Below are 71,155 nucleotides of genomic sequence, written 5' to 3'. Positions count from 1 at the left end.
CTAACCTCTCTTTCTTTCTCATTCACTCACACACATCAAATCCTATGCGTATGTCTCAGTGCTCAGTAGCTAGGTGATAATTCTCTGCTCCTGTTGTCTACCTCCTCCTACAGGGCATAGCCATAGTGTGCGGCTCCATAGAGGAGTGTTGGGACCACGACCCGGAGGCCAGGCTCACAGCCCAGTGCGTGGCCGAACGCTTCAGCGAGATAGAAGACGAGATGGAGAAACTGTCCAGCCGCAGCAGCTCCGACGAGAAGATACCAGCGGAGGAACAGAAGATACCGACAAGACCGGAAGAAGAACAACAGACGATAGCAGAGCAGATAGAAGAGGTGAAAGTAGCGGTGGAGAGCTCTGTGAGCGATGAGAAGTGAGGGAAGGGAGAGAGGACATGGAACCCAGGACTAGAATGTCAGTATGTCACAAACACACCACTCACGTTGTTATGGGAACTAAACAGCCACACCTGGAAGATAGCCAGGACAGTGAATGTACTGTATTACTGTACTGTACTGCTTATACTCTTCAGTATTGGATTACCAGAATGCATACAGTATTTATACTGTGTAAAATAAGTATGTACAGTTTACAGTATTTGGATGTACTGTACTGTATTATATTGGAGGTTTACCCACCGAAGAGGACAGGACATGACAATGGCAGAGATTATCACCAAAGACTGAGATTACAGGACATGACAATGGAAGAGTTTATAACCAAAGACTGAGATTACAGGACATGACAATGGAAGAGTTTATAACCAAAGACTGAGATTACAGGACATGACAATGGCAGAGATTATAACCAAAGACTGAGATTACAGGACATGACAATGGCAGAGTTTATAACCAAAGACTGAGATTACAGGACATGACAATGGCAGAGATTATAACCAAAGACTGAGATTACAGGACATGACAATGGCAGAGATTATAACCAAAGACTGAGATTACAGGACATGACAATGGCAGAGATTATAACCAAAGACTGAGATTACAGGACATGACAATGGCAGAGATTATAACCAAAGACTGAGATTACAGGACATGACAATGGCAGAGATTATCACCAAAGACTGAGATTACAGGACATGACAATGGCAGAGATTATAACCAAAGACTGAGATTACAGGACATGACAATGGCAGAGATTATAACCAAAGACTGAGATTACAGGACATGACAATGGAAGAGTTTATAACCAAAGACTGAGATTACAGGACATGACAATGGCAGAGATTATAACCAAAGACTGAGATTACAGGACATGACAATGGAAGAGATTATCACCAAAGACTGAGATTACAGGACATGACAATGGAAGAGATTATCACCAAAGACTGAGATTACAGGACATGACAATGGAAGAGATTATCACCAAAGACTGAGATTACAGGACATGACAATGGCAGAGATTATAACCAAAGACTGAGATTACAGGACATGACAATGGAAGAGATTATCACCAAAGACTGAGATTACAGGACATGACAATGGAAGAGATTATCACCAAAGACTGAGATTACAGGACATCACAATGGAAGAGTTTATAACCAAAGACTATTCTAACATGTTGGGGGAGTGGGGTAATGTATTCTAGAATGTTGGGGGAGTGGGGTAATGTATTCCAGAATGTTGGGGGAGTGGGTGGGGTAATGTATTCTAGAATGTTGGGGGAGTGGGGTAATGTATTCTAGAATGTTGGGGGAGTGGGGTAATGTATTCCAGAATGTTGGGGGAGTGGGTGGGGTAATGTATTCTAGAATGTTGGGGGAGTGGGGTAATGTATTCTAGAATGTTGGGGGAGTGGGGTAATGTATTCTAACATGTTGGGGGAGTGGGGTAATGTATTCTAGAATGTTGGGGGAGTGGGGTAATGTTCCTGTGTTCTAACATGTGGGGTAATGAATTGACAGGTCTGTGTTATAATGTAATAATGAGCCATATTGTAACAGAAATGATGATGACGTGGAGCTCTATTCACACAAGGATTGTATGTACAGTGTGTCTGTGCGTGTGTGCGTGTGTGTGTGTGTGTGCGTGTGTGTGTGTGTGTGTGCGCGCGTGTGTGTGGCGTGTGTGTGCGTGTGCGCGCGTGTGTGTGCGCGCGTGTGTGTGTGTGTGTGCGCGCGTGTGTGTGTTTTACATAGTAATAGTTTTTACTTGTTAGCCAAATAAACAAGCACATTGTAAATATATATGGAATGTAGCTGTACAGAAAATAATCTCTCCTCTAGATGTTGTTGTGGAAGCAGAGGAGCATTTTACACACTCTGTCTGAATAACACATTTAACAGGATCTAGACAAAGACCTTTTATCCTTTGTATTTGTAAGATATTGTAAATCTGTTTTATAAATAAAGTATTTCTGTATTTACTCATAAGAATTGTGAATGGCACATTTCAGTGGGGCATTGGTAGTTTAGACCAGTGTGGTCACCAACCTTTTCAAGGAGTCAAGATCACTTCCTGAGTCAAGATCAGTTTCTGAGTCAAGATCACTTCCTGAGTCAAGATCAGTTTCTGAGTCAAGATCACTTCCTGAGTCAAGATCACTTCCTGAGTTACGATCACTTCCTGAGTCAAGATCACTTCCTGAGTCAAGATCACTTCCTGAGTCAAGATCACTTCCTGAGTCAAGATCACTTCCTGAGTCAATATCACTTCCTGAGTCAAGATCACTTCCTGAGTCAAAATGCTGAGATCTACCGCTCTGATTTTTATTAACATGACTTGAAAAAGGTAAGGCTATGCAACATTAACCAATTATAAACAGTTATGTAGCTATGAGGGTTGTACAGTAGGGCCCAATACATTATCACCACATATTGGCTTTGCTTGAATTGACCTGCCAATGCGTTGTTGTTCGGGACATTTTTAAAATTATATTTCAAAATGTGAGGTAGGGCAGGCTATATCATCACACCGGTAATAGGTAATAGATCCATTGTTGCATTACTTGGCACAGCTGATTAAGCATACAGTTAAATACTTTGTTTTTTTATTTCACTGGGCTGATGGTGCCTGCATCGGAGAGCCCGTCTGTCAACATCCCTCGGCTCTCCCTTTCCTCCACTGACTGACCAAAAAGGGACACCGTCTTCCAGCTGATGACGAAACTCCCCAGTAGCACCGCATTATTTCTGCCTCGTGCACAAATTCATGTTGTTACTCCTACAAACAGAGAAAGTGAAATATTCCTTGATATTAAAAAAAGACCAAATCCGCTAATAACAACAACAAGGCCTATAGATCCACTTTCCTCCTCATTCATTACGGCTGCGCTGCTTATTGTAGCGCTGACTGGAAATAGGAACAACGCGCATTTTATGGGTTATAAAAGTGTTGAATACAGAGTGTTGACAGTGCTGAGTAAAAACTTAAACATGAAGTCACTCATAAAAACAACAGCTCTTTGCTGTATTCGTTGACAGTGTCTTTCTAGTCATGGTTTTAAAAAGTTTTGAAATCTCACAGTATCAATTTTGCCGTAGCTTTCTGTCACGCCTGCTACGTTACTGCAGATTCGGTGATCTGAGCAATCTGATTGGCCAACGGAAACATGGTGCACTTGATTTCCTCTCCGGGCCCACCGGGAAGGCAGAGATTGTACCTTCAGACACATGAAATGGCAACAGTTTGCCTACCCGGCGCGCAGGGCAGCTGAATTGGCTGCGTCTACCCTCAACAGCCCGAGACATCAACAAAAAATAGGAACACAACGCTTTATCATTGGGTTTTTTACAGAAATATTTGACGATCGAATAGAAATGCCTTGGACATTGACAAATCGATCGTGATCGACTGGTTGGTGACCACTGATTTAGACATTTCACCAAGATCACGTGGTGTTATCCGTTGGTGTTGTTATGTGTATATAATATAGTATACACGGTTAAAAGGACAGATGTATTTTTACAGTTGAACAGCTGATCATTCAGCAATGTGACGTGTTTCAGGTGTGTCTGGTCCTGTAGCACAATATATCTGGTCTGTATTAGGTCCTGTAGTACAATATATCTGGTCTGTATTAGGTCCTGTAGTACAATATATCTGGTCTGTATTAGGTCCTGTAGTACAATATATCTGGTCTGTATTAGGTCCTGTAGCACAATATATCTGGTCTGTATTAGGTCCTGTAGTACAATATGTCTAGTCTGGTCTGTATTAGGTCCTGCAGTACAATATGTCTAGTCTGGTCTGTATTAGGTCCTGTAGTACAATATGTCTAGTCTGGTCTGTATTAGGTCCTGTAGTACAATATATATGGTCTGGTCTGTATTAGGTCCTGTAGTACAATATGTCTGGTCTGTATTAGGTCCTGTAGTACAATATATCTGGTCTGTATTAGGTCCTGTAGCACAATATATCTGGTCTGTATTAGGTCCTGTAGTACAATATGTCTAGTCTGGTCTGTATTAGGTCCTGCAGTACAATATGTCTAGTCTGGTCTGTATTAGGTCCTGTAGTACAATATGTCTAGTCTGGTCTGTATTAGGTCCTGTAGTACAATATATCTGGTCTGGTCTGTATTAGGTCCTGCAGTACAATATATCTGGTCTGGTCTGTATTAGGTCCTGCAGTACAATATATCTGGTCTGGTCTGTATTAGGTCCTGCAGTACAATATGTCTAGTCTGGTCTGTATTAGGTCCTGTAGTACAATATGTCTGGTCTGTACTAGGTTCTGTAGTACAATATGTCTGGTCTGTATTAGGTCCTGTAGTACAATATGTCTGGTCTGTATTAGGTCCTGTAGTACAATATGTCTAGTCTGGTCTGTATTAGGTCCTGTAGTACAATATGTCTGGTCTGTATTAGGTCCTGTAGTACAATATGTCTGGTCTGTATTAGGTCCTGTAGTACAATATGTCTAGTCTGGTCTGTATTAGGTCCTGTAGTACAATATGTCTGGTCAGGTCTGTACTGGGCCCTGCAGTACATCTCACCTTCTAACAGCAACACGATGGGAATCAGAGACTGCTGCCAGAATCTGCTGCCAACCAACCAGGTACTGCTCTGACAACTGACATACACCTTCCCGTCTAGAGGTTGGAGAGCGAGAGAACAGAATTTGGGCCAAGAATCACACCTGGTTTATGTGACGTGTCACCGGTTAATTCTTTAATCAGACCGCTCATTACCGGGGGAATGTTGGAGATCCAACATGAACCCATTATCTATTAATTAGGGGTTAAGCTGAGGTTAAGTCCAGGCTTAGGTAGGTTGAGCAGAATAACAGATAACAATTTATATGTAACAATAGTTGATAAAGAGAGACAGACATACAGACAGACATGGAGAGAGGGAGACAGAGAGAGAGAGGCGGAGAGAGGGAGACAGACAGAGAGTGACAGACAGACAGACAGACAGACAGACAGACAGACAGACAGACAGACAGACAGACAGACAGACAGACAGACAGACAGACAGACAGACAGACAAGACAGAGAGAGAGAGATAGACAGAGGGGGGAGGGAGGGAGACAGACATGGAGAGAGGGAGACAGACAGACACACAGACAGAGAGAGAGAGAGACAGACAGAGGGAGACAAACAGACAGACAGACATGGAGAGAGGGAGACAGAGAGAGACAGACAGAAAGGCGGAAATAGACAGACAGACAGACAGACATGGAGAGAGGGAGACAGAAATAGACAGACAGAGAGGTGGAGACAGACAGACAGACAGACAGACAGACAGACAGACAGACAGACAGACAGACAGACAGACAGACAGACAGACAGACAGACAGACAGACAGACAGACAGACAGACAGACAGACAGACAGACAGACAGACAGACAGACAGACAGACAGACAGACAGACAGACAGACAGACAGACAGGGTTAGTTCTACTACATGGACAGTTAATTGAGCAGTATGATCGCTCCATTGAGCCTGTTGCGTGGGCCTGTTTATAGTGGAAAGTGCAGCGAACCTCAGCCCTGCCATGGGCTATATTGGGACTATGGGCATGTCTGAAACCACACCGTATTCCCTATGTAGTACACTACTATGGGCCCTGGTCAAAAGTAGTGAACTATATAGGGGACAGGGTGTCATTTTGGAATACATTCCATGTTGACACTACATTGACGTTATACTGGGATCCATTGGTTGAGGCCATGTTGAGGCTATGTTGAGGTTATATTGGGATCTGTTGGTTGAGGTTATATTGGGATCTGTTGGTTGAGGCCATGTTGAGGCCATGTTGAGGCCATGTTGAGGTTATATTGGGATCTGTTGGTAAATGAGAACAAGTTCTCATTTACAATTGCGACCTGGCCAAGATAAAGCAAAGCAGTTCGACAGATACAACGACACAGATTTACACATGGAGTAAAACAAACATACAGTCAATAATACAGTATAAACAATTTGTATATACAATGTGAGCAAATGAGGTGAGAAGGGAGGTAAAGGCAAAAAAAAGGCCATGGTGGCAGAGTAAATACAATATAGCAAGTAAAACACTGGAATGGTAGATTTGCAATGGAAGAATGTGCAAAGTAGAAATAAAAATAATGGGGTGCAAAGGAGCAAAATAAATTAATTAACATTTACATTTTACATACATTTAAGTCATTTAGCAGACGCTCTTATCCAGAGCGACTTACAATTGGTGCATTCACCTTATGACATCCAGTGGAACAGTCACTTTACAATAGTGCATCTAAATCTTAAAGGGGGGGGGGGGTGAGAAGGATTACTTATCCTATCCTAGGTATTCCTTAAACAGGTGGGGTTTCAGGTGTCTCCGGAAGGTGGTGATTGACTCCGCTGTCCTGGCGTCGTGAGGGAGTTTGTTCCACCATACAGTTGGGAAAGAGGTAGTTGTTTGGGCTAAATTATAGGTGGGCTATGTACAGGTGCAGTAATCTGTAAGATGCTCTGACAGTTGGTGCTTAAAGCTAGTGAGGGAGATAAGTGTTTCCAGTTTCAGAGATTTTTGTAGTTTGTTCCAGTCATTGGCAGCAGAGAACTGGAAGGAGAGGTGACCAAAGAACGAATTGGTTTTGGGGGTGACTAGAGAGATATACCTGCTGGAGCGTGTACTACAGGTGGGAGATGCTATGGTGACCAGCGAGCTGAGATAAGGGGGGACTTTACCTAGCAGGGTCTTGTAGATGACATGGAGCCAGTGGGTTTGGCGACGAGTATGAAGCGAGGGACAGCCAACGAGAGCGTACAGGTCGCAATGGTGGGTAGTATATGGGGCTTTGGTGACAAAACGGATTGCACTGTGATAGACTGCATCCAATTTGTTGAGTAGGGTATTGGAGGCTATTTTGTAAATGACATCGCCAAAGTCGAGGATTGGTAGGATGGTCAGTTTTACAAGGGTATGTTTGGCAGCATGAGTGAAGGATGCTTTGTTGCGAAATAGGAAGCCAATTCTAGATTTTTAACTTTGGATTGGAGATGTTTGATATGGGTCTGGAAGGAGAGTTTACAGTCTAACCAGACACCTAAGTATTTGTAGTTGTCCACGTATTCTAAGTCAGAGCCGTCCAGAGTAGTGATGTTGGACAGGCGGGTAGGTGCAGGTAGCGATCGGTTGAAGAGCATGCATTTAGTTTTACTTGTATTTAAGAGCAATTGGAGGCCACGGAAGGAGAGTTGTATGGCATTGAAGCTTGCCTGGAGGGTTGTTAACACAGTGTCCAAAGAAGGGCCGGAAGTATACAGAATGGTGTCGTCTGCGTAGAGGTGGATCAGGGACTCACCAGCAGCAAGAGCGACCTCATTGATGTATACAGAGAAGAGAGTCGGTCCAAGAATTGAACCCTGTGGCACCCCCATAGAGACTGCCAGAGGTCCGGACAGCAGACCCTCCGATTTGACACACTGAACTCTATCAGAGAAGTAGTTGGTGAACCAGGCGAGGCAATCATTTGAGAAACCAAGGCTGTCGAGTCTGCCGATGAGGATGTGGTGGTTGACAGAGTCGAAAGCCTTGGCCAGATCAATGAATACGGCTGCACAGCAATGTTTCTTATCGATGGCGGTTAAGATATCGTTTAGGACCTTGAGCGTGGCTGAGGTGCACCCATGACCAGCTCTGAAACCAGATTGCATAGCAGAGAAGGTATGGTGAGATTCGAAATGGTCGGTAATCTGTTTGTTGACTTGGCTTTCGAAGACCTTAGAAAGGCATGGTAGGATAGATATAGGTCTGTAGCAGTTTGGGTCAAGAGTGTCTCCCCTTTGAAGAGGGGATGACCGCAGCTGCTTTCCAATCTTTGGGAATCTCAGACGACACGAAAGAGAGGTTGGACAGGCTAGTAATAGGGGTGGCAACAATTTCGGCAGATAATTTTAGGAAGAAAGGGTCCAGATTGTCTAGCCCGGCTGATTTGTAGGGGTCCAGATTTTTCAGCTCTTTCAGAACATCAGCTGAATGGATTTGGGAGAAGGAGAAATGGGGAAGGTTTGGGCGAGTTGCTGTTGGGGGTGCAGTGCTGTTGACCGGGGTAGGAGTAGCCAGGTGGAAAGCATGGCCAGCTGTAGAAAAATGCTTATTGAAATGATCAATTATGGTGGATTTATCAGTGGTGACAGTGTTTCCTATCTTCAGTGCAGTGGGCAGCTGGGAGGAGGTGTTCTTATTCTCCATGGACTTTACAGTGTCCCAGAACTTTTTTGAGTTAGTGTTGCAGGAAGCAAATTTCTGTTTGAAAAAGCTAGCCTTGGCTTTTCTAACTGCCTGTGTATAACGGTTTCTAGCTTCCCTGAACAGCTGCATGTCACAGGGGCTGTTCGATGCTAATGCAGAACGCCATAGGATGTTTTTGTGTTGGTTAAGGGCAGTCAGGTCTGGGGAGAACCAAGGGCTATATCTGTTCCTGGTTCTAAATTTCTTGAATGGGGCATGTTTATTTAAGATGGTTAGGAAGGCATTTTTTTAAATATCCAGGCATCCTCTACTGACGGGATGAGATCAACATCCTTCCAGGATACCCGGCCAGGTCGATTAGAAAGGCCTGCTCGCTGAAGTGTTTCAGGGAGCGTTTTACAGTGATGAGTGGAGGTCGTTTGACCGCTGACCCATTACGGATGCAGGCAATGAGGCAGTGATCGCTGAGATCTTGGTTGAAGACAGCAGAGGTGTATTTAGAAGGGAAGTTGGTTAGGATGATATCTATGAGGGTGCCCGTTTTTAAGGCTTTGGGAGGGTACCTGGTAGGTTCATTGATACTTTGAGTGAGATTATGTTATGTTGAGACTACATTGGGGTTATATTGGGATCCATTGGTTGAGGCTATGTTGACATTATACTGGGATCTATTGGTTGAGGCTATGTTGAGACTACATGGAGGTTATATTGGGATCATTGGTTGAGGCTATGTTGAGACTACATTGAGGTTATATTGGGATCCATTGGTTGAGGCTATGTGCCATCCAGACAGTGGACAGTTTGGACCGTGACCTTTAACCACAGGACTACCATGACCACAGCCTGACTGTGTTTGTCTGAGATGGGCAGTGGGAACTGTGTGTGTGTGTGTGTGTGTGTGTGTGTGTGTGTGTGTGTGTGTGTGTGTGTGTGTGTGTGTGTGTGTGTGTGTGTGTGTGTGTGTGTGTGTGTGTGTGTGTGGCGTGTGTGTGTGTGGACACACACACACACACACACACACACACACACACACACACACACACACACACACACACACACACACACACACACACACACACACACACACACACACACACACACACACTTCTCTGGGCTATATGGGGACTATGGGCATGTCTCAAATCACACCGTATTCCCTATGTAGTCCACTACTATGGGCCCTGGTCAAAAGTAGTGAACTATATATAGGGGATAGGGTGCCATTTGGGAATACATTCTATAGTCCCTGTGCCCAAGGAAGCGAAGGTAACCTGCCTAAATGATTACCGCCCCGTGGCATCAGGTCTGAAGTGCTTTGAAAGGCTGGTCATGGCTCACATCAACAGCATCATCCCAGACACCCTAGACCCACTTCAATTCGCATACCGCCCCAACAGATCCACAGATGACGTTACCTCAATCTCACTCCACAGCGCCCTTTCCAACCTGGACAAAAGGAAGACCTATGTGGGAATGCTGTTCATTGACTACAACTCAGCATCCAACACCATAGTGCCCTCAAAGCTCATCAATAAGCTAAGGACCCTGGGACTAAACACCTCCCTCTGCAACTGGATCCTGGACTTCATGACGGGCCTCCCCCAGGTGGTAAGAGTAGGCAACAACACGTCTGCCACGCTGATTCTTAACACTGGGGCCCCTCAGGGGTGTGTTCTCCGTCCCCTCCTGTATTCCCTGTTCACCCACGACTGCGTGGCCAAACACAACTCCAACACCATCATTAAGTTTGCTGACGACACAACAGTGGTAGGCCTGATCACCGACAACGATGAGACGGCCTATAGGGAGGAGGTCAGAGAACTGTCAGTGTGGTGCCAGGACAACAACCTCTCCCTCAATGTGAACAAGACAAAGGAGCTGATTGTGGACTACAGGAAAAGGAGGGACAAACATTGACCCCATTAACATTGATGGGGCTGTAGTGGAGCGGGTCGAGAGTTTCAAGTTCCTTGGTGTCCACATCACCAACAAACTATCATGGTCCAAACACACCAAGATTGTGAAACAAATCAGAAATAAGACCAAAAAAAAAACAGAAAACTTGACCGTGCAGAACTATTCACCCCATCAAAGTCAATACAGCTGCAAGTATCTTGGAGTATGTCTCTATAAGATTGGCATATCTAGCCACTGGGGTTTTTGGCCATTCTTCAAGGCAAAACTGCTCCAGCTCCTTCAAGATGGATGGGTTCCGCTGGTGTACAGCAATCTTTAAGTCATACCACAGATTCTCAATTGGATTCAGGTCTGGGCTTTGACTAGGCCATTCCAAGACATTTAAATGCTTCCCCTTAAACCACTCGAGTGTTGCTTTAATAGTTTGCTTAGGGTCATTGTCCTGCTGGAAGGTGAACCTCCGTCTCAGTCTCAAATCTCTGGAAGACTGAAACGGGTTTCCCTCAAGAATTTCCCTGTATTTAGCGCCATCGTTCCCTCAAATCTGACCAGTTTATCAGACCCTGCTGATGATGGATGGTGTTCTCGAAGGTGTTGGGTTTGCGCCAGACATAGTGTTTTCCTTAATGGCCAAAAAGATGAATTTTAGTCTCATCTGACCAGAGTACCTTCTTCCATGTGTTTGGGGAGTCTTCCACATGCCTTTTGGCAAAAGCCAAACATGTTTGCTTTTTTTTTTTTCTTTAAGCAATGGCTTTTTTTCTGGCCACTCTTCCGTAAAGCCTCTGTGGAGTGTACGGCTTAAAGTGGTCCCATGGACAGGTACTACAATCTCCGCTGTGGAGCTTTGCAGCTCCATCAGGGTTATCTTTGGTCTCATTGTTGCCTCTCTGATTTAATACCCTCCTTGCCTGGTCCGTGAGTTTTGGTGGGCGACCCTCTCTTGACAGGTTTGTTGGGGTGTCATATTCTTTCCATTTTTATAATGGATTTAATGGTGCTCCATGGGATGTTCAAGGTTTCTGATATATGTTTTTATAACCCCACCCTGATCTGTACTTCTCCACATCTTTGTCCCTGACCTGTTTGGAGAGCAACTTGGTCTTCATGGTGCCACTTGCTTAGTGGTGTTACAGACTCTGGGGCATTTTAGAACAGGTCATGTGACAGATCATGTGACACTTAGATTGCACACAGGTGGACCTTATTAAACTAATGAAGTGACTTCTGAAGGTAATTGGTTGCACCAGATCGTATTTAAGGGCTTCATAGTAAAGGGGGTGAATACATACAGCACGCACACACCACTTTTCTGTTTATTATTTTATTTTAGGAAACTATTAAAAAAATGATTATTTCACTTCACCAATATGGACTATGTTGTGTCTGTCCATTACATGAAATCCAAATAAAAATCCATTTAAATTACAGGTTGTAATAAATTACAGATTGTAATGCAACAAATAGGAAAAAATAGGAAATAGGAAAAATAGGAAATAGGAAAAATAGGAAATAGGAAAAACGCCAAGAGGGATGAATACTTTTGCAAGGCACTGTACATGTACAAATGACCTCCACTAACCTGTACCCCCCCACACTGACTCTGTACCGGTGCCCCCTGTATATAGCCCCCACACTGACTCTGTACCGGTGCCCCCTGTATATAGCCCCCACACTGACTCTGTACCGGTGCCCCCTGTATATAGCCCCCACACTGACTCTGTACCGGTGCCCCCTGTATATAGCCCCCACACTGACTCTGTACCGGTGCCCCCTGTATATAGCCCCCACACTGACTCTGTACCGGTGCCCCTGTATATAGCCCCCACACTGACTCTGTACCGGTACCCCCTGTATATACCCACAAAATTGACTCTGTATCGGTACCCCCTGTTTATAGCCCCCACATTGACTCGGTACTGGTGCCCCCTGTATATAGCCTCCACACTGACTCGGTACCGGTGTCCCCTGTATATACCCCCCACACTGACTCTGTACCGGTGTCCCCTGTATATAGCCCCCACATTGACTCGGTACCGGTGCCCCCTGTATATAGCCTCCACACTGACTCGGTACCGGTGCCCCCTGTATATAGCCTCCACACTGACTCGGTACCGGTGCCCCCTGTATATAGCCTCCACACTGACTCGGTACCAGTGCCCCCTGTATATAGCCTCCACACTGACTCGGTACCGGTGCCCCCTGTATATACCCCCCACACTGACTCGGTACCGGTGCCCCCTGTATATACCCCCACACTGACTCGGTACCGGTGCCCCCTGTATATACCCCCCACACTGACTCGGTACCGGTGCCCCCTGTATATAGCCTCCACACTGACTCGGTACCGGTGCCCCCTGTATATACCCCCCACACTGACTCGGTACCGGTGCCCCCTGTATATACCCCCCACACTGACTCGGTACCGGTGCCCCCTGTATATACCCCCCACACTGACTCGGTACCGGTGCCCCCTGTATATACCCCCCACACTGACTCGGTACCGGTGCCCCCTGTATATACCCTCCACACTGACTCGGTACCGGTGCCCCCTGTATATACCCCCACACTGACTCGGTACCAGTGCCCCCTGTATATACCCCCCACACTGACTCGGTACCGGTGCCCCCTGTATATACCCCCCACACTGACTCGGTACCGGTGCCCCTGTATATACCCCCACACTGACTCGGTACCGGTGCCCCCTGTATATACCCCCCACACTGACTCGGTACCGGTGCCCCCTGTATATACCCCCCACACTGACTCGGTACCGGTGCCCCCTGTATATACCCCCACACTGACTCGGTACCGGTGCCCCTGTATATACCCCCCACACTGACTCGGTACCGGTGCCCCCTGTATATACCCCCCACACTGACTCGGTACCGGTGCCCCCTGTATATACCCCCCACACTGACTCGGTACCGGTGCCCCCTGTATATACCCCCCACACTGACTCGGTACCGGTGCCCCTGTATATACCCTCCACACTGACTCGGTACCGGTGCCCCTTGTATATACCCCCACACTGACTCGGTACCGGTGCCCCCTGTATATACCCCCACACTGACTCGGTACTGGCCTCACCTGTATATACCCCCCACACTGACTCGGTACCGGTGCCCCCTGTATATACCCCCCACACTGACTCGGTACCGGTGCCCCCTGTATATACCCCCCACACTGACTCGGTACCGGTGCCCCCTGTATATACCCCCCACACTGACTCGGTACTGGCCTCACCTGTACGGAGCCTCATTATTGTTTTTCTTATTGTGTTACTTTTTCTTATTGCTTTTTATTTTAGTCTACTTTAATATTTTCTTCTTCTTGAACTGCACTGTTGGTTTAAGGGCTTGTCAGTAAAGCATTTCACGATAAAGTGGTGGTCCTTCTGTAGCTCAGTTGGTAGAGCATGGCGCTTGTAACGCCAGGGTAGTGGGTTCGATTCCGGGACCACCCATACGTAGAATGTATGCACACATGACTGTAAGTCGCTTTGGATAAAAGCGTCTGCTAAATGGCATATAAATGGCATATATAAAGTCTACACTTGTTGTATTCGGCATTTCACGGTAAAGTCTACACTTGTTGTATTTGGCATTTCACGGTAAAGTCTACACTTGTTGTATTCGGCATTTCACGGTAAAGTCTACACTTGTTGTATTCGGCATTTCACGGTAAAGTCAACACTTGTTGTATTCGGCATTTCACGGTAAAGTCAACACTTGATGTATTCCGTGCACCTGGACCTGCTTCAGTTCAGACATCTTCTCTGACTAATGATTACCCTGGTCCATCTTCTCTGGCTAATGATTACCCTGGTCCATCTTCTCTGGCTAATGATTACCCTGGTCCATCTTCTCTGGCTAATGATTACCCTGGTCCATCTTCTCTGACTAATGATTACCCTGCTCCATCTTCTCTGACTAATGATTACCCTGGTCCATCTTCTCTGACTAACGATTACCCTGGTCCATCTTCTCTGACTAATGATTACCCTGCTCCATCTTCTCTGACTAATGATTACCCTGGTCCATCTTCTCTGACTAACGATTACCCTGGTCCATCTTCTCTGACTAACGATTACCCTGGTCCATCTTCTCTGACTAATGATTACCCTGGTCCATCTTCTCTGGCTAATGATTACCCTGGTCCATCTTCTCTGGCTAATGATTACCCTGGTCCATCTTCTCTGGCTAATGATTACCCTGGTCCATCTTCGCTGACTAATGATTACCCTGGTCCATCTTCTCTGGCTAATGATTACCCTGGTCCATCTTCTCTGACTAATGATTACCCTGCTCCATCTTCTCTGACTAATGATTACCCTGGTCCATCTTCTCTGGCTAATGATTACCCTGGTCCATCTTCTCTAATGATTACCCTGGTCCATCTTCTCTGGCTAATGATTACCCTGGTCCATCTTCTCTGGCTAATGATTACCCTGGTCCATCTTCTCTAATGATTACCCTGGTCCATCTTCTCTGGCTAATGATTACCCTGGTCCATCTTCTCTGACTAATGATTACCCTGGTCCATCTTCTCTAATGATTACCCTGGTCCATCTTCTCTGGCTAATGATTACCCTGGTCCATCTTCTCGGGCTAATGATTACCCTGGTCCATCTTCTCTGACTAACGATTACCCTGGTCCATCTTCTCTAATGATTACCCTGGTCCATCTTCTCTGGCTAATGATTACCCTGGTCCATCTTCTCTAATGATTACCCTGGTCCATCATCTCTGACTAATGATTACCCTGGTCCATCTTCTCTGGCTAATGATTACCCTGGTCCATCTTCTCTGGCTAATGATTACCCTGGTCCATCTTCTCTGACTAACGATTACCCTGGTCCATCTTCTCTGACTAATGATTACCCTGGTCCATCATCTCTGACTAATGATTACCCTGGTCCATCATCTCTGACTAATGATTACCCTGGTCCATCTTATCTGACTAATGATTACCCTGGTCCATCTTCTCTGACTAATGATTACCCTGGTCCATCTTCTCTGACTAATGATTACCCTGGACCATCTTCTCTGACTAATGATTACCCTGGTCCATCTTCTCTAACGATTACCCTGGTCCAGACCTGGACCTGCTTCAGAGAAGATGACTAAAGCAGAAAAATGTACTGTACTGTCTGACATGGTAATAATCAGAGGAGTGTGCTAAAACACACAGAGATCTATACCAGGCTATGAAGAAGAAGTCTGTAATCAGAGGAGTGGGCTAGAACACACAGAGATCTATACCAGGCTATGAAGAGGCAGTCTGTAATCAGAGGAGTGGCCTAAAACACACAGAGGTCTATACCAGGCTATGAAGAGGCAGTCTGTAATCAGAGGAGTGGCCTAAAACACACAGAGGTCTATACCAGGCTATGAAGAGGCAGTCTGTAATCAGAGGAGTGGGCTAAAACACACAGAGGTCTATACCAGGCTATGAACGGGAAGTCTGTAATCAGAGGAGAGGGCTAAAACACACAGAGGTCTATACCAGGCTATGAAGAGGCAGTCTGTAATCAGAGGAGAGGGCTAAAACACACAGAGGTCTATACCAGGCTATGAAGTCAAAAGATACTCAACAACAACCTGATTCAGTAAACAAATGGTTTTATTTTCACTGATAAAGAAAATAAATAATTCTCAGTGAAACCTCCATCTACAAAAAACAACAAACACATACAGGCTTTTTCCAGACAACATATCTGAACAAAACAACAACAACAAGAGAAAACAACAAGAGAAAACAGAATGTCTTGCCAGAATACGATATGAGGTATGCTACAGATACTACAATACGATATGAGGTATGCTACAGAATGCACGTATCCTAGTATTGTACACAGAACTTGGTACAAGTTTAAAGTAAACACCATTCTCTTTGAAGCTACAAAATAAAACACCTTCCTTTTAAAGCCAACTGGTATAATGTATTATAAAGCAGCTGTAATGCATTAAGGTTTGACCACTTATATCGTCTTATTATCGTCTCGTAGTAATGACTAAATAACAGGCATTTTGAGTCCGTTTTAAAACATAGAAAGAAAGCATTTCATCTGTTGGCTTTAAGTCAAGTGTTGCTAAAAACACCAACAACTGTTTATTAAACATAACAACGGTAGCCATTTTAAGATCTGATGTATGTAGGTGGACTCACAGTATTCAGGCACTAGGTGTGCTACGTTTTTAAAAACATTTTTTTAAATGATTTTAAAATTGTAAAAGTTAATTGCGTCTGGAAGAAAATGAATTCAAAAGAGAAAATCCTAAATGAAAAGAAAGAACTAAAATAGATTTAAAGCATCACATTACACATCATTATTCTCTAAAGATTTATATATTAATCTCATCAAGTAATAAACATATATTAATATTTATATAAATCTCTTACAATCAATCGGTATCGCTTAAAATCGTATCTCCTAAAATCTCTTCAAAACATTTCAGCTTTTACTAAAAGTTGCACGCCTCGCTTTCCAACAGCAGTTATATTAAAACAGTATTTATTATATTACTCAAAACCAAAATAAATCACATTGACATAAAGGATAATGACTTTTGAGTTTTTATTTATCTGAAATTGGTTCCTATGAAGAGGTTGAGCCCTGAAAACCGTCAACAAGCTACTGTGTCTACAGTCTCATGGACATGAACAAGCTACTGTGTCTACAGTCTCATGGACATGAACAAGCTACTGTGTCTACAGTCTCATGGACATGAACAAGCTACTGTGTCTACAGTCTCATGGACATGAACAAGCTACTGTGTCTACAGTCTCATGGACATGAACAAGCTACTGTGTCTACAGTCTCATGGACATGAACAAGCTACTGTGTCTACAGTCTCATGGACATCAACAAGCTACTGTGTCTACAGTCTCATGGACGTGAACAAGCTACTGTGTCTACTGTCTCATGGACGGACACAAGCTACTGTGTCTACAGTCTCATGGACATGAACAAGCTACTGTGTCTACTGTCTCATGGACGGACACAAGCGACTGTGTCTACAGTCTCATGGACATGAACAAGCTACTGTGTCTACAGTCTCATGGACGTGAACAAGCTACTGTGTCTACAGTCTCATGGACGTGAACAAGCTACTGTGTCTACAGTCTCATGGACATGAACAAGCTACTGTGTCTACAGTCTCATGGACGTGAACAAGCTACTGTGTCTACAGTCTCATGGACGTGAACAAGCTACTGTGTCTACAGTCTCATGGACGTGAACAAGCTACTGTGTCTACTGTCTCATGGACGGACACAAGCTACTGTGTCTACTGTCTCATGGACGGACACAAGCTACTGTGTCTACAGTCTCATGGACGGACACACTGCCTGTCCTCAGAATTACAAATGGAATCGATAGTGAATAGCAGAAACAGGTAATCGTTAGATCACTTTAAGGAGACGGGCAATGGAAGGATGACATGCTGAGGCTTCTGCACAGCCCTGGGGCACCAAATAAGAGAACAAGTTAACACACTTCTTATAGGACGTTTGGAAACTTCTTATAGGATGTTTGGAAACTTCTTATAGGATGTTTGGAAACTTCTTATAGGATGTTTGGAAACTTCTTATAGGATGTTTGGAAACTTCTTATAGGATGTTTGGAAACTTCTTATAGGATGTTTTGGAAACTTCTTATAGGATGTTTGGAAACTTCTTATAGGATGTTTTGGAAACTTCTTATAGGATGTTTGGAAACTTTTTATAGGATGTTTGGAAACTTCTTATAGGATGTTTGGAAACTTCTTATAGGATGTTTGGAAACTTCTTATAGGATGTTTGGGGTACCACTTCCTTTTCACTCAGTTTCAAAACAGGATCTCCTGTTTCGTGCCTACTGAACATGACCATTTGGGTTTTGTTCAAAATGGTACCCAAATTCCCTGTATATAGTGCACTACTTTTGCCCAGGGCTCATTGAGGGAACGGGGTGCCATTTTGTAGGTATTCCCCGTGGGATCATAAGTCCATCCCCAGGCTGTGTATTTGGTCCAGCAGAAAGTCCATGTCTTCTCTGCTGACCTGAGGGCTAATGATGATCTGTCTGAAGAAGTTAGCCTTGTCTCCATGGGGCTGGTAGCCTACCATCATAGAGCCCTTCTTCATCATGCGCTCCTTAACCACTGGCGCCACCTGGGGGTAGGGAGTAGTACATACACTTGTGAGATGGTGGAACTGGGAAGTTAAGGCGTCAGTATTTCCAATAATCTCTCCTTCCTTGTGAAGTAAACACTCATTCACGTGTCAGAACACTGAATTGGTGTTTCCATGTACCAGACATTACCTTTCAGAAAGGAGAGATTATTGGGACATAATAACCAAAGTCAAGTTGTATTTAGAGTCTCCACATACAGATCTAAGGTCCATTTCCGTATGGATTAGGATTGGAGGATTATGGTCCTGCTTGTGCCAGTGGTGGGATCTGAACCCACACCTCCCAAAAGAGACTGGAGCCTAAATCCTCACGGTTAGCTAACATTTGTCTCATTCATATCCTGTGAAATGAATGTTTTTTTTTGTTTTGTTTTTCAACATGAATTAATTCCTGAATTGATTTGTATTTTGTTGTTGTTGTGTTATTGATGACAGGGCTTCTGTTAATGTTGAAGAACACCACAGGAAAGGAGAGGATCGTGTTCTGTATAACGAGGGGGATGTCCTCCTCTGACTTACCGCATGGACATTTCTCCAGAACTCAGGTCCGTCAGCCATGTCCCTCAGACTAGGAGGAATGTACCAGAAACAGACGTTGGTGTACTCCGGCTCCATCACAAGACGGAATCCATCTCTCTTCTTGATCTCCTCTGCCAGATATCTACCAAAGAGAAGGAAGTCGAGAGTGTCACAAATAATTACATGACACAACCGTAGGAAACCCCTTTTTTTCAGGCTACAAGAGTTTTACCGAGCCTTTTTGAAGACACTGAAATGTGTCTTCTAGTCTGTCCAACACAGCAATCCTGCTCCAGTGGTCCTCCTGCTATCCTCTAGAGGGCCCTGTCCTCCAGCCAGACACTGAAATGTGTCTTCTAGTCTGTCCAACACAGCAATCCTGCTCCAGTGGTCCTCCTGCTATCCTCTAGACCACCACTAGAGGGCCCTGTCCTCCTGCTATCCTCTAGACCACCACTAGAGGGCCCTGTCCTCCTGCTATCCTCTATACCACCACTATAGGTCCCTGTCCTCCTGCTATCCTCTAGACCACCACTAGAGGGCCCTGTCCTCCTGCTATCCTCTATACCACCACTATAGGTCCCTGTCCTCCTGCTATCCTCTAGACCACCACTAGAAGGCCCTGTCCTCCAGCCAGACAGGCGTGTATTCATTCCGATTCTGTTGAAAAACGTTTTTTAAAATGGAATGAAACAGGGATAAACACACCTGAATGTGTCCAATAGAAACTCTCGTTTGCAACTGTTAAGACTAATGATTAAACCCTAGATCAGCTAGATGCAGGCAAGGAATGTGTCACTGTCACCTCGACTACTCGAATTGTTCTCTCGACCTGTGTCCACCTATGTTGTAAACTTTAATTCATAGGCTAGGCAACCTCATGATGGGTATAGGGGAACAATAGAGTATCATGTAGTAGCCTAAACCTATCACTGAACTGGGTGAATATGAATGACAGTAGCCTAAACCTATCACTGAACTGGGTGAATATGAATGACAGTAGCCTAAACCTATCACTGAACTGGGTGAATGTGAATGACAGTCATAAACCACTGAACTGGGTGAATGTGAATGACAGTCATCCAATAGGATGTATTAGAAATAAGGGCGTGTTCACGGGGAAATAAAAAGGACCGGTCCTCCCTCATGTTAAACGGCACCGACCGACCCACTGAATCCTATACAGCATTAGACACATGAATGGAGTGGAGTGAGCAGGGCTATCAGTAACAGTCTGAAAATAGCCTGGCCGTTGTCTGGCCTCGTGTCGTACGACCCCCTCCCCTATCTTGGTCCCACACACCCCCGCCAGTCAGTAGGTCCTGAACTGTAAAGGTGACCGCAGGTCATCTGGATCAGAATAGATGAGAGGACAACTAAATGCCACACAGAATAGTTAAGGAACCCTCTGACCCGACTGTAATTTTACTGCCAACGGCCCAGAAATAGAACCGGCTGACCTCCCAAATATACAGCTCCATTTTCTAGGACTGCTTGAATTACATGCAGTCTGCCAAGCCCATTCTGCCGATTCTACCGCCCATTCTACCGAGCCCATTCTACCGAGCCCATTCTGCCGATTCCCATTCTGCCGAGCCCATTCTGCCGAGCCCATTCTGCCGAGCCCATTCTGCCGAGCCCATTCTGCCGAGCCCAGTCTGCCGAGCCCAGTCTGCCGAGCCCAGTCTGCCGAGCCCAGTCTGCCAAGCCCAGAGCCCATTCTGCCAAGTCTGCCGAGCCCATTCTGCCAAGCCCAGTCTGCCGAGCCCATTCTGCCAAGCCCAGTTTGCCTCTGTATTCTCCACTGTACACCTTATTAGAAAGCTGTGGAGATGCTGTGGTTGCTCGTGTAGAAGATCTATCGTTCCTCAGCCTGGGTTATATCTATTAGAGAGGGGTATCTCAAGGTGTAGGGTTTTACTCCATAGTTAAACTGCTACTACTCTAAGTGTATGGAAAACATACTGTTTTGGATGAGCAATGTTACTGTGTCTAGACCAGAGGTGACCACAGTGTAGAGATGGCCTCCTGTCCTCCTGGAGACTTACCGGGTGACTGTGCAGGCTTTTGCTCAAGCCCTGCTCTAACAGATATGATGTAGATGATTCGGCAGAAGTCTGCATACCTTAGTAGGTCTTAGGTCTTCAGGGTCGGCCACCTTTTGCTAAACAGTCTATTTGTAGCTAGCTACTACTTTGGTATTTTGGGCAGAGACGCTGAGAGCAGGAAGCATTGGACAGATCCTAATTACATTCGATGCAGAGCCCTTCCCATCACTCGGTATTGTCGCCCCCCCCCACAAAAAAAAACATTTGATCAAGCAACTTAAATACACAATGAAACCATTTGAATCTAAACACATTCAAATATGATATTTGTCATCAATCCCTTTAATCCTTTTGCTATAACGTTAAAGTAGTCTAGCTTCTAGGTGTTAGCTGATGGACTGGGCTATTAGCTGAACAGACAGGACCAGACAGGACCAGACAGTCTGAGTCATGGATGGTGTAAGGTGATGGACTGGGCTATTAGCTGATCAGACAGGATCAGACAGTCTGAGGGGGTCAGTCATGGATGGTGTAAGGTGATGGACTGGGCTATTAGCTGATCAGACAGGATCAGACAGTCTGAATCATGGATGGTGTAAGCTGATGGACTGGGCTATTAGCTGATCAGACAGGATCAGACAGTCTGAATCATGGATGGTGTAAGCTGATGGACTGGGCTATTAGCTGATCAGACAGGATCAGACAGGACCAGACAGTCTGAGGGGGTCAGTCATGGATGGTGTAAGGTGATGGACTGGGCTATTAGCTGATCAGACAGGACCAGACAGTCTGAGTCATGGATGGTGTAAGGTGATGGACTGGGCTATTAGCTGATCAGACAGGACCAGACAGTCTGAGTCATGGATGCTCCAGGATGGACTGGGCTATGTTCAAGGGACCACAGGTAGCCTAGTGGTTGCTCCAGGATCATGTTCAAGGGACGACAGGTAGCCTAGTGGTTAGAGTGAAGGGACGGCAGGTAGCCTAGTGGTTAGAGTGGAGGGACGGCAGGTAGCCTAGTGGTTAGAGTGGAGGGACGGCAGGTAGCCTAGTGGTTAGAGTGGAGGGACGGCAGGTAGCCTAGTGGTTAGAGTGGAGGGACGGCAGGTAGCCTAGTGGTTAGAGTGAAGGGACGGCAGGTAGCCTAGTGGTTAGAGTGAAGGGACGGCAGGTAGCCTAGTGGTTAGAGTGGAGGGACGGCAGGTAGCCTAGTGGTTAGAGTGGAGGGACGACAGGTAGCCTAGTGGTCAAAGCGCTGGGCCAGTAACCGAAAGGTTGATAAATGGAATCCCCGAGCTGACAAGGTAAAAATATGTCGTTCTGCACCTGAACAAGGCAGTTAAACCCACTGTTCCCCGGTAGGCCGTCATTGTAAAAAATAATTTGATCTTAACTGACTTGCCAAGTTAAATAAAGTTGAAATAGATGTTAAAAGGGGGCCAGTAGAGGGCTGGGAGATTGACTGTTGCTACGGTGCAGACGGCCTGCCACTACAATGTACACTAAAGCTCATACATTAGACCAACACTGTAAGCATTTCACTGGACCAGAGCAAAAACAGATCTGGGACCAGGCTACATAGATGAGTCTGCTATCAAGTCTTTGGAGAAAAAACAAAAGAGAAATATATTTTTGTTTCAAACTGACCTGGCCATAGCGAGGGCTCTGTCCACTCTCTCTTCCAGACCCTTGGTGCCGATGGCTTTCCACATCAGCCAGAACTTGAAGGCGTCGGGCTTGCGGCTGCACTGAATGGACTTGTCTCCCGTGTCATAGCTGACATCATAGAACTTATCCTGCTGGAAGAGGTAGGAGGCCTGGGCCGAGTGACACCGCTGGAGAAGATTCTAGAACAACGGAACACAGAAAGAACATATGGGTCTCTGGAGAAGATTCTAGAACAGCGGAACACAGAGAGAATGTATGAGTCTCTGGAGAAGATTCTAGAACAGCGGAACACAGAGAGAATGTATGAGTCTCTGGAGAAGATTCTAGAACAGCGGAACACAGAGAGAATGTATGAGTCTCTGGAGAAGATTCTAGAACAGCGGAACACAGAGAGAATGTATGAGTCTCTGGAGAAGATTCTAGAACAGCGGAACACAGAGAGAATGTATGAGTCTCTGGAGAAGATTCTAGAACAGCGGAACACAGAGAGAATGTATGAGTCTCTGGAGAAGATTCTAGAACAACGGAACACAGAGAGAACGTATGGGTCTCTGGAGAAGATTCTAGAACAACGGAACACAGAGAGAACGTATGAGTCTCTGGAGAAGATTCTAGAACAGCGGAACACAGAGAACGTATGAGTCTCTGGAGAAGATTATAGAACAACGGAACACAGAGAGAACGTATGAGTCTCTGGAGAAGATTCTAGAACAACGGAACACAGAGAGAACGTATGAGTCTCTGGAGAAGATTCTAGAACAACAGAACACAGAGAGAACGTATGAGTCTCTGGAGAAGATTCTAGAACAACGGAACACAGAAAGAACATATGAGTCTCTGGAGCAGAATCTGGATAACGAAGGAAGAGGTCGGGGAGGAAGGAGGAGAAAGAGAAGGAGGAAGAGATATTTTGGTATTTTATTAGGGTCGTTATTTATTAGCTGTTACGAAAGCAGCAGCTACTCTTCCTATGGTCCACACATGACATAATACACAACATTAATTAATACAGAAAATTAATAGACAAGAACAGCTCAAGGACAGAACTACAATAAAACAAATTGTAAAATGAAACGTAGCCTACATATCAATACCAATACATACACACATCTAGGTCAGAGGAGGAGGAAGAGGAGGAGAATGAAGATAATGAGGAGGAAGAGGAGAAACACAATGAGAAAGAGATTTCGCTACAATCGCAACAACATCTGCTAACCATGTGTATGTGACCAATAAAATTTGATTTGAGTTGAGGAAGAAGAGGAGGAAAATAATGAGAACGAGATTTCGTTACACTCGCAATAACATCTGCTAACCATGTGTAAGTGACCAATACACTGATTTGATTTGAGGAAGAGGATGATGAAGATGATTCAGGTGAGGAAGATGGGGGGAAGAGGAAGAGGAGGCCGTGTTTATCGTACCGTTTTGTCCCGAACCATGAATGCACAGCACTGTAGACCAGCCATCAGCATCTTGTGAGGATTCCATGCTACTGAGTTGGCTCTAAGAGGGAAACAAAGCAACAGAAACCACCTGTTATTATGAACACTTTATCCCTGTTGTCTTACTACCTCCTCCAGATAAACCTGTTGTCTTACTACCTCCTCCAGATAAACCTGTTGTCTTACTACCTCCTCCAGATAAACCTGTTGTCTTACTGTCTTACTACCTCCTCCAGATAAACCTGTTGTCTTACTACCTCCTCCAGATAAACCTGTTGTCTTACTACCTCCTCCTCCAGATAAACCTGTTGTCTTACTACCTCCTCCAGATAAACCTGTTGTCTTACTACCTCCTCCTCCAGATAAACCTGTTGTCTTACTACCTCCTCCAGATAAACCTGTTGTCTTACTACCTCCTCCAGATAAACCTGTTGTCTTACTGTCTTACTACCTCCTCCAGATAAACCTGTTGTCTTACTACCTCCTCCAGATAAACCTGTTGTCTTACTACCTCCTCCTCCAGATAAACCTGTTGTCTTACTGTCTTACTACCTCCTCCAGATAAACCTGTTGTCTTACTACCTCCTCCAGATAAACCTGTTGTCTTACTACCTCCTCCAGATAAACCTGTTGTCTTACTGTCTTACTACCTCCTCCAGATAAACCTGTTGTCTTACTACCTCCTCCAGATAAACCTGTTGTCTTACTGTCTTACTACCTCCTCCAGATAAACCTGTTGTCTTACTACCTCCTCCAGATAAACCTGTTGTCTTACTACCTCCTCCTCCAGATAAACCTGTTGTCTTACTGTCTTACTACCTCCTCCAGATAAACCTGTTGTCTTACTACCTCCTCCAGATAAACCTGTTGTCTTACTACCTCCTCCAGATAAACCTGTTGTCTTACTACCTCCTCCAGATAAACCTGTTGTCTTACTACCTCCTCCAGATAAACCTGTTGTCTTACTACCTCCTCCAGATAAACATGTTGTCTTACTGTCTTACTACCTCCTCCAGATAAACCTGTTGTCTTACTGTCTTACTACCTCCTCCAGATAAACCTGTTGTCTTACTACCTCCTCCAGATAAACCTGTTGTCTTACTGTCTTACTACCTCCTCCAGATAAACCTGTTGTCTTACTACCTCCTCCAGATAAACCTGTTGTCTTACTACCTCCTCCAGATAAACCTGTTGTCTTACTACCTCCTCCAGATAAACCTGTTGTCTTACTACCTCCTCCAGATAAACCTGTTGTCTTACTACCTCCTCCAGATAAACCTGTTGTCTTACTACCTCCTCCAGATAAACCTGTTGTCTTACTACCTCCTCCAGATAAACCTGTTGTCTTACTACCTCCTCCAGATATACCTGTTGTCTTACTACCTCCTCCAGATAAACCTGTTGTCTTACTACCTCCTCCAGATAAACCTGTTGTCTTACTACCTCCTCCAGATAAACCTGTTGTCTTACTGTCTTACTACCTCCTCCAGATAAACCTGTTGACTTACTACCTCCTCCAGATAAACCTGTTGTCTTACTGTCTTACTACCTCCTCCAGATAAACCTGTTGTCTTACTACCTCCTCCAGATAAACCTGTTGTCTTACTACCTCCTCCAGATAAACCTGTTGTCTTACTGTCTTACTACCTCCTCCAGATAAACCTGTTGACTTACTGTCTTACTACCTCCTCCAGATAAACCTGTTGTCTTACTGTCTTACTACCTCCTCCAGATAAACCTGTTGTCTTACTGTCTTACTACCTCCTCCAGATAAACCTGTTGACTTACTGTCTTACTACCTCCTCCAGATAAACCTGTTGTCTTACTGTCTTACTACCTCCTCCAGATAAACCTGTTGACTTACTGTCTTACTACCTCCTCCAGATAAACCTATTGTCTTACTGTCTTACTACCTCCTCCAGATAAACCTGTTGTCTTACTACCTCCTCCAGATAAACCTGTTGTCTTACTGTCTTACTACCTCCTCCAGATAAACCTGTTGACTTACTGTCTTACTACCTCCTCCAGATAAACCTATTGTCTTACTGTCTTACTACCTCCTCCAGATAAACCTGTTGTCTTACTACCTCCTCCAGATAAACCTGTTGTCTTACTGTCTTACTACCTCCTCCAGATAAACCTATTGTCTTACTGTCTTACTACCTCCTCCAGATAAACCTATTGTCTTACTGTCTTACTACCTCCTCCAGATAAACCTGTTGTCTTACTACCTCCTCCAGATAAACCTGTTGTCTTACTGTCTTACTACCTCCTCCAGATAAACCTGTTGTCTTACTTCCTCCTCCAGATATACCTGTTGTCTTACTACCTCCTCCAGATATACCTGTTGTCTTACTACCTCCTCCTCCAGATAAACCTGTTGTCTTACTACCTCCTCCTCCAGATAAACCTGTTGTCTTACTACCTCCTCCAGATATACCTGTTGTCTTACTACCTCCTCCAGATATACCTGGTGTCTTACTGTCTTACTACCTCCTCCAGATATACCTGTTGTCTTACTACCTCCTCCAGATATACCTGTTGTCTTACTACCTCCTCCAGATATACCTGTTGTCTTACTACCTCCTCCAGATATACCTGTTGTCTTACTACCTCCTCCAGATAAACCTGTTGTCTTACTGTCTTACTACCTCCTCCAGATATACCTGTTGTCTTACTACCTCCTCCAGATATACCTGTTGTCTTACTACCTCCTCCAGATATACCTGTTGTCTTACTACCTCCTCCAGATATACCTGTTGTCTTACCTGTGAATGCCCTGCAGCAGGTATCTGTGTTTCTTAGACATCAGGGCTCCTCCTCCCCAACATGCCTACAGGAAGGACAGAGAACAGACAGAGAACAGACAGAGAACAGACAGAGAAGACAGAGAACAGACAGAGAACAGACAGAGAACAGACAGAGAAGAGAGAGAACAGACAGAGAAGACAGAGAACAGACAGAGAAGACAGAGAAGAGACAGAGAAGACAGAGAACAGACAGAGAAGAGACAGAGAAGACAGAGAACAGACAGAGAAGAGACAGAGAAGACAGAGAACAGACAGAGAAGAGACAGAGAAGACAGAGAACAGACAGAGAAGAGACAGAGAAGACAGAGAACAGACAGAGAAGAGACAGAGAAGACAGAGAACAGACAGAGAAGAGACAGAACAGACAGACAGAGAACAGACAGAGAAGAGACAGAACAGACAGACAGAGAACAGACAGAGAAGAGACAGAACAGACAGACAGAGAACAGACAGAGAACAGACAGAGAAGACAGAGAACAGACAGAGAAGAGACAGAACAGACAGACAGAGAACAGACAGAACAGACAGACAGAGAACAGACAGAACAGACAGACAGAGAACAGACAGAACAGACAGACAGAGAACAGACAGAGAAGAGAGAGAACAGACAGACAGAGAACAGACAGAACAGACAGAGAAGACAGAGAACAGACAGAGAAGAGACAGAACAGACAGACAGAGAACAGACAGAGAACAGACAGAGAAGACAGAGAACAGACAGAGAAGAGACAGAACAGACAGACAGAGAACAGACAGAACAGACAGACAGAGAACAGACAGAACAGACAGACAGAGAACAGACAGAACAGACAGACAGAGAACAGACAGAACAGACAGACAGAGAACAGACAGAACAGACAGAGAGAGAGAACAGACAGACAGAGAACAGACAGAACAGACAGACAGAGAACAGACAGAGAAGAGAGAGAACAGACAGAACAGACAGACAGAGAACAGACAGAGAAGAGAGAGAACAGACAGAGAAGAGGGTGATTGAGTGAATGATTAAAGGAACAAACAAACTACTTATCAATACCCAAACGGATTGATGGATCGATAAATCGATAATGAAAGAATGATCTTTAATTAAGATCCACTTACATCTACATGCATCCATAGATTGTGTCGTTCACAGATGTCAGCTATCTCCTCCAGCGGATCGAAGGCCCCTAGTACGGTGGTCCCTGCTGTGGCGTTCACCATGAAGGGCAACGCTCCCTGTCAACATCAACAACAACAATATCATCCCACTGGGAACACACACTGGTTGAATCAACATTGTTTCCACGTCATCTCAATGAAATTACATTAAACCAACGTGGAACAGACGGGTGGATTGACGTCTGTGCCCAATATAATGTTACTCCATCATCCTGGTCATTAATACTACATACCAGAGGACAACAATATAATGTTACTCCATCATCCTGGTCATTAATACTATATACCATCACACAACAATATAATGTTACTCCATCATCCTGGTCATTACAGGATAACAGTACAGTAGTATCATTACAGTATAATCAACAGCAGTTCCCTAACCCTCACCATGGGTATAATCAACAGCAGTTCCCTAACCCTCACCATGGGTATAATCAACAGCAGTTCCCTAACCCTCACCATGGGTATAATCAACAGCAGTTCCCTAACCCTCACCATGGGTATAATCAACAGCAGTTCCCTAACCCTCACCATGGGTATAATCAACAGCAGTTCCCTAACCCTCACCATGGGTATAATCAACAGCAGTTCCCTAACCCTCACCATGGGTATAATCAACAGCAGTTCCCTAACCCTCACCATGGGTATAATCAACAGCATTTCCCTAACCCTCACCATGGGTATAATCAACAGCAGTTCCCAGTTCCCGACTGTGTTACATAACATATCTGACACCAAACAACCTTGCTGACTCCATTCATTGTTCTCCTTCTCACCTCATCTTTGGCTCTCTGTACTTGCTTCTCAAACTCCGCAGGAATCATCTTCCCTCTGAGAAACAAAGACACATAAAGAAAGATTAACGTGGATTAGTGAAACCCAGGTGTCATAGTGACGCAGGTCAGTCATAGATTAACACGGATTAGTAACCCAGGTGTCATAGTGACGCAGGTCAGTCATAGATTAACACGGATTAGTAACCCAGGTGTCATAGTGACGCAGGTCAGTCATAGATTAACGTGGATTAGTAACCCAGGTGTCATAGTGACGCAGTTCAGTCATAGATTAACGCGGATTAGTAACCCAGGTGTCATAGTGACGCAGGTCAGTCATAGATTAACGCGGATTAGTAACCCAGGTGTCATAGTGACGCAGGTCAGTCATAGATTAACACGGATTAGTGAAACCCAGGGGTCACAGTGACGCAGGTCAGTCATAGATTAACACGGATTAGTAACCCAGGAAGAATAGTGACGCAGGTCAGTCATAGATTAACACGGATTAGTGAAACCCAGGGGTCATAGTGACGCAGGTCAGTCATAGATTAACACGGATTAGTAACCCAGGTGTCATAGTGACGCAGGTCAGTCATAGATTAACACGGATTAGTGAAACCCAGGGGTCATAGTGACGCAGGTCAGTCATAGATTAACACGGATTAGTAACCCAGGTGTCATAGTGACGCAGGTCAGTCATAGATTAACGCGGATTAGTGAAACCCAGGGGTCATAGTGACGCAGGTCAGTCATAGATTAACACGGATTAGTAACCCAGGTGTCATAGTGACGCAGGTCAGTCATAGATTAACACGGATTAGTAACCCAGGTGTCATAGTGACGCAGGTCAGTCATAGATTAACGTGGATTAGTAACCCAGGTGTCATAGTGACGCAGTTCAGTCATAGATTAACGCGGATTAGTAACCCAGGTGTCATAGTGACGCAGGTCAGTCATAGATTAACGCGGATTAGTAACCCAGGTGTCATAGTGACGCAGGTCAGTCATAGATTAACACGGATTAGTGAAACCCAGGGGTCACAGTGACGCAGGTCAGTCATAGATTAACACGGATTAGTAACCCAGGAAGAATAGTGACGCAGGTCAGTCATAGATTAACACGGATTAGTGAAACCCAGGGGTCATAGTGACGCAGGTCAGTCATAGATTAACACGGATTAGTAACCCAGGTGTCATAGTGACGCAGGTCAGTCATAGATTAACACGGATTAGTGAAACCCAGGGGTCATAGTGACGCAGGTCAGTCATAGATTAACACGGATTAGTAACCCAGGTGTCATAGTGACGCAGGTCAGTCATAGATTAACGCGGATTAGTGAAACCCAGGGGTCATAGTGACGCAGGTCAGTCATAGATTAACGCGGATTAGTGAAACCCAGGGGTCATAGTGACGCAGGTCAGTCATAGATTAACACAGATTAGTAACCCAGGTGTCATAGTGACGCAGGTCAGTCATAGATTAACAGGTGTCATAGTGATCAGTCATAACACAGATTAGTAAAACCCAGGTGTCATAGTGACGCAGGTCAGTCATAGATTAACATGGATTAGTAACCCAGGTGTCATAGTGACGCAGGTCAGTCATAGATTAACACGGATTAGTAACCCAGATGTCATAGTGACGCAGGTCAGTCATATATTAACAAGGATTAGTAACCCAGGTGTCATAGTGACGCAGGTCAGTCATAGATTAACACGGATTAGTGAAACCCAGGTGTCATAGTGACGCAGGTCAGTCATAGATTAACATGGATTAGTGAAACCCAGGGGTCATAGTGACGCAGGTCAGTCATAGATTAACACGGATTAGTAACCCAGGTGTCATAGTGACGCAGGTCAGTCATAGTTTAACACGGATTAGTGAAACCCAGGTGTCACAGTGACGCAGGTCAGTCATAGATTAACGCGGATTAGTGAAACCCAGGGGTCATAGTGACGCAGGTCAGTCATAGATTAACACAGATTAGTAACCCAGGTGTCATAGTGACGCAGGTCAGTCATAGATTAACACAGATTAGTAACCCAGGTGTCATAGTGACGCAGGTCAGTCATAGATTAACATGGATTAGTAACCCAGGTGTCATAGTGACGCAGGTCAGTCATAGATTAACACAGATTAGTAACCCAGGTGTCATAGTGACGCAGGTCAGTCATAGATTAACACAGATTAGTAACCCAGGTGTCATAGTGACGCAGGTCAGTCATAGATTAACACGGATTAGTAACCCAGGTGTCATAGTGACGCAGGTCAGTCATAGATTAACATGGATTAGTAACCCAGGTGTCATAGTGACGCAGGTCAGTCATAGATTAACACGGATTAGTAACCCAGGTGTCATAGTGACGCAGGTCAGTCATAGATTAACATGGATTAGTAACCCAGGTGTCATAGTGACGCAGGTCAGTCATAGATTAACACGGATTAGTAACCCAGGTGTCATAGTGACGCAGGTCAGTCATAGATTAACGCGGATTAGTAACCCAGGTGTCATAGTGACGCAGGTCAGTCATAGATTAACGTGGATTAGTAACCCAGGTGTCATAGTGACGCAGGTCAGTCATAGATTAACACGGATTAGTAACCCAGGTGTCATAGTGACGCAGGTCAGTCATAGATTAACGTGGATTAGTAACCCAGGTGTCATAGTGACGCAGGTCAGTCATAGATTAACACGGATTAGTAACCCAGGTGTCATAGTGACGCAGGTCAGTCATAGATTAACACGGATTAGTAACCCAGGTGTCATAGTGACGCAGGTCAGTCATAGATTAACACGGATTAGTAACCCAGGTGTCATAGTGACGCAGGTCAGTCATAGATTAACGCGGATTAGTAACCCAGGTGTCATAGTGACGCAGGTCAGTCATAGATTAACACGGATTAGTAACCCAGGTGTCATAGTGATGCAGGTCAGTCATAGTTTAACACGGATTAGTGAAACCCAGGTGTCATAGTGACGCAGGTCAGTCATAGATTAACACGGATTAGTGAAACCCAGGTGTCATAGTGACGCAGGTCAGTCATTGTGGACAGTGACAACAGAAGCGTGTGGTGTGGTCAGTGGAAATATCTAGCATATCCAGCAGTAACCAGCAGTAACTAGCAGTAAGCAGCAGTAACCAACAGGAACCAGCAGTAACCAGCAGTAACCAGCAGTAACCAGCAGTAACTAGCAGTAACCAGCAGTAAGCAGCAGTAACCAACAGTGACCAGTGGTAACCAGCAGTAACCAGCAGTAAGCAGCGGTAACCAGCAGCAAGCAGCAGTAACCAGCAGTAACCAGCAGTAACTAGCAGTAACCAGCAGTAACCAGCAGTAACCAGCAGTAACTAGCGGTAACCAGCAGTAACCAACAGGAACCAGCAGTAACCTGCAGTAAGCAGCAGTAACCAGCAGTAACTAGCAGTAAGCAGCAGTAACCAACAGGAACCAGCAGTAACCAGCAGTAACTAGCAGTAAGCAGCAGTAACCAACAGGAACCAGCAGTAACCAACAGTAACCAGCAGTAACCAGCAGTAACCAGCAGTAACTAGCAGTAAGCAGCGGTAACCAGCAGTAACCAGCAGTAACCAGCAGTAACCAGCAGTAACCAGCAGTAACCAGCAGTGACCAGCAGTAACCAGCAGTAACCAGCAGTAACCAGCAGTAACCAGCAGTAAGCAGCAGTAACCAGCAGTAACCAGCAGTAAGCAGCAGTAACCAGCAACCAGTAAGCAACATACCTCTTATCTGACGGGATCACATAAACATTGTTGGTGCCAATTCCCAGGAAAGCCGCTGCTTTGGCAACCGAGTAATGACACTGAAAAGAACAATGAGAGAAACATGTCACTGAGGGAGAACTGGTTAATCAACTACAGTGCCTTGCGAAAGTATTCGACCCCCTTGAACTTTGCGACCTTTTGCCACATTTCAGGCTTCAAACATAAAGATATAAAACTGTATTTTTTTGTGAAGAATCAACAACAAGTGGGACACAATCATGAAGTGGAACAACATTTATTGGATATTTCAAACTTTTTTAACAAATCAAAAACTGAAAAAATGGGCGTGCAAAATTATTCAGCCCCTTTACTTTCAGTGCAGCAAACTCTCTCCAGAAGTTCAGTGAGGATCTCTGAATGATCCAATGTTGACCTAAATGACTAATGATGATAAATACAATCCACCTGTGTGTAATCAAGTCTCCGTATAAATGCACCTGCACCGTGATAGTCTCAGAGGTCCGTTAAAAGCGCAGAGAGCATCATGAAGAACAAGGAACACACCAGGCAGGTCCGAGATACTGTTGTGAAGAAGTTTAAAGCCGGATTTGGATACAAAAAGATTTCCCAAGCTTTAAACATCCCAAGGAGCACTGTGCAAGCGATAATATTGACATGGAAGGAGTATCAGACCACTGCAAATCTACCAAGACCTGGCCGTCCCTCTAAACTTTCAGCTCATACAAGGAGAAGACTGATCAGAGATGCAGCCAAGAGGCCCATGATCACTCTGGATGAACTGCAGAGATCTACAGCTGAGGTGGGAGACTCTGTCCATAGGACAACAATCAGTCGTATATTGCACAACTCTGGCCTGTATGGAAGAGTGGCAAGAAGAAAGCCATTTCTTAAAGATATCCATAAAAAGTGTTGTTTAAAGTTTGCCACAAGCCACCTGGGACACACCAAACATGTGGACGAAGGTGCTCTGGTCAGATGAAACCAAAATTGAACTTTTTGGCAACAATGTAAAATGTTATGTTTGGCGTAAAAGCAACACAGCTCATCACCCTGAACACACCATCCCCACTGTCAAACATGGTGGTGGCAGCATCATGGTTTGGGCCTGCTTTTCTTCAGCAGGGACAGGGAAGATGGTTAAAATTGATGGGAATATGGATGGAGCCAAATACAGGACCATTCTGGAAGAAAACCTGATGGAGTCTGCAAAAGACCTGAGACTGGGACGGAGATTTGTCTTCCAACAAGACAATGATCCAAAACATAAAGCAACATCTACAATGTAATGGTTCAAAAATAAACATATCCAGGTGTTAGAATGGCCAAGTCAAAGTCCAGACCTGAATCCAATCGAGAATCTGTGGAATGAACTGAAAACTGCTGTTCACAAATGCTCTCCATCCAACCTCACTGAGCTCGAGCTGTTTTGCAAGGAGGAATGGGAAAAAATTTCAGTCTCTCGATGTGCAAAACTGATAGAGACATACCCCAAGCGACTTACAGCTGTAATCGCAGCAAAAGGTGGCGCTACAAAGTATTAACTTAAGGGGGCTGAATAATTTTGCACGCCCAATTTTTCAGTTTTTGATTTGTTAAAAAAAAATCCAATAAATGGCATTCCACTTCATTATTGTGTCCTACTTGTTGTTGATTCTTCACAAAAAAATACAGTTTTATATCTTTATGTTTGAAACCTGAAATGTGGCAAAAGGTCGCAAAGTTCAAGGGGGCCGAATACTTTCGCAAGGCACTGTAAATGACTAGTCTGGGCAGGATCCACAATAAGGTGCTATATTAATGAATAGTCTAGGCAGGATCCACAATAAGGTGCTATATTAATGACCATTCTAGGCAGGATCCACAATAAGGTGCTATATTAATGAATAGTCTAGACAGGATCCACAATACGGTGCTATATTAATGACCATTCTAGACAGGATCCACAATAAGGCGCTATATTAATGACCAGTCTAGACAGGATCCACAATAAGGTGCTATATTAATGACCAGTCTGGGCAGGATCCACAATAAGGTGCTATATTAATGACTAGTCTAGGCAGGATCCACAATAAGGTGCTATATTAATTAATAGTCTGGACAGGATCCACAATAAGGTGCTATATTAATGACCAGTCTAGACAGGATCCACAATGAGGTGCTATATTAATGACTAGTCTAGGCAGGATCCACAATAAGGTGCTATATTAATGACCAGTCTGGGCAGGATCCACAATAAGGTGCTATATTAATGACCAGTCTAGACAGGATCCACAATAAGGTGCTATATTAATGACCAGTCTGGGCAGGATCCACAATAAGGTGTTATATTAATGACTAGTCCTGGCAGGATCCACAATAAGGTGCTATATTAATGACCAGTCTAGACAGGATCCACAATAAGGTGCTATATTAATGACCAGTCTAGGCAGGATCCACAATAAGGTGCTATATTAATGAATAGTCTAGACAGGATCCACAATACGGTGCTATATTAATGACCAGTCTAGACAGGATCCACAATAAGGTGCTATATTAATGACCATTCTAGACAGGATACACAATAAGGTGCTATATTAATGACCAATCTAGACAGGATCCACAATAAGGTGCTATATTAATGAATAGTCTAGACAGGATCCACAATAAGGTGCTATATTAATGACCAGTCTAGACAGGATCCACAATAAGGTGCTATATTAATGACCAGTCTAGACAGGATCCACAATAAGGTGCTATATTAATGAATAGTCTAGACAGGATCCACAATAAGGTGCTATATTAATGACCAGTCTAGACAGGATCCACAATAAGGTGTTATATTAATGACTAGTCTGGGCAGGATCCACAATAAGGTGCTATACAGTCAGGGATTATAAAACCACCTCGGCAATATCTTTCAGAGCAACAGCTGGAACTGAGAAACTCCCTGATAGTTGTGTGCTTGTTGTGATATGTTATCATAAAGAGCAGAGAAACTCCCTAATATGTGTGTGTGTGTGTGTGTGTGGTGTTAAAACAATAACAGGTGTTGGCCTACCCTGGGTGTGTTTGTTTGTTTGTGTGTGTGTGTGTGTGTGTGTGTGTGTGTGTGTGTGTGTGTGTGTGTGTGTGTGTGTGTGTGTGTGTGTGTGTGTGTGTGTGTGTGTGTGTGTGTGTGTGTGTGTGTGTTAAAACAATAACAGGTGTTGGCCTGCCGTGTGTGTGTGTGTGTGTGTGTGTGTGTGTGTGTGTGTGTGTGTGTGTGTGTGTGTGTGTGTGTGTGTGTGTGTGTGTGTGTGTGTGTGTGTGTGTGTGTGTGTGTGTGTGTGTGTGTGTGTGTGTGTGTGTGTGTGTGTGTTTACCTCCTGAGATGTAAACATGACCAGTCTAGGTAAGGCAGACAGGCCCAGCACCTTCACATCAGGACAGTGGTGGTACCTGGCCACGTTCACAGCATACATGTTGGACACAGAGCCACCTGCAGAACACAGAGAAAATCTCTCAATCACAGGAAGAAGGAGAAGATGAAAATGAAGAAGAAGAAGATGAAGGATAAAGAAGAAGATGAAGGATAAAGAAGATGATGAAGGATAAAGAAGATGAAGAAGAAGATGAAGATGAAGAAGATGAAGAATAAAGAGGATGAAGAAGAAAATTAAGATGAAGATGAAGAAGAAGATGTCAGTCTGTGTGGTTTCCATACCTGGGCTGAAGATGCCGTCTCCTCCCTCCTGCCATCCTATGATCTCAATCATCTTCTGCAGAACCGCCTCCTCTGTCAGCAGGAACACTGGAGCCACCTCGTACGTGTACCTGCCAAGACAAACAAACATGTCCAGTCAATGACTCGCCTGCTCTCACCTGGGCTACATACTATCCAATCAATCATCAGGAACGAGCTACAGACACTTCTGAAATGAATAGCAGAATAGTTGTCATTGATATCATTTCATTTTTTTTTTTTTCAGTATAATAGCACAGAGGCTGTCCACTTATCTGGAAAGGAACAAGTACATTGATACATCTGTACAGAAAGCAGGCATTCCTGGTTTCTCTGGTTGCCTGGAACATACTAGTATGATTTGGCACCAGATCCAAACAGCTAAGAAGGACAAGAGAGACCTCTATGTCATCTTCCTCGACTTGGCCAATGCCTTTGGCTCAGTTCCCCATGAACTCCTCTGGGAATCCTTCAACATTTTCCACGTACCAGAACCCATCACTACACTGGTAAAGGCCTATTTCCAAGACCTGCAATTGTGTTTCACAACACCTGACTTCACAACAACATGGCAGCGCTTGGAAGTAGGCATAATGGCAGGCTGTACAATTTCTCCTCTGGCCTTCACTATGGCCATGGAAGTCATCATCAGGGCATCGAGATGGGTGGTCGGTGGTGAGAGAACTAAGGAAGGGCTCCGTCTCCCACCTATCCGAGCATACATGGATGACATGACTACACTGACCACCACTGCAGCATGCACCAGGCGGCTACTTGCAAAACTGCAGGATAACATCAAGTGGGCACGGATGAAAATCAAGCCAAGCAAATCTCGAAGCATCTCCATAGTCAAGGGACAGCTTAAAGATGTGAGGTTCTGCATTGGAGATGACCCGATACCAACGGTGTCTGAGCAACCCATCAAGAGCCTGGGTAGATGGTACAACGAAAGCCTCCGGGATAAAGATCAAGTGCAGCAAGTAAGGCAGGACATCGCCGACGGTCTTGAGAACATCAACAAGACCCTACTGCCTGGGAGGCTCAAGCTCTGGTGCCTACAGTTTGGACTTCTCCCCGGATAATGTGGCCACTCACCGTCTATGAGGTCCCAATAACAACAGTGGAGAAGATGGAGCGAACCATTACCTCATACGTGAAGAAATGGCTGGGTGTCCCACGATGCCTGAGTAACATCGGCCTCTATGGCAAAGGGGTCCTTGAACTACCTCTTACAAGTCTAACGGAGGAGTACAAGTGCTCTAAAGTAAGACTTCAGATGACATTGAAGGACTCCAAAGACCAGACCATTAGCAAGGCTGCACCTCCCCTACAAACTGGACGGAAATGGACATCATCCAATGCTGTGCAGCAAGCAACATCAGCCCTGAGACACCAAGACATTGTGGGGAATATCCAGCATGGAAGAGGAGGCTTTGGCCTGGCAGCAAGCAAACCAACGTTCCATAAGGCAACAACATCTGAACGCAGGAAGCTGGTGGTCGAGGAGGTGCGCAGACAGGAGGAGACTGCAAGAAGTGCAAAGGCTGTCTCTCTTGCTAAACAAGGGCAATGGACGCGGTGGGAAGGCCTGGAGAGGAGAAAGATCAACTGGAGTGAGCTTTGGCAAATGGAGGCAAGCAACATCAGCTTCATCATAAGAGCTGTTTATGATGTGCTTCCATCACCAAAAAATCTACATCAATGGTATGGCGAGGACTCGACCTGCCCCCTCTGCCCAGCTCCAGCGACTCTCAGGCATATAATGACAGGTTGCAAGACCAGCCTCTCACAAGGCCGCTACACCTGGAGGCACAATCAGGTCCTCAAGAGCCTGGCTGCAGCACTTGAGACCAAGAGGAGTGCAACCAATTCATTACCTCCAAAAACAAGCAATCCCGTCAAAACAACAACATTCATCCGGGAGGGACAGAAAAGGCCCAAGTATCCTCCTACAAAGCCAGAAACTGGACACCTAGCTATGGCCCGGGACTGGAAGATGCTTGTCGATATTGGCCAGCAACTCATTTTTCCACCTGAGATTGCTTCTACCAACCTTAGGCCAGACATGGTACTCTGGTCCCCTTCACGAAAGGCTGTGTACATCATAGAGCTCACAGTCCCGTGGGAAAACTCTGTTGAAGAGGCCTACGAACGTAAGAAACTGCGTTACACAGAGTTGGCAGCAGACGCAACTCAGCGTGGCTGGAATGCAAAAGTCTGGCCAGTTGAAGTGGGATGCAGAGGATTCGTGGCTTCTTCCATCATCAGGTTGCTGAAAGAACTTGGAATCCATGGACAGGCTCTGCGGCAGACCGTCAGAGCAGTTTCTCAAGCAGCTGAAAGAGGTAGCCAGTGGATCTGGATCAAACGGAAGGACCCTTGCTGGGCTATAACTTCATGACCCCTCACCCCCACCTGAGAACTCAATTCAGATCCCTCCAACTTGAGGAGGGCATATGAGGTATGCGGTCAGCTGTATGGCTGGCTCAGAGAAGAGGACGCCCCTGCCTTGCACAGTCCTGTGGGACATCTTAATTGGGCATGGGACACAAGCTAAGGCTTGATCACCCTTTAGCTGGCCACCTTTGATGAGGGTGTTTAGTGATTAAAGGCCGAAACACCCACTGATTCGAAGGCACACTACTGAGGATGTGTCCCAAAAATTGACATCTTACCCCAGTCTAAGAAATAAACCTCCCATGCCACTCTGTCAACATCACGGCAAATCTCATGCGAGTGCATTCCATCTATTGGCACAATGGACAGTTTTTAACATCTCGTCCCGTGTTTTATGATTCTGATTATCTGGACCAGTCCAGTGACTGCTGTGAAAGGACAGCTGACAACATAGGAAAGTCTGTGTGACAGCTTGGAGAGACAGCTGACCGGAGGGAATAGACCCCACTGGGGCTGTCATGGGTTAGCTACCCATGTTGGCAGTCTCCGACGCTGTTTCAGTATGTTGGAGACACCCGCTAAGTGCTACTGAAAGTCAACAAAGGAACATACCCCTAGAGCCTGCGAGAGCTGGGGCGCAAGATGGCTCAACGACTGATCACACGGTTACGGACCCAGGAACGGAAACGACTACGAGTAGGAACACAGCACATGAGACAACCATAACAGCAGCAGGACACACACTTCAGGTGTGCAGCTGTGGTTGGGAGAGAGTAACATCGGCAAGGGGGTTAAGGATCCATCAAGGGAGGAAAAGGTGCTTGTTAGAGAAGCAGAGACAGGGACCTCGCATTGACCAGTACTTCTTACGAAGCAGCCAGTCAAATCAGTCGAATGAAGCACAGCGACGGGACGCAAACCAAAGTTCGCAGAGCATCAGCACCCCTGTAACTGAGGAGGATAACACAAGCACAGAAATGCCGGTGGATGAACTTACCCAACCACAGAGACCTCTAAAAGAGGAAAAGATCAAAGGGCACAGACCGAGTGTGAAGTGGCCCAAAGCCGTTGAAAAGAGAGAGTGGGAAACAATCAACAACGACCTGACAAAAATCTTGGAACAACAGGTAGGAAAAGCAGAGAAAAAGCTTGAAAGGATGGGAGACATTATCTACCACTACGGAGAAGAGCGCTTTGGCGTAAACGAAAGGAGAAGTGGCAAGACACCTCCCGCGCCAGCCAAATCTAGGAGACAGCAGGAGATCGAGATACTTGTCAGAGAGAGAAGGCAGCTGAGGAAGCAGTGGAAGAAGGCCTCTGATGCAGAGAGAGAAGGTCTCATGCTACTCCAAGCAGACATTAAATGTCGGCTGGCAACCTTGCGAAGAGCGGAAAACTTAAGGAAACTTCGTAGGAAGAAGGAACACTCAAGAACACGGTTCTATAAAAACCCCTTTAAGTTTGTCAAAGATCTCTTCGCAAAGGAAAAGTGCGGAATCCTAAAAACTACAAAGCCTGAACTGGAAGAACATCTGGAAAAGGTCCACCAGGACATGAAAAGGCATGAGCAGATAATCATCCCACATGACATCCCACCTATTCAACCACCAGAATTCAATCTGGACACTGACCCTCCAAAATGGAGGGAAGTAGAGAACGTTGTCCGAAGAGCAAGAGCGGCCTCGGCTCCTGGGCCTAATGGAGTACCATACAAGCTCTACAAGAACGCCCGGATGTTCTACGCTTTCTTTGGAGGCTCATGAGGATAGTGTGGCAGAAGGAAATAATACCAAAGGCATGGCGAAGGGCTGGTGGTGTGCTAATCCCGAAAGAGAAGGATGCGACAGACATCAGTCAATTCCGACCAATCTCCCTTCTCAACGTCGAAGGGAAGATCTTTTTCAGTATAATAGCACAGAGGCTGTCCACTTATCTGGAAAGGAACAAGTACATTGATACATCTGTACAGAAAGCAGGCATTCCTGGTTTCTCTGGTTGCCTGGAACATACTAGTATGATTTGGCACCAGATCCAAACAGCTAAGAAGGACAAGAGAGACCTCTATGTCATCTTCCTCGACTTGGCCAATGCCTTTGGCTCAGTTCCCCATGAACTCCTCTGGGAATCCTTCAACATTTTCCACGTACCAGAACCCATCACTACACTGGTAAAGGCCTATTTCCAAGACCTGCAATTGTGTTTCACAACACCTGACTTCACAACAACATGGCAGCGCTTGGAAGTAGGCATAATGGCAGGCTGTACAATTTCTCCTCTGGCCTTCACTATGGCCATGGAAGTCATCATCAGGGCATCGAGATGGGTGGTCGGTGGTGAGAGAACTAAGGAAGGGCTCCGTCTCCCACCTATCCGAGCAGCTACATGGATGACATGACTACACTGACCACCACTGCAGCATGCACCAGGCGGCTACTTGCAAAACTGCAGGATAACATCAAGTGGGCACGGATGAAAATCAAGCCAAGCAAATCTCGAAGCATCTCCATAGTCAAGGGACAGCTTAAAGATGTGAGGTTCTGCATTGGAGATGACCCGATACCAACGGTGTCTGAGCAACCCATCAAGAGCCTGGGTAGATGGTACAACGAAAGCCTCCGGGATAAAGATCAAGTGCAGCAAGTAAGGCAGGACATCGCCGACGGTCTTGAGAACATCAACAAGACCCTACTGCCTGGGAGGCTCAAGCTCTGGTGCCTACAGTTTGGACTTCTCCCCGGATAATGTGGCCACTCACCGTCTATGAGGTCCCAATAACAACAGTGGAGAAGATGGAGCGAACCATTACCTCATACGTGAAGAAATGGCTGGGTGTCCCACGATGCCTGAGTAACATCGGCCTCTATGGCAAAGGGGTCCTTGAACTACCTCTTACAAGTCTAACGGAGGAGTACAAGTGCTCTAAAGTAAGACTTCAGATGACATTGAAGGACTCCAAAGACCAGACCATTAGCAAGGCTGCACCTCCCCTACAAACTGGACGGAAATGGACATCATCCAATGCTGTGCAGCAAGCAACATCAGCCCTGAGACACCAAGACATTGTGGGGAATATCCAGCATGGAAGAGGAGGCTTTGGCCTGGCAGCAAGCAAACCAACGTTCCATAAGGCAACAACATCTGAACGCAGGAAGCTGGTGGTCGAGGAGGTGCGCAGACAGGAGGAGACTGCAAGAAGTGCAAAGGCTGTCTCTCTTGCTAAACAAGGGCAATGGACGCGGTGGGAAGGCCTGGAGAGGAGAAAGATCAACTGGAGTGAGCTTTGGCAAATGGAGGCAAGCAACATCAGCTTCATCATAAGAGCTGTTTATGATGTGCTTCCATCACCAAAAAATCTACATCAATGGTATGGCGAGGACTCGACCTGCCCCCTCTGCCCAGCTCCAGCGACTCTCAGGCATATAATGACAGGTTGCAAGACCAGCCTCTCACAAGGCCGCTACACCTGGAGGCACAATCAGGTCCTCAAGAGCCTGGCTGCAGCACTTGAGACCAAGAGGAGTGCAACCAATTCATTACCTCCAAAAACAAGCAATCCCGTCAAAACAACAACATTCATCCGGGAGGGACAGAAAAGGCCCAAGTATCCTCCTACAAAGCCAGAAACTGGACACCTAGCTATGGCCCGGGACTGGAAGATGCTTGTCGATATTGGCCAGCAACTCATTTTTCCACCTGAGATTGCTTCTACCAACCTTAGGCCAGACATGGTACTCTGGTCCCCTTCACGAAAGGCTGTGTACATCATAGAGCTCACAGTCCCGTGGGAAAACTCTGTTGAAGAGGCCTACGAACGTAAGAAACTGCGTTACACAGAGTTGGCAGCAGACGCAACTCAGCGTGGCTGGAATGCAAAAGTCTGGCCAGTTGAAGTGGGATGCAGAGGATTCGTGGCTTCTTCCATCATCAGGTTGCTGAAAGAACTTGGAATCCATGGACAGGCTCTGCGGCAGACCGTCAGAGCAGTTTCTCAAGCAGCTGAAAGAGGTAGCCAGTGGATCTGGATCAAACGGAAGGACCCTTGCTGGGCTATAACTTCATGACCCCTCACCCCCACCTGAGAACTCAATTCAGATCCCTCCAACTTGAGGAGGGCATATGAGGTATGCGGTCAGCTGTATGGCTGGCTCAGAGAAGAGGACGCCCCTGCCTTGCACAGTCCTGTGGGACATCTTAATTGGGCATGGGACACAAGCTAAGGCTTGATCACCCTTTAGCTGGCCACCTTTGATGAGGGTGTTTAGTGATTAAAGGCCGAAACACCCACTGATTCGAAGGCACACTACTGAGGATGTGTCCCAAAAATTGACATCTTACCCCAGTCTAAGAAATAAACCTCCCATGCCACTCTGTCAACATCACGGCAAATCTCATGCGAGTGCATTCCATCTATTGGCACAATGGACAGTTTTTAACATCTCGTCCCGTGTTTTATGATTCAGTGATGGTAAAATCCCACATCCCTTGTCAGGCACAGTTATATAGTGAGTATGGTTACATGTTGACAGACACTCGGATCATATGAGATGGTAAGAGGTAATACTCACAGACTGGGGTTGATGGCTTCTGTGATGAATCGGCCCACTAGTGAATAAGGGTCCATGCCTGCATAGAGCTGGTTGAAGAAGAGAGGATGTCCTGCACATACAAACACACAAGGTTTTGAGGATTCATCATATCGTGTTTTGGGGTCTGGCTGGACCAGGCTAGGTGCTAGACACAGCAGCTCAGATGTCAGGGGCTGGGAGGGTTAAGAGGCTAGGTGCTAGACACAGCAGCTCAGATGTCAGGGGCTGGGAGGGTTAAGAGGCTAGGTGCTAGACACAGCAGCTCAGATGTCAGGGGCTGGGAGGGTTAATAGGCTAGGTGCTAGACACAGCAGCTCAGATGTCAGGGGCTGGGAGGGTTAAGAGGCTAGATGCTAGACACAGCAGCTCAGATGTCAGGGGCTGGGAGGGTTAAGAGGCTAGGTGCTAGACACAGCAGCTCAGATGTCAGGGGCTGGGAGGGTTAAGAGGCTAGGTGCTAGACACAGCAGCTCAGATGTCAGGGGCTGGGAGGGTTAAGAGGCTAGGTGCTAGACACAGCAGCTCAGATGTCAGGGGCTGGGAGGGTTAAGAGGCTAGGTGCTAGACACAGCAGCTCAGATGTCAGGGGCTGGGAGGGTTAAGAGGCTAGGTGCTAGACACAGCAGCTCAGATGTCAGGGGCTGGGAGGGTTAAGAGGCTAGGTGCTAGACACAGCAGCTCAGATGTCAGGGGCTGGGAGGGTTAAGAGGCTAGGTGCTAGACACAGCAGCTCAGATGTCAGGGGCTGGGAGGGTTAAGAGGCTAGGTGCTAGACACAGCAGCTCAGATGTCAGGGGCTGGGAGGGTTAAGAGGCTAGGTGCTAGACTCGCCTCCCTACCACTGAGGAAGTACAGCTCCCGCTCAGCCCAGTCAAAACTGTTCGCTGCCCTGGCCCCCCAATGGTGGAACAAACTCCCTCACGACGCCAGGACAGCGGAGTCAATCACCACCTTCCGGAGACACCTGAAACCCCACCTCTTTAAGGAATACCTAGGATAGGATAAGTAATCCCTCTCACCCCCCCCCCCTAAGTTTTAGATGCACTATTGTTAAGTGACTGTCCCACTGGATGTCATAAGGTGAATGCACCAATTTGTAAGTCGCTCTGGATAAGAGCGTCTGCTAAATGACTTAAATGTAAATGTAAATGTAGACACAGCAGCTCAGATGTCAGGGGCTGGGAGGGTTAAGAGGCTAGGTGCTAGACACAGCAGCTCAGATGTCAGGGGCTGGGAGGGTTAAGAGGCTAGGTGCTAGACACAGCAGCTCAGATGTCAGGGGCTGGGAGGGTTAAGAGGCTAGGTGCTAGACACAGCAGCTCAGATGTCAGGGGCTGGGAGGGTTAAGAGGCTAGGTGCTAGACACAGCAGCTCAGATGTCAGGGGCTGGGAGGGTTAAGAGGCTAGGTGCTAGACACAGCAGCTCAGATGTCAGGGGCTGGGAGGGTTAAGAGGCTAGGTGCTAGACACAGCAGCTCAGATGTCAGGGGCTGGGAGGGTTAAGAGGCTAGGTGCTAGACACAGCAGCTCAGATGTCAGGGGCTGGGAGGGTTAAGAGGCTAGGTGCTAGACACAGCAGCTCAGATGTCAGGGGCTGGGAGGGTTAAGAGGCTAGGTGCTAGACACAGCAGCTCAGATGTCAGGGGCTGGGAGGGTTAAGAGGCTAGGTGCTAGACACAGCAGCTCAGATGTCAGGGGCTGGGAGGGTTAAGAGGCTAGGTGCTAGACACAGCAGCTCAGATGTCAGGGGCTGGGAGGGTTAAGAGGCTAGGTGCTAGACACAGCAGCTCAGATGTCAGGGGCTGGGAGGGTTAAAATTCCCGGGATCAGGAGAGAATAAGCAAGAAAATTAACATACTTTCAACCAGGATTTCTGGAAAAGCTGGGAATGTTGGGGAAGTTAACAGGAGGAGCTACTGTTGCTAGCTTGATAATTTACTGCCTGGGTTGGATAGGGATCGGTTAGTGTATCTAGCGTGAGTACAGTTGGTAGAGCATGGTGTTTTCCAACGCCAGGATTGTGGGTTCGATTCCCATCTGTAAAATGTGACTGTAAAGATCTGCTAAAAATATGGTATTTAGTACAGTAACCCTTCCCTAATGTTAGCTAACTTTAACCTTACCCTAATGTTAGCTAACTTTAACCCTAACCTAATGGTATCTAACTTTAACCCTAACCTAATGGTATCTAACTTTAACCCTAACCTAATGGTATCTAACTTTAACCCTAACCTAATGGTAGCTGACTTTAACCCTTCCCTAATGTTAGCTAACTTTAACCTTACCCTAATGTTAGCTAACTTTAACCCTAACCTAATGGTAGCTGACTTTAACCCTAACCTAATGTTAGCTAACTTTAACCTTACCCTAATGTTAGCTAACTTTAACCCTAACCTAATGTTAGCTAACTTTAACCCTAACCTAATGGTAGCTGACTTTAACCTCACCCTAATGTTAGCTGACTTTAACCCTAACCTAATGTTAGCTAACTTTAACCTTACCCTAATATTAGCTAACTTTAACCCTAAAGTTAGCTAACTTTAACCCTTCCCGAATGTTAGCTAACTTTAACCCTAAACTAATGGTAGCTGACTTTAACCCTAACCTAATGTTAGCTAACTTTAACCCTACCCTAATGGTAGCTGACTTGAACCCTTCCCTAATGTTAGCTAACTTTAACCCTAACCTAATGGTAGCTGACTTTAACCCTAACCTAATGTTAGCTGACTTTAACCCTAACCTAATGTTAGCTAACTTTAACCCTTCCCTGATGTTAGCTGACTTTAACCCTAACCTAATGGTAGCTAACTTTAACCCTAACCTAATGTTAGCTGACTTTAACCCTAACCTAATGTTAGCTGACTTTAACCCTAACCTAATGGTAGCTGACTTTAACCCTAACCTAATGTTAGCTGACTTTAACCCTAACCTAATGTTATCTGACTTTAACCCTAACCTAATGGTAGCTAACTGGGGGGGGGGGGTGGTTAGAGTTTGAAGGTCAGTTGGTTGATAGACCTGGTTGACAGGGGTTTTACATTTGGAGTCTGGCTCGACCGGGCTAGGTGGGGGTCAAGGGATCTCAGATGTCAGGGGCTGGGAGGTTTAAGGGGCCGGGAGAGTTAAGGGCCTAGGACGGTTAAGAGGCTTGGAGGGGTATTAAGGATGGGCTACTGTCGCTATCTTGATGATTAACAGCCTGGGTTGGATAGGATAGCGCTGGGGGAAGGGTTTAGGATTGAGCTGTTTCCTATCAGTCTTGACACTATCGTATGGCGAAGGAGATACTCTGGGCTGGAGAGTTAGAAGGTTAAGGTTTAGGACAGGTTTGGGATGAAGTTCATTGGTCTCTTTTAAAGAGGGTTTTGAAAGTCAGGGTTTGGCTGAGGTCTGGGGGGTTAGATTTTAAATCGGGGTTGAGCTGGGTCCTTACCGGTCTTGACACTGTACCGGATGGCATCCCGACAGCGCTGCAGTATCTGGGGATGTGCCTCGCCTCCTTCCCTCAGCTCTAGGTCTAATAGGTCCTTCAGCTGCTCCGGAGAGCGCCACTCGCACACCTGTTACATGGGAAGGAAGGAAATAGACTTTTACCGTGCTCCGGGACCGCGCAAATTAGAGCACGGGATGCTGGGAGTATGATGAGTCCATATCAAAGTTGGCAAAAACGGAGCACGGAGGGCACATCTCGAATGCGTACTCCGTTTGTACATATTTCTGAAGAGTACATCGACGCAAGCTACAACGGAAAGTATGCACAGAAATATGATGCAACCGTGTTAAAAATTATGCAACATTTCTTGAAATCAATGGCGGACATTAACTGAGCTGAAGACAGAGAAAGTACACTCCGACTTCGAATGAAATGTTGCCTCTTCACATCTCATATGTCGGCTGACTACAATATTTTATTTATTTATCTTGATACGTTAATAAATACATGCTGTGTTCATTTTTGCTGTGTTTACCTGCCTACAATACCCACTGTAGTGTGTGTAAATCGCAAGCCCATAGTAAGTCAATAGGGCTAACTGTCTTGCTACTACTGTTAGCTAGCCACAGAGAATTGTTAGCTAGCTAGCAACCCACAAAGACTTGACTGACATCTGAAACGTTTTGCTTTGTGTATATCCTGTTTGGTCTCTATTGTTGTATTGTCCTGGTTGGAAGAAGGGTCAGTGAATGGGGAGGTGCAGCGTGAGGTAATACAGTAGGGGGAGGAGCAGCGTGAGGTAATACAGTAGGGGGAGGAGCAGCGTGAGGTAATACAGTAGGGGGAGGAGCAGCGTGAGGTAATACAGTAGGGAGAGGAGCACCGTGAGGTAATACAGTAGGCGGAGGAGCAGCGTGAGGTAATACAGTAGGGGAGGTGCAGCGTGAGGTAATACAGTAGGGGGAGGAGCAGCGTGAGGTAATACAGTAGGGGAGGTGCAGCGTGAGGTAATACAGTAGGGGGAGGAGCAGCGTGAGGTAATACAGTAGGGGGAGGTGAGTGTGAGGTAATACAGTAGGGTGAGGAGCAGCGTGAGGTAATACAGTAGGGGGAGGAGCAGCGTGAGGTAATACAGTAGGGGGAGGAGCAGCGTGAGGTAATACAGTAGGGGGAGGAGCAGCGTGAGGTAATACAGTAGGGGGAGGAGCAGCGTGAGGTAATACAGTAGGGGAGGAGCAGCGTGAGGTAATACAGTAGGGGGAGGAGCAGCGTGAGGTAATACAGTAGGGGAGGAGCAGCGTGAGGTAATACAGTAGGGGAGGAGCAGTGTGAGGTAATACAGTAGGGGGAGGAGCAGCGTGAGGTAGTACAGTAGGCGGAGGAGCAGCGTGAGGTAATACAGTAGGGGAGGAGCAGCGTGAGGTAATACAGTAGGGGGAGGAGCAGCGTGAGGTAATACAGTAGGGGGAGGAGCAGCGTGAGGTAGTACAGTAGGCGGAGGAGCAGCGTGAGGTAATACAGTAGGGGGAGGTGCAGCGTGAGGTAATACAGTAGGGGGAGGAGCAGCGTGAGGTAATACAGTAGGGGGAGGAGCAGCGTGAGGTAATACAGTAGGGGGAGGAGCAGCGTGAGGTAATACAGTAGGGGGAGGAGCAGCGTGAGGTAATACAGTAGGGGAGGTGCAGCGTGAGGTAATACAGTAGGGGTGAAAGCATCTCAAATGTAATACTCTATGTGTTCTCCACACTCTCATCCTCACAAGAATGTACTCAAGAGAACGTGGTCTTAAAATGCACTCAGAGCATGAGCGTATGGAGCGCGGTAGGTAGTGTGCATATTGATAAACACCCTTCAAGCTACATAGTGAAAATGGTGCCATTTCAGACTGTTCCCTCCACTAGATGTTTGTTTACCTTATCCTTGACGTCAGACAAACTACCTGGGCCTATTCATAGTAGGGGGGAGGGGTCAATGCAAATAGTAGGGGGGAGGGGTCAATGCAAATAGTAGGGGGAGGGGTCAATGCAAATAGTAGGGGAGGGGTCAATGCAAATAGTAGGGGAGGGGTCAATGCAAATAGTAGGGGGAGGGGTCAATGCAAATAGTGTGGGGGGGGTCAATGCAAATAGTGGGGGGGGGTCCATGCAAATAGTGGGGGAGGGGTCCATGCAAATAGTGGGGGGGGGTCAATGCAAATAGTGGGGTGAGGGGTCAATGCAAATAGGCAAATAGTAGGGGGAGGGGGCCATGCAAATAGTGGGGGAGGGGGCCATGCTAATAGTGGGGGGAGGGGCCATGCAAATAGTGGGGGGGGGTCAATGCAAATAGTGGGGGACGGGTCAATGAAAATAGTGGAGGGGAGCCATTTACCTGATACATTCTGATACAGGTCCATGTCCTATTGTTTGAACAATAAACTGCAGGAATCCGGTTATACTTCACAACAGATCTCATTTTCCTTTGTGCATCCTGGGACTGGAAAGTGCAAAGTGTGAGAAATAAAATAGTGAAAAGAGGTGTTTACCTTCTCCTTGACGTCAGTAGCCTTCCAGACGGCCTCCTCCATGATGATGGGCATGGCGTCTCTGAGGAAGCTCTCTGCTTCCCGGATGTCCAGCGTGGGGCCGTTCAGAGTCACCCCGTCCACAAGCACTGGGGGCCGCTTCCCCTTGGGCTCCGCGGGCTCGCTGAGGCCTTACTAGAGGTATCTGGGGGGGGTAGGAGATAACAGACAGTAATGTCAATACTAGAGGTATCTGGGGGTAGGAGATAACAGACAGTAATGTCAATACTATAGGTATCTGGGGGGTAGGAGATAGCAGACAGTAATGTCAATACTAGAGGTATCTGGGGGGGTAGGAGATAACAGACAGTAATGTCAATACTAGAGGTATCTGGGGGTAGGAGATAACAGACAGTAATGTCAATACTAGAGGTATCTGGGGGTAGGAGATAACAGACAGTAATGTCAGTACTAGAGGTATCTGGGGGTAGGAGATAGCAGACAGTAATGTCAATACTAGAGGTATCTGGGGGGGTAGGAGATAACAGACAGTAATGTCAGTACTAGAGGTATCTGGGGGTAGGAGATAACAGACAGTAATGTCAGTACTATAGGTATCTGGGGGGGTAGGAGATAACAGACAGTAATGTCAATACTAGAGGTATCTGGGGGTAGGAGATAACAGACAGTAATGTCAATACTAGAGGTATCTGGGGGGGGGGGTAGGAGATAACAGACAGTAATGTCAATACTAGAGGTATCTGGGGGTAGGAGATAGCAGACAGTAATGTCAATACTAGAGGTATCTGGGGGTAGGAGATAGCAGACAGTAATGTCAATACTAGAGGTATCTGGGGGGTAGGAGATAACAGACAGTAATGTCAATACTAGAGGTATCTGGGGGGTAGGAGATAGCAGACAGTAATGTCAATACTAGAGGTATCTGGGGTGTAGGAGATAGCAGAGAGTAATGTCAATACTAGAGGTATCTGGGGTGTAGGAGATAGCAGAGAGTAATGTCAATACTAGAGGTATCTGGGGGTAGGAGATAACAGACAGTAATGTCGGTACTAGAGGTATCTGGGGGGTAGGAGATAACAGATAGTAATGTCAATACTAGAGGTATCTGGGGGTAGGAGATAACAGACAGTAATGTCAATACTAGAGGTATCTGGGGGTAGGAGATAACAGACAGTAATGTCAATACTAGAGGTATCTGGGGGTAGGAGATAACAGACAGTAATGTCAATACTAGAGTTATCTGGGGGTAGGAGATAACAGACAGTAATGTCAATACTAGAGGTATCTGGGGGTAGGAGATAACAGACAGTAATGTCAATACTAGAGGTATCTGGGGGGGTAGGAGATAACAGACAGTAATGTCAATACTAGAGGTATCTGGGGGTAGGAGATAACAGAGAGTAATGTCAATACTAGAGGTATCTGGGGGTAGGAGATAACAGACAGTAATGTCAGTACTAGGGGTATCTGGGGGTAGGAGATAACAGAGAGTAATGTCAATACTAGAGGTATCTGGGGGTAGGAGATAACAGACAGTAATGTCAGTACTAGAGGTATCTGGGGGTAGGAGATAACAGACAGTAATGTCAATACTAGAGGTATCTGGGGGTAGGAGATAACAGACAGTAATGTCAATACTAGAGGTATCTGGGGGTAGGAGATAACAGACAGTAATGTCAATACTAGAGGTATCTGGGGGTAGGAGATAACAGACAGTAATGTCAATACTAGAGGTATCTGGGGGGTAGGAGATAACAGACAGTAATGTCACTAGAGGTATCTGGGGGTAGGAGATAACAGACAGTAATGTCAGTACTAGAGGTATCTGGGGGGTAGGTGATAACAGACAGTAATGTCAATACTAGAGGTATCTGGGGGTAGGAGATAACAGACAGTAATGTCAATACTAGAGGTATCTGGGGGTAGGAGATAACAGACAGTAATATCAGTACTAGAGGTATCTGGGGGTAGGAGATAACAGATAGTAATGTCAATACTAGAGGTATCTGGGGGTAGGAGATAACAGACAGTAATGTCAATACTAGAGGTATCTGGGGGTAGGAGATAACAGACAGTAATGTCAATACTAGAGGTATCTGGGGGTAGGAGATAACAGACAGTAATATCAGTACTAGAGGTATCTGGGGGTAGGAGATAACAGACAGTAATGTCAATACTAGAGGTATCTGGGGGGGGGAGATAACAGACAGTAATGTCAATACTAGAGGTATCTGGGGGTAGGAGATAACAGATAGTAATGTCAGTACTAGAGGTATCTGGGGGGTAGGAGATAACAGACAGTAATGTCAATACTAGAGGTATCTGGGGGTAGGAGATAACAGACAGTAATGTCAATACTAGAGGTATCTGGGGGTAGGAGATAACAGACAGTAATGTCAATACTAGAGGTATCTGGGGTGTAGGAGATAGCAGAGAGTAATGTCAATACTAGAGGTATCTGGGGGTAGGAGATAACAGACAGTAATGTCAATACTAGAGGTATCTGGGGGTAGGAGATAACAGATAGTAATGTCAATACTAGAGGTATCTGGGGTGTAGAAGATAGCAGACAGTAATGTCAATACTAGAGGTATCTGGGGGTAGGAGATAACAGACAGTAATGTCAATACTAGAGGTATCTGGGGGTAGGAGATAACAGATAGTAATGTCAATACTAGAGGTATCTGGGGGTAGGAGATAACAGACAGTAATGTCAATACTAGAGGTATCTGGGGGTAGGTGATAACAGACAGTAAAGTCAATACTAGAGGTATCTGGGGGTAGGAGATAACAGACAGTAATGTCAATACTAGAGTTATCTGGGGGTAGGAGATAACAGACAGTAATGTCAATACTAGAGGTATCTGGGGGTAGGAGATAACAGACAGTAATGTCAGTACTAGAGGTATCTGGGGGGTAGGAGATAACAGACAGTAATGTCGGTACTAGAGGTATCTGGGGGTAGGAGATAACAGAGAGTAATGTCAATACTAGAGGTATCTGGGGGTAGGAGATAACAGACAGTAATGTCAATACTAGAGGTATCTGGGGGTAGGAGATAACAGAGAGTAATGTCAATACTATAGGAGGGGGTATAACAGACAGTAATGTCAATACTAGAGGTATCTGGGGGTAGGAGATAACAGATAGTAATGTCAATACTAGAGGTATCTGGGGGTAGGAGATAACAGACAGTAATGTCAATACTAGAGGTATCTGGGGGGTAGGTGATAACAGACAGTAATGTCAATACTAGAGGTATCTGGGGGTAGGAGATAACAGACAGTAATGTCAATACTAGAGTTATCTGGGGGTAGGAGATAACAGACAGTAATGTCAATACTAGAGGTATCTGGGGGTAGGAGATAACAGACAGTAATGTCAGTACTAGAGGTATCTGGGGGGTAGGAGATAACAGACAGTAATGTCGGTACTAGAGGTATCTGGGGGTAGGAGATAACAGAGAGTAATGTCAATACTAGAGGTCTCTGGGGGTAGGAGATAACAGACAGTAATGTCGGTACTAGGGGTATCTGGGGGTAGGAGATAACAGAGAGTAATGTCAATACTATAGGTATCTGGGGGTAGGAGATAACAGACAGTAATGTCAGTACTAGAGGTATCTGGGGGTAGGAGATAACAGACAGTAATGTCAATACTAGAGGTATCTGGGGGGTAGGAGATAACAGACAGTAATGTCAATACTAGAGGTATCTGGGGGTAGGAGATAACAGACAGTAATGTCAATACTAGAGGTATCTGGGGGTAGGAGATAACAGACAGTAATGTCAATACTAGAGGTATCTGGGGGGTAGGAGATAACAGACAGTAATGTCAATACTAGAGGTATCTGGGGGGTAGGAGATAACAGACAGTAATGTCAGTACTAGAGGTATCTGGGGGTAGGTGATAACAGACAGTAATGTCAATACTAGAGGTATCTGGGGGTAGGAGATAACAGACAGTAATGTCAATACTAGAGGTATCTGGGGGTAGGAGATAACAGACAGTAATATCAGTACTAGAGGTATCTGGGGGTAGGAGATAACAGATAGTAATGTCAATACTAGAGGTATCTGGGGGTAGGAGATAACAGACAGTAATGTCAATACTAGAGGTATCTGGGGGGTAGGAGATAACAGACAGTAATGTCAATACTAGAGGTATCTGGGGGTAGGAGATAACAGACAGTAATATCAGTACTAGAGGTATCTGGGGGTAGGAGATAACAGATAGTAATGTCAATACTAGAGGTATCTGGGGGTAGGAGATAACAGACAGTAATGTCAATACTAGAGGTATCTGGGGGTAGGAGATAACAGACAGTAATGTCAGTACTAGAGGTATCTGGGGGGGGGGGGTAGGAGATAACAGACAGTAATGTCAATACTAGAGGTATCTGGGGGTAGGAGATAACACACAGTAATGTCAATACTAGAGGTATCTGGGGGTAGGAGATAACAGACAGTAATGTCAATACTAGAGGTATCTGGGGTGTAGGAGATAGCAGACAGTAATGTCAATACTAGAGGTATCTGGGGGTAGGAGATAACAGACAGTAATGTCAGTACTAGAGGTATCTGGGGGTAGGAGATAACAGATAGTAATGTCAATACTAGAGGTATCTGGGGTGTAGAAGATAGCAGGAGGTATCTGGGGGTAGGAGATAACAGACAGTAATGTCAATACTAGAGGTATCTGGGGGTAGGAGATAACAGACAGTAATGTCAATACTAGAGGTATCTGGGGGTAGGAGATAACAGACAGTAATGTCAATACTAGAGGTATCTGGGGGGTAGGTGATAACAGACAGTAAAGTCAATACTAGAGGTATCTGGGGGTAGGAGATAACAGACAGTAATGTCAATACTAGAGGTATCTGGGGGTAGGAGATAACGACAGTAATGTCAATACTAGAGGTATCTGGGGGTAGGAGATAACAGACAGTAATGTCAGTACTAGAGGTATCTGGGGGGTAGGAGATAACAGACAGTAATGTCAATACTAGAGGTATCTGGGGGTAGGAGATAACAGACAGTAATGTCAATACTAGAGGTATCTGGGGGTAGGAGATAACAGACAGTAATGTCAATACTAGGGGTATCTGGGGGTAGGAGATAACAGAGAGTAATGTCAATACTATAGGTATCTGGGGGTAGGAGATAACAGACAGTAATGTCAGTACTAGAGGTATCTGGGGGTAGGAGATAACAGACAGTAATGTCAATACTAGAGGTATCTGGGGGTAGGAGATAACAGACAGTAATGTCAGTACTAGAGGTATCTGGGGGTAGGAGATAACAGACAGTAATGTCAATACTAGGGGTATCTGGGGGTAGGAGATAACAGACAGTAATGTCAATACTAGAGGTATCTGGGGGTAGGAGATAACAGACAGTAATGTCAATACTAGAGGTATCTGGGGGTAGGAGATAACAGACAGTAATGTCAATACTAGAGGTATCTGGGGGTAGGAGATAACAGACAGTAATGTCAGTACTAGAGGTATCTGGGGGGTAGGAGATAACAGACAGTAATGTCAATACTAGAGGTATCTGGGGGTAGGAGATAACAGACAGTAATGTCAATACTAGAGGTATCTGGGGGTAGGAGATAACAGACAGTAATATCAGTACTAGAGGTATCTGGGGGTAGGAGATAACAGACAGTAATGTCAATACTAGAGGTATCTGGGGAGGGGGGTAGGAGATAACAGACAGTAATGTCAATACTAGAGGTATCTGGGGGGTAGGAGATAGCAGACAGTAATGTCAATACTAGAGGTATCTGGGGGTAGGAGATAGCAGACAGTAATGTCAATACTAGAGGTATCTGGGGTGTAGGAGATAGCACAGAGTAATGTCAATACTAGAGGTATCTGGGGGTAGGAGATAACAGACAGTAATGTCAGTACTAGAGGTATCTGGGGGTAGGAGATAACAGACAGTAATGTCAGTACTAGAGGTATCTGGGGGTAGGAGATAACAGACAGTAATGTCAATACTAGAGGTATCTGGGGGTAGGAGATAACAGACAGTAATGTCAATACTAGAGGTATCTGGGGGTAGGAGATAACAGACAGTAATATCAGTACTAGAGGTATCTGGGGGTAGGAGATAACAGATAGTAATGTCAATACTAGAGGTATCTGGGGGTAGGAGATAACAGACAGTAATGTCAATACTAGAGGTATCTGGGGGTAGGTGATAACAGACAGTAATGTCAATACTAGAGGTATCTGGGGGTAGGAGATAACAGACAGTAATGTCAATACTAGAGGTATCTGGGGGTAGGAGATAACAGACAGTAATGTCAATACTAGAGGTATCTGGGGGTAGGAGATAACAGACAGTAATGTCAGTACTAGAGGTATCTGGGGGGTAGGAGATAACAGATAGTAATGTCAATACTAGAGGTATCTGGGGGTAGGAGATAACAGACAGTAATGTCAGTACTAGAGGTATCTGGGGGTAGGTGATAACAGACAGTAATGTCAATACTAGAGGTATCTGGGGGTAGGAGATAACAGACAGTAATGTCAATACTAGAGGTATCTGGGGGTAGGAGATAACAGACAGTAATATCAGTACTAGAGGTATCTGGGGGTAGGAGATAACAGACAGTAATGTCAATACTAGAGGTATCTGGGGGTAGGAGATAACAGACAGTAATGTCAATACTAGAGGTATCTGGGGGTAGGAGATAACAGACAGTAATGTCAATACTAGAGGTATCTGGGGGTAGGAGATAACAGACAGTAATGTCAATACTAGAGGTATCTGGGGGTAGGAGATAACAGACAGTAATGTCAATACTAGAGGTATCTGGGGGTAGGAGATAACAGACAGTAATGTCAATACTAGAGGTATCTGGGGGTAGGAGATAACAGACAGTAATGTCAATACTAGAGGTATCTGGGGGTAGGAGATAACAGACAGTAATGTCAATACTAGAGGTATCTGGGGGTAGGAGATAGCAGACAGTAATGTCAATACTAGAGGTATCTGGGGGTAGGAGATAACAGACAGTAATGTCAATACTAGAGGTATCTGGGGGGTAGGAGATAACAGACAGTAATATCAGTACTAGAGGTATCTGGGGTAGGAGATAACAGACAGTAATATCAGTACTAGAGGTATCTGGGGGTAGGAGATAACAGACAGTAATATCAGTACTAGAGGTATCTGGGGGTAGGAGATAACAGACAGTAATATCAGTACTAGAGGTATCTGGGGGTAGGAGATAACAGACAGTAATGTCAGTACTAGAGGTATCTGGGGGGTAGGAGATAACAGACAGTAATATCAGTACTAGAGGTATCTGGGGGTAGGAGATAACAGACAGTAATGTCAATACTAGAGGAATTGATAGAGGGTCAGATGGAGATAACAGGTCAGTTCACAGTTCTGGTGGTCTCTCTTGCTGGGTCTTACTAGGGGTCTCTCTTGCTGGGTCTTACTAGGGGTCTCTCTTGCTGGGCTCTTACTAGGGGTCTCTCCTGCTGGGTTCTTACTAGGGTCTCTCCTGCTGGGTTCTTACTAGGGGTCTCTCTTGCTGGGGTCTTACTAGGGGTCTCTCTTGCTGGGGTCTTACTAGGGGTCTCTCTTGCTGGGTCTTACTAGGGGTCTCTCCTGCTGGGGTCTTACTTTGGGTCTCTCCTGCTGGGGTCTTACTAGGGGTCTCTCTTGCTGGGTCTTACTAGGGGTCTCTCTTGCTGGGCTCTTACTAGGGGTCTCTCCTGCTGGGTTCTTACTAGGGGTCTCTCTTGCTGGGGTCTTACTAGGGGTCTCTCTTGCTGGGGTCTTACTAGGGGTCTCTCTTGCTGGGTCGTACTAGGGGTCTCTCCTGCTGGGGTCTTACTAGGGGTCTCTCCTGCTGGGGTCTTACTAGGGTCTCTCTTGCTGGGTCTTACTAGGGGTCTCTGGGGGTCTTACTAGGGGTCTCTCTTGCTGGGTCTTACTAGGGCTCTCTCTTGCTGGGTCTTACTAGGGGTCTCTGGGGGTCTTACTAGGGGTCTCTCCTGCTGGGGTCTTACTAGGGGTCTCTCCTGCTGGGGTCTTACTAGGGGTCTCTCTTGCTGGGTCTTACTAGGGGTCTCTCCTGCTGGGGTCTTACTAGGGGTCTCTGGGGGTCTTACTAGGGGTCTCTCTGGTGGGCTCTCTTGCTGTGGTCTTACTAGGGGTCTCTAGTGGTTCAACAAGTTATTTTGTGATTTTATTTCACCTTTATTTAACAGAGAGTGGTGTCAATACTTTGTCAGCACAACAGCACTTCTTGGATGACACACTTGAACAGGTACATCCAGTCCAATCACAGCCAGACTACAGCTGACTAGGGGTCTCTGGGTCAGAGAAACACTGCTACTGTAGATGGCCCTCTAGGACAGCTGACTAGGGGTCTCTGGGTCAGAGAAACACTGCTACTGTAGATGGCCTTCTAGGACAGCTGACTAGGGGTCTCTGGGTCAGAGAAACACTGCTACTGTAGATGGCCCTCTAGGACAGCTGACTAGGGGTCTCTGGGTCAGAGAAACACTGCTACTGTAGATGGCCCTCTAGGACAGCTGACTAGGGGTCTCTGGGTCAGAGAAACACTGCTACTGTAGATGGCCCTCTAGGACAGCTGACTAGGGGTCTCTGGGTCAGAGAAACACTGCTACTGTAGATGGCCCTCTAGGACAGCTGACTAGGGGTCTCTGGGTCAGAGAAACACTGCTACTGTAGATGGCCTTCTAGGACAGCTGACTAGGGGTCTCTGGGTCAGAGAAACACTGCTACTGTAGATGGCCTTCTAGGACAGCTGACTAGGGTCTCTGGGTCAGAGAAACACTGCTACTGTAGATGGCCCTCTAGGACAGCTGACTAGGGGTCTCTGGGTCAGAGAAACACTGCTACTGTAGATGGCCCTCTAGGACAGCTGACTAGGGGTCTCTGGGTCAGAGAAACCCTGCTACTGTAGATGGCCCTCTAGGACAGCTGACTAGGGGTCTCTGGGTCAGAGAAACACTGCTACTGTAGATGGCCCTCTAGGACAGCTGACTAGGGGTCTCTGGGTCAGAGAAACACTGCTACTGTAGATGGCCCTCTAGGACAGCTGACTAGGGGTCTCTGGGTCAGAGAAACACTGCTACTGTAGATGGCCTTCTAGGACAGCTGACTAGGGGTCTCTGGGTCAGAGAAACACTGCTACTGTAGATGGCCCTCTAGGACAGCTGACTAGGGGTCTCTGGGTCAGAGAAACACTGCTACTGTAGATGGCCTTCTAGGACAGCTGACTAGGGGTCTCTGGGTCAGAGAAACACTGCTACTGTAGATGGCCCTCTAGGACAGCTGACTAGGGGTCTCTGGGTCAGATAAACACTGCTACTGTAGATGGCCTTCTAGGACAGCTGACTAGGGGTCTCTGGGTCAGAGAAACACTGCTACTGTAGATGGCCTTCTAGGACAGCTGACTAGGGGTCTCTGGGTCAGAGAAACACTGCTACTGTAGATGGCCCTCTAGGACAGCTGACTAGGGGTCTCTGGGTCAGATAAACACTGCTACTGTAGATGGCCTTCTAGGACAGCTGACTAGGGGTCTCTGGGTCAGAGAAACACTGCTACTGTAGATGGCCCTCTAGGACAGCTGACTAGGGGTCTCTGGGTCAGAGAAACACTGCTACTGTAGATGGCCCTCTAGGACAGCTGACTAGGGGTCTCTGGGTCAGAGAAACACTGCTACTGTAGATGGCCTTCTAGGACAGCTGACTAGGGGTCTCTGGGTCAGAGAAACACTGCTACTGTAGATGGCCCTCTAGGACAGCTGACTAGGGGTCTCTGGGTCAGAGAAACACTGCTACTGTAGATGGCCTTCTAGGACAGTTGACTAGGGGTCTCTGGGTCAGAGAAACACTGCTACTGTAGATGGCCTTCTAGGACAGCTGACTAGGGGTCTCTGGGTCAGAGAAACACTGCTACTGTAGATGGCCTTCTAGGACAGCTGACTAGGGGTCTCTGGGTCAGAGAAACACTGCTACTGTAGATGGCCTTCTAGGACAGCTGACTAGGGGTCTCTGGGTCAGAGAAACACTGCTACTGTAGATGGCCTTCTAGGACAGCTGACTAGGGGTCTCTGGGTCAGAGAAACACTGCTACTGTAGATGGCCCTCTAGGACAGTTGACTAGGGGTCTCTGGGTCAGGGAAACACTGCTACTGTAGATGGCCCTCTAGGACAGCTGCCTAGGGTCTCTGGGTCAGAGAAACCTTGCTACTGTAGATGGCCCTCTAGGACAGCTTTAACACTGCTACTGTAGATATATCCCAAAAGGCATCCTATTCTTGTGCACTACTTTTGAGCACGGGCCCTGGTCATAAGTGCACTACGTAGGGAATATGGAGGCCATTTAGGACGCAAAGCCTGTAACTCGAGCCTTATTTCAGCTGTGATGCATTCTGTAAGCTCACCCTTATTTATTGACGTCTCCGGTTGGCTAAGGGTGTTACAAGAATGTGCACCGCTCATTCCTGACCGACCACAGACTGGGGCTGCAACTCAAATGGCCCTGGTCTAAAGTAGTGCACTATATGGTGAATACGGTGCCAACCAGGCCACACACGGACAATAATGACAGACATGATATAACGGTCATCCACGTTATACTCTTTATAGCCTATAGCCTAGCATACGCTGTCCAATAACCTGCAACACGGAACGCTGCATGCATGAAACACGCTGCTTACTGCACTACTGGCGCACCTTGCAGCGCCTGGCCAGTTGGTTCACGCTACCGCAGAAGGGCAGACAGTCTTACTGTGCGTTCTGTGACAGACCGGCTCTTTATTTTTTCCCCCAACATAACAAGTTAGGCTACTGATACAAATAACGTTTTTTTTAAACAATTAAGTGTTAATTGTATCTACTTATTACGCATAAGGGGTATTCTATTCAATATCTCCGCAGAGAGACACCTTGCCAGGGCGACTTTCCCCGCTGCCCATCTTCGGGAGAACTGTGCGCTGAGCAGCGAGTGAACAGGTAACGCCTGACCCGATCAGATAGAGTGAACAGGTAACGCCTGACCCGACCAGATAGAGTGAACAGGTAACGCCTGACCCGACCAGATAGAGTGAACAGGTAACGCCTGACCCGACCAGATAGAGTGAACAGGTAACGCCTGATCCGATCAGATAGAGTGAACAGGTAACGCCTGACCCGACCAGATAGAGTGAACAGGTAACGCCTGACCCGATCAGATCGAGTGAACAGGTAACGCCTGACCCGACCAGATAGAGTGAACAGGTAACGCCTGACCCGACCAGATAGAGTGAACAGGTAACGCCTGACCCGATCAGATAGAGTGAACAGGTAACGCCTGACCCGACCAGATAGAGTGAACAGGTAACGCCTGACCCGATCAGATCGAGTGAACAGGTAACGCCTGACCCGACCAGATAGAGTGAACAGGTAACGCCTGACCCGACCAGATAGAGGGCGCTGGGTGGCATTATAGAACACTGATGTAAATCCATTCTTAAGGCCATTGTGACAACTTCTATTCTCCAGGCAAAACGCACTAAAATGTGCCCGTATTTTTATTTTTTATTTTTTATTTTGAGAGAACAGTAAACATTTCAATTCGGGATATAGCTAATGATAATCAATATATATATATATATTTGCAAATAACATGAAACGCTCCTGTATTTGCCTCACAAACATGTAATAACGAATGAATAAGAGAAATAGCAGAGTCCAACATACCGTTCATTTGTCTTTCATTCGTCGGCGCCATTGTTCATTTATGGTTTAATTGATTGGTCTCAAAAAGCTCTGTTCTTCCAGCTAAAATTGTTTAAATAATGTTTGGAGATAAACTAGAATGTCTCCTTTATAGACCAAGAATGTCTTTAACATGGTGACGTCGCGCCCCGTGGGCAAGGTTGGGCCATCCTTGTTCCTGGCGGGTTGCCTGGGCGTCATGGAAGAACACTGGCTGATTACAGTAAAGAGTCGAGAAGAATCAAGTTGCCCAATTATTTTCTCTCTGCACTGTTGCCGCGAGGCCACGGTTTCACTGCATCAGAGCGTTTGTGTTTGTGTCGTTTTGAAATGGAGAGCGGAGCAAGTGGAGAGCTCTGATGACTGGGGAGGGAGAGAGGATACGTGTTCTCTTGTTGACATTCATACCTATATGTTACACTTTAGAAGAGTTGAAACATTTATGCTATTTTATTAGGGCAATATATTTCCTATGTGGAATATTTTCAATTTAGAATTTGAGAATTCTGTATTTTTCCCCGAAGACATAAACATAGAGAAGTGACTCATCATCTTGCATATAGCAAGTGTTGGCATCTGTTGATGGCTTGTATTTCTCCATGAGTAAGACGTTTGACATCAACTTTCTAGGTATCATCGTGTATTTTGTAGTTAGGCCTGCCGTTAGTAATTTCCGTTTGCTGTTTTTTGTTGTAATAAAAAAAAATCAGTGACGATACAGTTAGCTATGATGCAATAATAATAATAGGTATTGTTATATTTAATTTGTAGAGCGCATTTCCCATGCTCATTGCGCATCTGTAGACATGAATAAAGGTCAGTGGCATTAAACCCCGAGCTAAGTAAGCTGATACTAGATCTGTTCATAAGTGCAACTCGTAGTACAGTGTCATGCTAAGAATCAGATCTAGGGGACCTCTAGTGGCTGATAAAAAGTACTACAGACTCATTGAAAATGGCTTCCTGTGAACCTGTATGATTGTAACCAGGGGCAGTCTGGGATCAGAAATCCACCTGGGCATTTCTAAAACCCTGGCCCATTGTGTTTCTTCCAGGGCCCCCAGTATTAGCCAGACAACATTTTGAGCAGCGATTGGTGTAAGCATTTCAAAACGACACAAACAAAACGCTCTGATGCAGTGAAACCGTGGACTTGCGGCAACAGTGCAGAGAGAAAATAATTGGGCAACTTGATTCTTCTCGACTCTTTACTGTAATCAGCCAGTGTTCTTCCATGACGCCCAGGCAACCCGCCAGGAACAAGGATGGCCCAACCTTGCCCACGGGGCGCGACGTCACCATGTCAAAGACATTCTTGGCCTATAAAGGAGACATTCTAGTTTATCTCCAAACATTTTATAGATTTTTGTTTTAGCTGGAAGAACAGAGCTGTTTGAGACCAATCAATTAAACCATAAATCTCAACATACATCAACAACACAGCTCAGGCACTAGGAAGCTCTCTCATCCATTTATATGCAGATGATACAGTCTTATACTCTGCCTGCCCCTCCACAGGGATTTTGTGTTAAATGCTCTACAACAAAGCTTTCTTAGCGTCCAATAAGCTTTCTCTATCCTTAACCTTGTTCTGAACACCTCCAAAACCAAGGTCATGTGGTTTGGTAAGAAGAACGCCCCTCTCCCCACAGGTGTGATTACTACCTCTGAGGGTTTAGAGTTTGAGGTAGTCACCTCATACAAGTACTTGGCTAGACGGCACACTGTCCTTCTCTCAGCACATATCAAAGCTGCAGGCTAAAGTTAAATCTTGGTTTCCTCTGTCGTAATCGCTCCTCTTTCACCCCAGCTGCCTAACTAACCCTGATTCAGATGACCATCCTACTAGATTACAGAGACATCATTTATAGTTCGGCAGGTAAGGGTGCTCTCGAGCGGCTAGATGTTCTTTACCATTCGGCCATCAGATTTGCCACTAATGCTCCTTATAGGACACATCACTGCACTCCGTACTCCTCTGTAAACTGGTCATCTCTGTATACCTGTCGCAAGACCCACTGGTTGATGCTTATTTATAAAACCCTCTTAGGCCTCACCCCCCCCCTATCTGAGATATCTACTGCAGCCCTCATCCTTCACATACAACACCTGTTCACTTCCCCCTATCTGAGATATCTACTGTAGCCCTCATCCTCCACATACAACACCTGTTCACTTCCCCCTATCTGAGATATCTACTGTAGCCCTCATCCTTCACATACAACACCTGTTCACTTCCCCCTATCTGAGATATCTACTGTAGCCCTCATCCTCCACATACAACACCCGTTCTGCCAGTCACATTCTGTTAAAGGTCCTTAAAGCACACACATCCCTGGGTTGCTCCTCTTTTCAGTTCGCTGCAGCTTGCGTCTGGAGCGAGCTGCAACAGACACTCAAACTGGACAGTTTTATCATGGACACTCTTACTGACAGTTGTGGCTACTTTGTGTGATGCATTGTTGTCTCTACCTTCTTGCCCTTTGCTGTTGTCTGTGCCCAATAATGTTTGTACCATGTTGTGTTGCTACCATGTTGTTGTCATATTGTGTTGCTACCATGTTGTGTTGCTACCATGTTGTTGTCATATTGTGTTGCTACCATGTTGTGGTGCTACCATGTTGTTGTTATATTGTGTTGCTACCATGTTGTTGTCATATTGTGTTGCTACCATGTTGTTATTATGTTGTGTTGCTACCATGTTGTTGTCTTATTGTGTTGCTACCATGTTGTTGTCTTATTGTGTTGCTACCATGTTGTGGTGCTACCATGTTGTTGTTATATTGTGTTGCTACCATGTTGTGTTGCTACCATGTTGTGTTGCTACCATGTTGTTGTCTTATTGTGTTGCTACCATGTTGTTGTCTTATTGTGTTGCTACCATGTTGTGTTGCTACCATGTTGTTGTCATATTGTGTTGCTACCATGTTGCTACCATGTTGTGTTGCTACCATGTTGTTGTCTTATTGTGTTGCTACCATGTTGTTGTCTTATTGGGTTGCTACCATGTTGTTGTCTTATTGTGTTGCTACCATGTTGTTGTCTTATTGTGGTGCTACCATGTTGTTGTTATATTGTGTTGCTACCATGTTGTTGTCATATTGTGTTGCTACCATGTTGTTGTCTTATTGTGTTGCTACCATGTTGTTGTCTTATTGTGTTGCTACCATGTTGTTGTCTTATTGTGTTGCTACCATGTTGTGGTGCTACCATGTTGTTGTTATATTGTGTTGCTACCATATTGTGTTGCTACCATGTTGTTGTCATATTGTGTTGCTACCATGTTGTTGTTATATTGTGTTGCTACCATGTTGTTGTCTTATTGTGTTGCTACCATGTTGTTATTATGTTGTGTTGCTACCATGTTGTTATCATATTGTGTTGCTACCATGTTGTTGTCATATTGTGTTGCTACCATGTTGTGTTGCTACCATGTTATTGTCATATTGTGTTGCTACCATGTTGTTGTCATATTGTGTTGCTACCATGTTGTTGTCATATTGTGTTACTACCATGTTGTTGTTATATTGTGTTGCTACCATGTTGTTGTCATATTGTGTTGCTACCATGTTGTGTTGCAACCATGTTGTTGTCATATTGTGTTGCTACCATGTTGTGTTGCTACCATGTTGTTGTCATATTGTGTCGCTGCCATGTTGTGTCATATTGTGTTGCTACCATGTTGTTGTCATATTGTGTTGCTACCATGTTGTTGTCATATTGTGTTGCTACCATGTTGTGTTGCTACCATGCTGTTGTTATGTTGTGTTGCTACCATGTTGTTGTCTTATTGTGTTGCTACCATGTTGTTGTCATATTGTGTTGCTACCATGTTGTGTTGCTACCATGTTGTTGTCATATTGTGTCGCTGCCATGTTGTGTCATATTCTGTTGCTACCATGTTGTTGTCATTTTGTGTTGCTACCATGTTGCTACCATGTTGTGTTGCTACCATGCTGTTGTTATATTGTGTTGCTACCATGTTGTTGTCTTATTGTGTTGCTACCATGTTGTTGTCTTATTGTGTTGCTACCATGTTGTGTTGCTACCATGTTGTTGTCATATTGTGTTGCTACCATGTTGTTGTCATATTGTGTTGCTACCGTGTTGTTGTCATATTGTGTTGCTACCATGTTGTTGTTATGTGTTGCTGCCGTGTTGTTGTCATGTTGTGTTGCTACCATGTTGTTGTCTTATTGTGTTGCTACCATGTTGTTGTCTTATTGTGTTGCTACCATGTTGTTGTCTTATTGTGTTGCTACCATGTTGTTGTCATATTGTGTTGCTACCATGTTGTGTTGCTACCATGTTGTTGTCTTATTGTGTTGCTACCATGTTGTTGTTATATTGTGTTGCTACCATGTTGTTGTCATATTGTGTTGCTACCATGTTGTGTTGCTACCATGTTGTTGTCATATTGTGTTGCTACCATGTTGTTGTCATATTGTGTTGCTACCATGTTGTTGTCATATTGTGTTGCTACCATGTTGTTGTCATATTGTGTTGCTACCATGTTGTTGTCATATTGTGTTGCTACCATGTTGTTGTCATATTGTGTTGCTACCGTGTTGTTGTCATATTGTGTTGCTACCATGTTGTTGTCATGTGTTGCTGCCGTGTTGTTGTCATATTGTGTTGCTACCATGTTGTTGTCATGTGTTGCTGCCGTGCTATGTTGTTGTCTTAGGTCTCTCTTTATGTAGTGTTGTGTTGTCTCTCTTGTCGTGATGTGTGTTTTGTCCTATATTTTTATTAAATGTATTTATAGCTCCGTTCCCACAGGAAACCTTTTGCCTTTTGGTAGGTCCTCATTGTAAATAACAACTTGTTCTTAACTGACTTGCCTAGTTAAATAAAGGTTTAAAAAAATAAAACATGGGGTAACATTTATGCTTTCACTACTAAAGTGGATAATCTGTTGACATGTGTTGGACGAACATACATACAATTATATGGGGTGTTTTCCCTCATTGTGTCTGTTACAGTTGAAGTGGACCTATGATGACAATTACAGGCCTCTCTCATCTTTTTAAGTGGGAGAACTTGCACAATTGGTGGCTGACTAAATTACTTTTTTTGCCCCACTGTACAATTAGATGGTTTTACATGTTAGCTACCATCTGCACTATTTCTAAGTGAATATCCTTTATTTTTGGTACAGATTAACTAATTCATTGAATAGCAATAATTATATGTACTGTTAAAAAGACTGAGCATAGGATATTTTTGAATGTAGATGTGTTTTTTAATGATAATGACAATTGTGAATTTATATTTTTGTCTACCAAAGAAATTCTAATGAACCAGATAATTGACACATGACACTTTCTCAATTCTATTGAGAAAACATTTCCTGAAACCAACCAACTTCCTCTTGTCTCATCATTGCTCCTGTTTTTACAGGAAACATCAAATCTAATGTAATGCTATTGGTCACATACACGTGTTGGGCAGATGCTATTCCGGATGTAGCGTAATGTTTGTGCTTCTAGCTCCGACAGTGCAGTAACATCTAACAATCTAATGTAATGCTATTGGTCACATACACGTGTTGGGCAGATGCTATTCCGGATGTAGCGTAATGTTTGTGCTTCTAGCTCCGACAGTGCAGTAACATCTAACAATCTAATGTAATGCTATTGGTCACATACACGTGTTGGGCAGATGCTATTCCGGATGTAGCGTAATGTTTGTGCTTCTAGCTCCGACAGTGCAGTAACATCTAACAATCTAATGTAATGCTATTGGTCACATACACGTGTTGGGCAGATGCTATTCCGGATGTAGCGTAATGTTTGTGCTTCTAGCTCCGACAGTGCAGTAACATCTAACAATCTAATGTAATGCTATTGGTCACATACACGTGTTGGGCAGATGCTATTCCGGATGTAGCGTAATGTTTGTGCTTCTAGCTCCGACAGTGCAGTAACATCTAACAATCTAATGTAATGCTATTGGTCACATACACGTGTTGGGCAGATGCTATTCCGGATGTAGCGTAATGTTTGTGCTTCTAGCTCCGACAGTGCAGTAACATCTAACAATCTAATGTAATGCTATTGGTCACATACACGTGTTGGGCAGATGCTATTCCGGATGTAGCGTAATGTTTGTGCTTCTAGCTCCGACAGTGCAGTAACATCTAACAATCTAATGTAATGCTATTGGTCACATACACGTGTTGGGCAGATGCTATTCCGGATGTAGCGTAATGTTTGTGCTTCTAGCTCCGACAGTGCAGTAACATCTAACAATCTAATGTAATGCTATTGGTCACATACACGTGTTGGGCAGATGCTATTCCGGATGTAGCGTAATGTTTGTGCTTCTAGCTCCGACAGTGCAGTAACATCTAACAATCTAATGTAATGCTATTGGTCACATACACGTGTTGGGCAGATGCTATTCCGGATGTAGCGTAATGTTTGTGCTTCTAGCTCCGACAGTGCAGTAACATCTAACAATCTAATGTAATGCTATTGGTCACATACACGTGTTGGGCAGATGCTATTCCGGATGTAGCGTAATGTTTGTGCTTCTAGCTCCGACAGTGCAGTAACATCTAACAATCTAATGTAATGCTATTGGTCACATACACGTGTTGGGCAGATGCTATTCCGGATGTAGCGTAATGTTTGTGCTTCTAGCTCCGACAGTGCAGTAACATCTAACAATCTAATGTAATGCTATTGGTCACATACACGTGTTGGGCAGATGCTATTCCGGATGTAGCGTAATGTTTGTGCTTCTAGCTCCGACAGTGCAGTAACATCTAACAATCTAATGTAATGCTATTGGTCACATACACGTGTTGGGCAGATGCTATTCCGGATGTAGCGTAATGTTTGTGCTTCTAGCTCCGACAGTGCAGTAACATCTAACAAGTAATATCGAACAAATGACACAACATATACCCAGTACACACAAATCTAAGGATTAGAATTAAGAATATATAAATATATGTCAGATTGGCAAAGACCAAGATACAGTAGAATAGTATAGAATACAGTGTACACATATGAGATGAGTAATGCAAGATATGTAAACATCATTAAAGTGACTAGTGATCCATGTATTAAAATGGCCAGTGATTTGAGTCTCTGTGTAGGCAGCAGCCTCTAATGTGCTAGTGATGGCTGTTTAACAGTCTGATGGTCTTGAAATAGAAGCTGTTTTTCAGTCTCTCGGTCCCAGCTTTGATGTACCTGTACTGACCTCGCCTTCTTGTGAAAAAGGCCCCCCAGAAAAGGTCCATGTTGACCGACAATGTCGTAGGCTTCATGGATATAATATAATATAATATAATATACTACCTGACTGATCAGTTGTCATCCAGGAGAGAGGTTTTATCAGAGCAGGGGTTCAAAATCATTAATTATTTATTCAAAAAGCTCTGAAAATGCCATAAATCCAGCTCAGGTCTACACAGTATGTGCAGGGTAACGTCCTGAATGTGTGGTAGAGTTAGCCAGTCCTAACCCAGATATATGTCCCTGAATGTGTGGTAGAGTTAGCCAGTCCTAACCCAGATATATGTCCCTGAATGTGTGGTAGAGTTAGCCAGTCCTAACCCAGATATATGTCCCTGAATGTGTGGTAGAGTTAGCCAGTCCTAACCCAGATATATGTCCCTGAATGTGTGGTAGAGTTAGCCAGTCCTAACCCAGATATATGTCCCTGAATGTGTGGTAGAGTTAGCCAGTCCTAACCCAGATATATGTCCCTGAATGTGTGGTAGAGTTAGCCAGTCCTAACCCAGATAACATAACAATATGCCCTGAATGTGTGGTAGAGTTAGCCAGTCCTAACCCAGATATATGTCCCTGAATGTGTGGTAGAGTTAGCCAGTCCTAACCCAGATATATGTCCCTGAATGTGTGGTAGAGTTAGCCAGTCCTAACCCAGATATATGTCCCTGAATGTGTGGTAGAGTTAGCCAGTCCTAACCCAGATAACATAACAATATGTCCCTGAATGTGTGGTAGAGTTAGCCAGTCCTAACCCAGATAACATAACAATATGTCCCTGAATGTGTGGTAGTTAGCCAGTCCTAACCCAGATAACATAACAATATGTCCCTGAATGTGTGGTAGAGTTAGCCAGTCCTAACATAGATATATGTCCCTGAATGTGTGGTAGAGTTAGCCAGTCCTAACCCAGATAACATAACAATATGTCCCTGAATGTGTGGTAGAGTTAGCCAGTCCTAACCCAGATAACATAACAATATGTCCCTGAATGTGTGGTAGTTAGCCAGTCCTAACCCAGATAACATAACAATATGTCCCTGAATGTGTGGTAGAGTTAGCCAGTCCTAACCCAGATAACATAACAATATGTCCCTGAATGTGTGGTAGAGTTAGCCAGTCCTAACCCAGATAACATAACAATATGTCCCTGAATGTGTGGTAGAGTTAGCCAGTCCTAACCCAGATAACATAACAATATGTCCCTGAATGTGTGGTAGAGTTAGCCAGTCCTAACCCAGATATATGTCCCTGAATGTGTGGTAGAGTTAGCCAGTCCTAACCCAGATATATGTCCCTGAATGTGTGGTAGTTAGCCAGTCCTAACCCAGATAACATAACAATATGTCCCTGAATGTGTGGTAGAGTTAGCCAGTCCTAACCCAGATAACATAACAATATGTCCCTGAATGTGTGGTAGAGTTAGCCAGTCCTAACCCAGATAACAACAATATGAGTTAGCCAGTCCTAACCCAGATAACATAACAATATGTCCCTGAATGTGTGGTAGTTAGCCAGTCCTAACCCAGATATATGTCCCTGAATGTGTGGTAGTTAGCCAGTCCTAACCCAGATAACATAACAATATGTCCCTGAATGTGTGGTAGAGTTAGCCAGTCCTAACCCAGATAATATAACAATATGTCCCTGAATGTGTGGTAGTTAGCCAGTCCTAACCCAGATAACAACAATATGAGTTAGCCAGTCCTAACCCAGATATATGTCCCTGAATGTGTGGTAGAGTTAGCCAGTCCTAACCCAGATAACAACAATATGAGTTAGCCAGTCCTAACCCAGATAACATAACAATATGTCCCTGCATGTGTGGTAGAGTTAGCCAGTCCTAACCCAGATAACAATATGTCCCTGAATGTGTGGTAGAGTTAGCCAGTCCTAACCCAGATAACATAACAATGTCCCTGAATGTGTGGTAGAGTTAGCCAGTCCTAACCCAGATAACAACAATATGAGTTAGCCAGTCCTAACCCAGATAACATAACAATATGTCCCTGAATGTGTGGTAGAGTTAGCCAGTCCTAACCCAGATATATGTACCTGAATGTGTGGTAGAGTTAGCCAGTCCTAACCCAGATATATGTCCCTGAATGTGTGGTAGAGTTAGCCAGTCCTAACCCAGATAACAACAATAACCCAGATAACATAACAATATGTCCCTGAATGTGTGGTAGAGTTAGCCAGTCCTAACCCAGATAACATAACAATATGTCCTGAATGTGTGGTAGAGTTAGCCAGTCCTAACCCAGATATATGTCCCTGAATGTGTGGTAGAGTTAGCCAGTCCTAACCCAGATATATGTCCCTGAATGTGTGGTAGAGTTAGCCAGTCCTAACCCAGATAACATAACAATATGTCCCTGAATGTGTGGTAGTTAGCCAGTCCTAACCCAGATAACATAACAATATGTCCCTGAATATGTGGTAGTTAGCCAGTCCTAACCCAGATATATGTCCCTGAATGTGTGGTAGAGTTAGCCAGTCCTAACCCAGATATATGTCCCTGAATGTGTGGTAGAGTTAGCCAGTCCTAACCCAGATAACAACAATATGAGTTAGCCAGTCCTAACCCAGATAACATAACAATATGAGTTAGCCAGTC

General features: G+C 45.3%; 2 protein-coding genes across 2 annotated transcripts in view; one reads left to right on the top strand and one right to left on the bottom strand.

Moving 5' to 3' along the window:
• The window catches only part of LOC124020749 (TGF-beta receptor type-2-like), a 40,122-nt gene extending 38,614 nt beyond the window's left edge, over positions 1–1,508 (top strand). The window contains exon 7 of the mRNA XM_046336009.1: positions 114–1,508. Within this exon, the coding sequence (XP_046191965.1) occupies positions 114–377 (264 nt within the window). The 3' untranslated portion in view covers positions 378–1,508. The remainder of the gene's footprint in view (positions 1–113) is intronic.
• Positions 1,509–16,145: 14,637 nt separating this feature from the next.
• On the bottom strand, positions 16,146–61,587 carry LOC124020748 (acidic amino acid decarboxylase GADL1-like). Its single transcript, XM_046336008.1, has 14 exons — positions 61,274–61,587; positions 49,534–49,717; positions 47,010–47,136; positions 43,556–43,646; positions 36,576–36,685; positions 36,235–36,350; positions 32,891–32,970; positions 29,147–29,201; positions 28,308–28,424; positions 27,165–27,229; positions 24,376–24,457; positions 22,931–23,130; positions 19,236–19,377; positions 16,146–18,695 (listed from the first exon to the last, which is right to left on the bottom strand). Exons 2-14 carry the CDS (start codon positions 49,585–49,587, stop codon positions 18,522–18,524), a joined length of 1,413 nt encoding a protein of 470 aa, XP_046191964.1. The 5' UTR covers positions 49,588–49,717; positions 61,274–61,587; the 3' UTR covers positions 16,146–18,521.
• Between the last annotated feature and the right edge of the window lie 9,568 nt (positions 61,588–71,155).

This window comes from Oncorhynchus gorbuscha, unplaced genomic scaffold (genome assembly GCF_021184085.1).
Source record: "Oncorhynchus gorbuscha isolate QuinsamMale2020 ecotype Even-year unplaced genomic scaffold, OgorEven_v1.0 Un_scaffold_897, whole genome shotgun sequence".
Lineage (NCBI taxonomy): Eukaryota > Metazoa > Chordata > Actinopteri > Salmoniformes > Salmonidae > Oncorhynchus > Oncorhynchus gorbuscha.
Note: the sequence above shows the minus strand (reverse complement) of the source record. Positions and strands in the feature narration are given on the sequence as shown.

Coding starts and splice junctions, on each gene's coding strand:
- LOC124020748 (XM_046336008.1), bottom strand. CDS start 49,587: ATGCCCATCATCATGGAGGAGGCCGTCTGGAAGGCTACTGACGTCAAG. Junction 28,425..29,146: donor TACAGAGAGCCAAAGATGAG/GTGAGAAGGAGA, acceptor TGATGTTGACAG/GGAGCGTTGCCCTTCATGGT. Junction 27,230..28,307: donor ATCTATGGATGCATGTAGAT/GTAAGTGGATCT, acceptor TCCTTCCTGTAG/GCATGTTGGGGAGGAGGAGC.